Source organism: Carya illinoinensis, chromosome 10 (assembly GCF_018687715.1).
Source record: "Carya illinoinensis cultivar Pawnee chromosome 10, C.illinoinensisPawnee_v1, whole genome shotgun sequence".
NCBI lineage: Eukaryota > Viridiplantae > Streptophyta > Magnoliopsida > Fagales > Juglandaceae > Carya > Carya illinoinensis.
In genome coordinates this window covers 27,741,632-27,813,720 of record NC_056761.1, presented here as the reverse complement: position 1 = coordinate 27,813,720, position 72,089 = coordinate 27,741,632, and the positions used below count along the sequence as shown (strand labels likewise).

Sequence of the window (72,089 nt, the reverse complement as noted above, 5' to 3'; positions counted from 1 at the left end):
TTATTTAGAAAACTCTAGAAGAGTATGAATATAATACTTACCTGGACTGCATGCAGTCCATTAGTGTGCATGTCAGATGGAAACCTACATGCATACACATAACCCCATGTTATTTTCTATCTCATGCATAAGCAACTATACTAGAAGTAGAACTAACTTCACTTGGAACACTCTCCGTCCATCCCTAGGTTCTTATGTGCTATTTACTATGCTAAAACCTTCGGGGTCCATTTATCGTCACTACCTCCGTGTTTCACCTTGGGGTTAAGACATTAAAGCCTTCATCTTACTCTCCTATTAACCACATTTTGATGTATGACTCAGATCAACTAAGTCACGCATCCCAATCCTTGCCAACATATCCAATACTACATTCATGCTTCCTAGCCCATATTCAATCCTCATTCCCAACCCGACATGCCACATGACTTTAAGCCAACTCTAAGTCTTAAACAATATGTAACTATGCTTAAGATAGATTACCCATTATATATGGTAAATCCATTTGGTACATATGTCTCATCAGCTGCACATATACCTTACCCTTTATCACCTAAGATCAACTTATAGTCCAATGAATGCCCGCTTGTATAAACAAGCTTCATACTCCGATGCCAACTTCTACTTGAACCCAGTCAATAGGACCTTCCTACTTCCCGGCACCTTTACAAGTCCAACCCAACACTTGACATGATAGGACTCCATTCACTACTACATCTCCGTCACATCATGTAACTTGAGACAAATCATAAGTTACATTACGACACACATCATATCTCCGCTGAGCTATTCTTACACTATCCCATCACCACACACATACTCTAAGCCATAAGTCAACCACAACGTGACACTTGTTACCTTGGACTACATGTCACATCATCGTTATTTCGGGACACCATCCTACTACATGACCATCCTTTTCTTTGAGACACTCCATACAGTGCATCGCTACACAACATGGAGTACACATATGTGTACTTCCTTTGCTACATCACATATTACTACGATGCACACCACACAGTGTGTCTCTACCCGACATGGAACACACGCCACATGAACTCTCTTCATACTACGCCATACATCACTACGGAGCACGCCACACGCTGCATTGCTGCACTACATGTAGTACACTCCACGTGTATTCCTTCACACCAATACACCGCATTACAACTATGGCATATACCTCATACCCATACTTCACAACACAGTCCACAATACTACAAAATTACGCCCAACACTTCACTACACAACCACACTTCACAACTATGCAGCGAACTCCATAATACTAACAACACAGTTCACAACCTATCAACTAACATTTAATATAAACAACGATGGATAGAGGGTTATATCATCAATGGGATAACCTATGTGTGCTCGCTGCCCGTAGTGATCAAAAGCATCGGAAGAGTTGTACATGGTGGTTAACACCGTGTATAGTGGCTGTTTGGGCTACTTAAGATGGCTACGGGTGTGGATCTGAGTGGGGAAAGGTTTTGGTCATGGTCCTAGAGTGGTGGTCTCATGGTGGTGTCGAGGTGGCACACGGAGGAGGCATGGTGGTTCGTGGAGGAGTTTGGGTTGTGGGTCTCAAAGCATGGGAAGTGGGATGGGAGGCTTGGTTGGTAAGGAGGAGCTCAAGGAAGAGCCATGGTGGTTAGGGAAGGTCGTGGGTGGCTGTTTTGTGGCCTGGGAAGCCATGCATGGTGGTGCAAGTGGAGGAACCCTTACATAAAATCCATTTATGGATTGTGTATGTGTGTGCCACGGGGAGGGAGAGAGGAGGTGGGTTCGATGGGGGGTTGGTCATCGGTGACGGAAGAAGGTTGTTGGTGGGGTCCAGTGGCCTGGATGGCGGTGCAAGGTGACAAAATGGGTTTTGAACCTCATTTCGATCGAGCTGAGAGAGAGAGAGAGAGAGAGAGAGAGAGAGAGAGAGAGAGAGAGAGAGAGAGAGAGAGAGAGCACGAAGGAAGGGAGGCCGAGGTAGGGGAGGTTGTCTGAGGGAAGGGAGTGGCTGGACACCGGTGGTGAGACTAGGTTGCCGTGTACAGCAGCGTGGGATGGGAGAAATGGGTTTTCACTCATTTCAAGTAGAGTTGCCATGGGAGGAGAGAGAGGGCATGTGCCGGCTTGCTGGCGTGAGGGGAGTCATCGGTGGGGTGGTGGAATTGCAGTGTTGGCATGATGAGGCTGGGCATGGTGGTAAGGGGCTGGGCTGGACGAGAAGAACGGTGGAGAGAAGGAGAGAGCTCTCTGTCTAGTTGAGAGAGAGAGAGAGAGAGAGAGAGAGAGAGAGAGAGAGAGAGAGAGAGAGAGAGAGAGAGAGAGAGAGAGAGAGAGAGAGAGAGACAGAGGAAAGGAAAAAGTGGAGGGAAAAAACTAGGGGCTTGGGTATTTAATTCAGGCCCCCTTCATCTTGAGATCCTCAAAATGATCTAACGGTGAGTTTAAATACTGATTTGAAAATGTGTAAGTATTTATTTAATTCAAAACACTGACACCCCTATGCACCATTGGTTCCCTGCTAGTTACTGGATCATCCAATGGCCAACTTGACTGTGGTGACTGCGTCATAGTCCTTACTATGTGGTAGTTCTCCATTTCAACTTCACTGCATATAACACATGTGGCACCCACAAGGATCTATTCGAGGCCTGCTGACAGTGTTTTGTTGACCTAGAGGCTACCATTCCAATTTATGCACTCCAAAGTGGACAAAGGAGTTCTACTAGAATATTCCCCTATGCTAGAATTTGGGGTTGTGATAAAATATGAAGAGACACTTTTCTTTGAAACCAATACGCAACCCAGATGCATGTGATGTGAACTTGTGACACTTTTCTTCTAATGCATCATATGATCATGTAAATGCTGAGAATCATGTAACCATATAACACAACATTGAATATCTCTTGTCATGACTTAAAAATATTACAATAGTCCAAGCTTAGTTCACAAACATAGGCAATAGCATTCGAGAAATACCGAAGTAGAAGAGCAATATCTTAAACCTGAAAACATATGCATGGCCAAATCATTTGAGACTTAGACAAACATGTTATAGCAACAACTTGAATCAATATTTCTAAGCATACCCGTAAACATCATGAACAAGTAAACATAGAAAGAACATCATGCAAATTTGATTACAAGGCATCACATAGAAAGAGATTATCATCAATCAATTAGTTCATATGACAGCAACATAAGAATGCAAAATTTACATGATATATACAAATATTATCCGAAGTAGGTTGAAAGTCCACTTACAAATCCAAAGCAGTGAAATATGATCAGGAAATTTGTAAAAGGTGTTTGTTCAAAATATTAGAAACAAGAAGACGTAACCTAAATCCGACTTGTGTGGTCATGCTAGGTTTCCTTTTGCTTATGGTAACAATCCAATCATTTTAGAGGCCCTTGGTTGACTGTGTTCGTGTTTTTCCCTTGAACTTGGCAAGGTCTTAGGCATGTGCATGTGTGTATGGTAAGGTCCTTGTCAAGCACAGTGCCTGAGACTCTTGAGAAATGAGGTGGGAATCTCTTTCTCTAGTTTCAGCCTCCCCTTTTGTGATGCCCCTAGTCTCCACTTGGGATTGGACGGTGACTGAAACATCGGGACATGCAACACAAGGCTACATACACTCAAACATGAAAGTTAAGATGCATGCTCCTAAAATATTACTAGCAGTATGCAATAAGTTGTAGCAAAATAGGTCATCTCATAAAATGTTGTACCAAATTAAAACTAATATCACAACTTTGTTTATAGCTTTTAAGTCATACTTCTCAATAATGGAGTATCAATCTCCTTGTTACACATTAACATAACAAGTTTTGTCTAAAAAGGCCTTAACAAAGAAAATCATTAAGGCATCCTTCTAATCTTAGCTATCTCCAAGTAGGTCATGACTAAATCTGTTCATTCTCTAAGTTGAGCACATCCTTAGCCTTGATCATCATCCTGAGTCGCTACTCCTAGTCTTATCACAGCTTCTACCATTTCGGAAAGGGAATGGTAGTGGAAACTACCACTATGAGTTTCAAGAAATCTCAATAGGTAAGCACACAACATACAATGATTAACATAAGCATATAAGTGGCAAACCATGGAATGCATGCATGCACATGTACTTGATACATGAAGTGATTGAAGACTTGATTTATGCACTTGACCTTTTTCAGAAGACATATAATAGAATTCTTTGACTTTTCGAAAAAATATACTTTTTTCATAATTCATATCTTGTTTAATCATGTGATTTGGAACATATAATATCATATCACATGATACATATCATGTGATCCATATCATATCGTATCGTATGATTCATATCATGTGATCTATATCATATCATGTAGGTGTATTGCCTTATTCTTATAACACGTGGATACATCACAACTGCGCTATGCACTGCATATTCTTGTTAGTTACCGCACCTCCAAAGGTTCGTACACCATCGTGAATATGTCTTACGACATATTCATATCATAATAAAATAACAGTACTTTGTTGTAATAGCTCGTTAGAAATTCAATAGTAGAACTTCTCTAGACTTTAGGAATCTTGTGAAAACTCCATAATTTTTCACGAATCGACTAATCGCAAAAAGGTTTTAGCATATCAACATAGTTAGTGTTATCACTCGCTATGGTACTAAAAATACGATTTTAATTGTTTGAGGTAGTTAGAAGTGTCAGAATACGTAATGGTATGCGCCACTAGACTCAGTTGATTATTTAGGATTTTATGGTACAATAACTCATTTTCATAATTTCGAACGAAATGCCAGTTCGAAACTGTGAAATTATTTTAGGGGCACTTTGGGGTTGAGTTTTGGTAAACGATTTTCACTGTAGGTTAATATGAATGTTTAGGATTTTTCAGTACTAAGTTTATTATATATTTTTTTGGAGTGAATAGTAACCTCGATAAGTGTACTAAGTGCAATGTTTTTAAAATTATAGTGTGAAATGTCCAAATTAGGTTAAAGAAGTTTTATTTATACACCTGGTAAGATCTCAACCATACATAGTGAATAGTATTAGACACTTGGCACAAAGAGGAACCATTAGATGGATTTATGAAGGAAATCAAGGTGTGAGATCATGCTACCTAAGCAAAACATTTTTTATCTGATCAACCAAATTGAGTCAGATCAAAGAGGCTTTCAACCCTAGTGAAACCCTAAATGGTTGGAAACCAATTGAAACTCCAAAAGCTTGGTTGAAACCGAAACCCTAAACAGTTTCCTCAAACCCTAAAGTTGGCCTTCAAACCCTTTTTTATCCAATTTCTAGCATTGTGTTTAATCACTTGATTAAATCATTTCCACATGTTATTAATTTCTCAAATTGTTTTTATGACATCATTATCCAACGTTTTAAACCTTGAAAATTTGATTGGACCAAGAAAAATTAAATTTGAACTTGATAGCATCTCAAAACCTTATCAAATCCCCTTTAAACCCCAAATTAAAGTCCACTTGGTTGAGGCCCATGAAGGCCCACGAATTTGGCCACCTTAGCAAATCTTCTTGAAGAAGTTTCCTCCCCCATATGGCAGACCATACACTGCCCTTGGCTGCACCCATTAGTGCCTTGATGTGAAGGAGAATCCACCTTATCAACCTCCATATCTCACAGTTTCTGCAGGTAGTCCTTTGCCCCTCACTATTCTCCACTTTATGTTACATAGCCACCTCCAATCAAGGGTCATTCAAACCCATATCTTCCCCCTCTAGAAGTCTAGAGTCGTGCAAGACACACTTCTTTCCCTTTAATCACTTATTCACCTAGTTCTTGGAGAGAAATCCAAAAGAGCTCTCTCAGGCATATTTCTGGGTCTTTTTGCGTGGAGATTTTTTACCCTTTTTAAGTATTTTCACATGATAAATCCTTCATAAAAGTTGTTTTTCCTTGAGTAGATTTTTTGTATACATATTATTTGTATCATTCCATGGTCATTGGGCGGTCAAAAGTATTTTTAACCATGGAAAGGTCATTCTGGGAGTGAAACTGGAGGGTATGTAAATGGCTGAGAAGTAGGAAGGTCCTGCTGATCAGGTTTGAATAAAAGTTGGTATCGGACTATGGAGCTTGTTTATACAAACGGGCATTCAATGGACTATAAGTTGGTCTTAGGTGATAAGGGGGTAAGGTACATGTGCATCTGGTGAGACACGTGTACTGGACAAATTTACCATATGTAGTGAGTAATCTATCCTAAGCATGGTTACACGATGTTTAAATGTCAAAGTTGGCTTAAAGTCAGGTGGCATGTATGGATGGGAATGAGGATTGAGTATGGGCTAGGATGCGTGAAGATAGTAATGGGTATGTTATCTAGGATTAGGATGTGTGACTTAGTCTGCTGATGTCATGCATCAGAATATACTTAATAGGAGAGTAAGATGAAGGTCTCAGTGTATTAATCCTAAGGCAAATCATAAAGGTTCACTTTAAAGGATAAGACTTCAAAGTAGAACGCTAAATTTGGAAAAGGTGACCTGAGTGGGTCCCAGAAGAGGAAACGTGGTAAGGAAGTTACAAAATGGAGGTAGTGACTGTAAATGGATCCCTAAGGTTTTTAGCATATTAAATGGCACGTGAGAACAAAGGGATAGATGGAGAGTGTTCCAAGTGAAGTGTAATTCTATTTCTAGTATAGTTGCTTATGTACTAGATAGAGAATGACATTGAAGTTGTGTATGCATGTAGGTTACCATCTAACACGCACATGAATGGATTGCATGAAATGAGTATGGCATACAGTTCAGGTAAGTATTATGTTCATACTTTTCTAGAGTGTTCTAAATAAATGAAAATGAAATGTTTTTCCTTTACGATGCTTTATGAAATGACACGTATGATGTTTTACGAAAAGATGCTAAGTATAAGTTTTCAAGCATAAGTATGTAACGACCCTCCTTGGCATCCTCTTTTTATGCATCCCAAGTATGTAAGTGTATGCATGTGAATAGATGTTATAAGTAGTAAGTACTGGATATATTTTCACAAAATGAAATGCAAGGCTGACACCTCATACTTTAAGCGATGCTTTAAAGGATGCGAAGAAAGTGTTTTAAAATGATCCTATTAAAGATGATGCTTTAAATGATGCCATGAACTGATGTTTTAAATGATGCTATGAAAGATGATGTTTAAGCTCATACTTTTAAATGACTTTTATGAATGAATAGACTGAAAGAATTGAAAATGACTGAATGCTTTAATGTATGAAAATACGTAACGGCCACATGAATCTATGAATGGGTACCAAAGGACTGGATTGGGCAGATTGCAATGCTGGTAGTGGTAGTGCACCTAGTGCTACACCCTGACGGAATGGATTCCTAACCCGTGGCCATGGGCAAAATCAAGGTACAAAAGACTGCTAACCGTCGCACACAGGGTGTAATAGTGTGCAACAGCCTATGAAAGTGATAAAAAAGAATGTATGCATGTTAAGAAAGAATATGCTAAGACTCTTTAAGAAATGAAGGTAGTAAGACGTGGGGAACTGTTTTATGAAAGAAAACCCTTTTTAAAGAAAAACCCCACCTTGTAACGTTTTAAAGAAATGAATGTCTATGTATGGTATGTATGGAGTGATGAATGCGTGACTGAAAACTTATATTATAATATTTTAACTATATGAAGTAATGCTTATGAGTCTTCGACTCATTTTGATTTTTTATGTGTGCTCCCCAACGACAAAATGAGCATAACGCTTTAGGACGGACACAACCAAAGGGGAAGAGCACGAAAGCCTAGGCACGACATTTGCATGGGAGACTTTAATTTATAAAATTTAATGTTTACCGTTGTAACTCTTTTTAAATTAAGAATCGCATTTTATTTTATAAACACGGAGTCTTTGTATCTTGGCATGGAAAAAAAAGTTTTAAAACGAACACTAATTCTTGTCTCTTTTAAGTTTCCTAAATGACCCACCGCAAGGACGGACGTTATAAAAGGTTAGCATGTTGTGATTAAAGTCTTGAAAGCATGAAATTAATTTGCTTGCATGCTAGTGTTGATGTGATTTTTCCATTGCATGATGTATGTGGAGTTGTGGATGTTCACTTCTTCTTTGGTTAACCGAATGCCTTAGAATCTATGATCTAGAACATGGTTTCATGTTCTAATATTTTCAAGCCATAATATGAAATGTAAATGGATGTACATGATTATTTGCTATGTGGTCATGATTAAGTTTCGGCATTTGCATGTGTCCCATGAAAGCACAAAGTTTCATAGTCCATGTTATATGCATTAGGTTTTTGGTGAAACTTTTCAAAAAGAAGAAGAGTCTTTTAAAGTTTTATCATTACCCCAAAGGGCTAGGATGGAGAAATACCATAGTGGAACTCCTCCGTTCACTCAAGAATGTCTAAAATGGAGTGGTAACCCCTAGGTCAATGAAATATAGTCGACAGACCTCAAATAATTCCTAAAAGAAAAGAATACCAGAGCAAAGTTGCACCTAAAGCTAGTGGGTGCCCTACAGTGAAGGCAAAAAGTGAATTGCTATAATAAGAATGATTAAAAGTAAAACGTAGTCACTTTAGTCAAAGTGGGCTAATGGTTGATATAGTAACTAACGGGAAACACACAGTGCATAGGGGAGCCGTGAGGTATCCATTTATATGTTAAAGTCAAAGATTAAGGCCTTGAGCTCCAAGTCATGCTTATACTGTATGTTTCAATGAACAAGAATGAAATGATGAAAAGATATTTTATGAAAGTTTTGATCCACTTGGTATCTTCAAAAGTCAAATTCAAAAGTAAAATTTCATGTCCATGCATTCATTTTGAGTTTGCTTACATATAATTACGATATTTGTTACATGTTATTTGTTTATGTACTTGGATTTCTTGAAATCTCACTATGGTAGTTTCTACTACCATTTCTCCCACTCGGAATAGAAGTTGTACAAGAACCCAGAAGGATAGTCATGGGGAAATGCAATTCATCACTGAGGTGTTGCTACTTTTTAAGTAGTTAAGGAGGATTTTGAATCAGGACAAGGCCAAGTAGGATCAGCCTCACTAAAGGACTTATGTTATAGAACTCTTTTGAGGATGGAGGACTTGTTTGATGACACTTGATGTGACGGTCCCATGTGTTGAGAGTTTCTATTAAAACAATCAAGTCTTTTGATGACTATTATGAAAAGAAAATTTTTATTTTGGGATTTATGTGCTTCGGTACCACGATATCTGTCTATTTTAAATTGACCTAAGTAGAATTTTCACCGTGATATATTGCATACTGTTAGATCAATAGGTGCATTGCATCTTAACTGTCATGTACGAGGGATATATAGTCTTGTGTTACATGTCTCAATCCTTTAGTCATCGTTTAATCCCAAGCGGGGCTAGGGGCATCACAATAGCTTGGTTTTCAGCCTTCTTCATACATTTGCTCAATAGCTCCTTTGGCTCAAGTTGCATGATCCTTTGGTCATTGACCGGTAGTAGGGCTAGAATCACTATCACTTTAGCCCCAATCTTCTGCTTAAGATGAGACACATGGAAGTTGGGGTGGATACATGAGGAAGAAGGTAGATTCAACCTACATGCAACCTTTCCAACCTTCTGTAATGCCTAAAATGGACCAAAATAATATGGGGCTAGCTTGAGGTTGCATTGGGTTTTAGATATATCATTGGGCATAAACTGAATATGGTGTTAGCCGGATCTCAAATCCAACTTAGAAAAAATAACTAACCCTGGTAACTCGTCCACCAACTCCTCTACCACAGGTATGGAAAATTTATCCTTGATGGTCACATTGTTTAGCCCTTTATAGTCCACACAAACCTCCATGTTCCATCAGCCTTTCGAACCAACAGCAACACCGAAGATAAATATGGGCTCTGGATAGGTTATATAACTCCAATAGCTAGCAACTCTAGCACTGTCCTCTCAATTTCATCTTTTTAATAATACAACATCTATAGGGCCCTATAGATATGGTTTTTGTGTCGGGTATGAAGTTAATGGCATGGTCATGGGTTCTGGTGGTGGTAGCCCCTTGCATTCAGAAAATACATCTTCAAACTACTCTAAAAGGATCTATATAGCTACTGGGATTTCCCTTCTAGCTTTTTGTTTAGCATCAAGTTCCCTTTCCAATAATTGTAGAATTACCCCATTTTTCTCTAGTTTGTTGACCTTATCTAGGGAGCCTTCCTCAATCATCTGGGTAGCAACCAAACCTTGCATTTTCACTTCTTTTTTCCATAGCAAACATACATTGTTAGCCTTTCAAAGTTCCGCAAGATTGATCCCAACTTCTAGAGCCACTTAATGCCCAACACCATATCACACACAGCCAATACAAGCACTTGCACCTCCACAATGAAGGTAGTTCCTTGAATAGGAACCTCACCCAACTTGATGGGCCCCAAGGCGGATCAAGTCTTAAGAATCAATTACAAGATTAAGAGCCATGAAGATCAAAGAAGCAATGCAAAGATTGGTGCAATCCAATTGGGATAAAGCTAGCAAGAGCCAGAACCAGTTTTGATCCACTCGATCCAAGGTATGGAAGACACGACTTGGGTCTATTGTTAATGAAGGCCATGAATTTATTTATTTTATTAAAAGGGTTTATTTTATTAATCATAGAAATTAATCTAGAATAATTGGGCTTAGGGGATGTCCAGCCTACACTTCTTATTTCTAATGAACTAAGGTTTTTGGGAAGGTCTTGTATTTTGGCCAAGGGCTTATTTGGAAAGTTATTATTTTATTTGAGCTAGGGTTTTATGAGCTACTGTAGCACGGTACTGTTCATGCTACAGTACCCGCATCACTATTCCTTTAGGGTTTTGGAGATTGTTTATTTAAAACACTTGTAACCTCATTTGAGCGAAGAAGACATTTTTTATTGAATTTTCATTGTGAGTGAGTTTTCTCCTCTTGTTATTAATTGAACTCTTGAACTTATCAAAGGTAAATCACAACATTTGTAGCGTTCCTCCTTGTAATTTGGGTTCTTGAGACGGAATTTCATTGGGTCTAGATTTTAATATAATCTAGGTTATTGAAACGACATCTCAACGGGTCTAAATTCTTCATCCATAGACTTGAGTTTGGCATTCTTGGGTTTGTTTTCTAATATTGTTGTTGGGTCTCAAAACGAGTCGATTGGGGTTCACATCATTTGGTATTTAGAGCTAGGTTTCCAATCAAGTCTGATTCTATCTTTTATTTATTGCATCATTAATTATAGGGCTTCATTGTTCTAGGGTTGCACAAAAAAAAAAGTGCAGAAATTCGTTTTTCCTAGGGCTGCCAAATTACTCTATCATTTCGGTTTCATGGTCATCATCATAGGATGTCTAATTTCCTTGTTTGACAGCTGCTTTAATTTGCACCATCTAGGGTTTGAAATTTTTAAGGTTTCATTGATTCCCTTCTATTTCCTTGTCAATTTTTATGTGTTTGAATTCAATTGTTTGATTGTCACAATTGAATATTGATGTTTGTAATTGAATTGGTGAGAAAAGAAAAGAAAGGGAAAGAAAAGAAAAGAAAGGGAAAGGAAAGGAAAGGAAAGGAAAAGAAAAGAAAAGAAAAAACAGGAAAAAAAATCGAAAAAAAAAAAGAAAGAAAAGAAAATGATTTGGGGTATAGTTATTTGAAATACTTTGCCATATGAAATTTATTTGGCATTGATTAAGCCTTTTCTTTGAAGGGGTTGAATATATCTTTCTAGTTGGTGTCTTGTTTTGTAATTACTCTTTCCCTTGTATAAATTCCTTGAGTCTCATGTCATTTTATTCCTTCTATGTTTTCTTTTGTTCTTTGTTTCTTGGACCTAATTACTAGTTTGAACAAAACAAGATTGTATTGTCTTGATTTAGTTCAATTAGTTTTGAAAGAACTTGAGTGGGAAAACTGTTGAGGTAAAAGGCAAGAAAGTGTGAGATCATTATCGAGAAAAAGTCAATTAAGAGTGAAACACGAGTGGAGTGCCATTATTTGAGTGTAAACACGTGAGGGAGAGCGTGTGAGGTCTTTTTCCACTAACATTCTTTTTTGTGCAGCACATACATGGTCTCATTAAAGTGACTCATAACCAAAGGGGATGTCAGACAATTCATTTTTTTGTTGCAGTCCATGCAACAAAAGTTTGAAAGGTTAAATTTGAAGTTGGGGGAAGTGAGGGATAAGATGGAACAACAAGGTGCATTGATTAGAAATTTGCAAAGTGTGAGAGATAGGAGGAGATGTGAGTCTAGTATTGAGAATAGGTACAATAAGAATGAAGAGTAAGGCGAGTCTCTTGTTGTTACGCGTGCTCCCAATACAGAATTTGAGATGGATGGTATAGAGCAGCAAAGAGAGAACATTTTTCGTACTAGATGCCACATTAACAACAAGATATACAGTATGATTATTGATGGAGGGAGTTGTACTAATGTTGCTAACACTACTTTAGTTGAAAAATTGAATTTACCTACTTTGAAACACCCTAGACCATACAAATTGCAATGGTTGAATGATTGTGGGAAGGTTAGGGTAAATAAGCAAGTGCTAGTTTCTTTTTCAATTGAGAGGTACAAGGTTGAGATATTTTGTGATGTTGTGCCTATGCATGCAGGCCATATTTTGTTGGGGAGTCCGTGGCAGTGTGATAGGAGAGTGATCTATGATGGGTTTAGAAACATGTACAGTTTTGAAAAGGATGGAAAAATAATCAAACTTGCTCCTTTAACTCCAACACAGGACCATGAAGACCAACTGAAGTTGAAAAGTGAGGTTGATCAAAAAAGAAAGAGAGAAAGTGAGATTGATAAAAAAAGAGAGAATAAAAGTGAGGTTGAGCGAAAAAGAAAGAGTGAGAGTGAGATTGAGGAAGAAAGAAATAATGAAACCTCAAGAAAAAGAGTGTGAGTTGAAAAATAATTGTGAAGCTGAGAGTTCAAAAAAAGATGTTGAAAAAAAGAGTGAAAGAAAAAAAGAGTGTAAAAAGAAAAATGAGAGTGAAAAGAAAAATAAGAGTGAAAAAAGTGAGAGAAAAATAAAAGAGAAGCGAGTTTTTATACTAAAGCAAATTTTAATACTAATAAACTTGACGTTCCTTTGCCTACTATTGTTGTTTTCTTTGTTGTAGGGATATAAGATCATGATTCCTACTGGTGTGTTTAGTGGATTGCCACCTATTAGAGAGATAGAGAATTACATTGATTTTGTGCCGGGTGCAACAATTACTAACCAACCTCTCTTTCAAGAACATGAGTCCTTGATCCACTTGAAGGGACAAGGTAAGTTGTTGACTAGAATGCATGCTAAGTGGGATGAATGTATTGAGACTTTTCCTCATGAAATCAAATACACACATGGTAAGGAAAATCTTGTGTTTGATGCATTATCAAGAAGGTATGTCCTTATCTTTATTTTGGATGCAAAGTTATTGAGACTTGAATATGATAAGAACTTGTTTGTTAATGATGATGGCTTGGCTAGTGTGTATGGAGTATGTGAGAAAGCATCGTGTTCTCATTTATATAGACTAGATTGGTATTTGTTTAGAAAGAAAAGACTTTGTGTGCCTACTAGTCTTATGCGTGAGTTGGTTGTACATGGATGTGGTCTGTTGGGACATTTTGATATAAAGAGGACTTTAGACGTGTTGCATGACCATTGGTGGGAGTACTACTTGCCATTCATTAAGTTTGCATATAGTTGGAGATGTCATTTTGGTATAAAGAATATTTTAGGCATATTGCATGAACATTGGTGGGAGTATTGTTTCCCATTCATTGAGTTTGCATATAGTTGGAATGGTCCCTTTTGTGTAAAGAAGAGTTTAGGCATATTGCATGAATACTTTTGGGAGTATGGTTTTCCATTCATTGATGTTGCATATAATTGGAGTGGTCATTTTGGTGTAAGGAAGACTTTAGATATGTTTCATGAACGTTTGTGAGAGTATCATTTGCCATTTATTGAATTGTTGGATGAACATTTCTTTTGGCCTAAGATGAAAAGAGACGTCAATTGCATTTGTGGCATGTGCATTACATGTAGGAAGGCCAAGTCTAAAGTTTTGCCACATTGATTGTATACACCCTTACCTGTTCCTAGTAAACCATTGGTAGGCATATCTATGGATTTTGTTTTGGGGCTGCCTACAACTAAAATGGTTAGAGATTCTATTTTTGTGGTTGTGCATAAATTTAGCAAATTGTCACATTTCATTCCATGTCATAAAATTTATGATACCACAAACATACCTAACTTATTTTTCAGGGGGATAGTGCAACTTCATGGTGTACCTAGAAGTATTGTTCTAATACTCAACTCTTATGCATTGTTCTTCATAAGAATTTAAAAACTTGGGAAGATTGTTTGTCATTTAAAGAGTTTGCATATAATAGGACCTTGCATACTACTACTTCATATTCTCCTTTCAAAGTTGTTTATGATTTTAATCCACTTACTCATTTAACTCTGATATTTTTGTTTGTGGATGATAGAAGTAACTTGGATGGATATTTACAAATTCTTGATAAAATTAATTATATTTCATATCTAGTGGATCTTCCACGTATGTATCATGTGTTTGCTATTTTCAATATTACTGATTTTTTTCCCTTTGATCCAGGTAGAAATTCGAGGTCGAATCCTTTTGAGGAGAAGGAGAATGATAGGCCCCAACGCGGATCAAGTCTTAAGGATCAATTACAAGATTAAGAGCCACGAAGACCAAAGAAGCAATACAAGGATTAGTGCAATCCAATTGGGATAAAGTTAGCAAGAGCCAGAACCAGTTTTGATCCACTTGATTCAAGCTACGGAAGACACGACTTGGGCCTACTGTTAATGAAGGCCGTGAATTTATTTATTTTATTAAAAGAGCTTATGTGATGACCCGTTTTTATTTGTATTTTCACTGAATGGGTGTTTTTAATTTAATTAATATATTAGTTCTTTTATTTTAAATTATTGTATTTTAAATTAGTTTTTATTTTATTTGATGTGGTGTTTAATTTATTTTAGTCGTTTTATGTTTTTAAAATCGTTTTCGGCAGATCAGTTTTTGGACTCCGTAAGTGAGGACTGGACCTCCTTTCTTTCCTTCATCTTTTCTTTTTCCCTTCTTTCTTTTTCTTCTTCTTTCCCGGTTTCCCCCTCCTGCTCGCACGAACTCCCTCTCTCTTCATTAACGCCTTCCAACTTCGGCCGCCCAGTTCACCACCGTCCCGCCGCCATGCAGTGCACCACCCCCACCAGTCGACTCTCCTCTAGCCGGTGATCACCCCCACCAATTTTCAGGGCCATCCGTGCAGTTGTTAGCCGCCAAGCACGACTGGAAGTCATGGCACCAGCTCTCCCTTCTCTCTCTGTCACCGGTTGCTTTCTCAGCCCAAAACCGCCACTCGCCGGTGACGTGGCCGATACCACCCACCCAGTTTTCTTCCCCTCCGATCGGTGAACATCCCCACCAAGTTTCACCTCCATCCGAGCCACTGATAGCCGCCACAAGCTCCTCCAAGCCACACGATTTTTGAGCTTTTCCGGCGTCGTAGTTCCACTTCCGGCCACCATCTCTTAACCACTTCATCACCTACCTCTTGCCGACCTAAGCAACTCAATTTTGGCCCCGATCCGTTGCCGGAGCAGCTCCCACAAGCTCAACCCCATTCAGCCCCTTAAAGCTCTTCCACCGCCACCCACGGCCAAAACTCACTTCGATTAACTTCATAAACATCCCTAGACCCTTCCCTATCAATTTCGTGTCTTGGTTTGTCCCCGTTCGAAGTGGATAATTTCCTACCCATGGCCACAGTGTAAAATACATTGTTTCGTTGCTTTTTCTCTGTCGTTTGCAACGCCGCGAGCTTTCGAAAAATACCGTATAGCGCTGTAAGTATTTTCCAAACTTCATTTTAGATTTAAATATATTTTTGCTCTTACAATAATTATTTGACTGCTGGTTGGTTGATTCCGGACTGAGTCCGAGGAGTTCAGGGGTCGGATGGATTGAGGATGGAGTTGCTTGGTTTGTTGATTTGTGGTTGGTTGGTTGTTTTGTGCCTTGAGATTGCATTTCCATGGTACATGTACATGCATTTTATTTAATTGAGAAAAATTTTGTTTTATTGGCGTAAATAGATTTTCGAGTGCGTGCATATCACGACTCTAAACCGGGATGGGGTATTATCTCGGTGGAGCTCCTCTGGTCACTTGGGAGCGTAATATACTGAGTGACGTCCCCTGAGTTGTCGCTGGACAACAACGGGAGCGGGCGGGATGGTAACGCTCTCGCACCGACTCTGTGGCCCTTCACTGGCGAGGGCTAGAGGATGCTTGGCTATGAACGTACAGGGCGTGGAGCTGGGCATCACTCGTTTAGGTGTCATACGCATGGTCGTTACTCACGATGTGGCACAGGAGCCAGGGTGTGCAGATGACCCCTAGGGGAGGTCATGGTGCATTCGGATTAATTGGTTTTAGATTGAGTTGGTTTTGGGCCAAATGTGACTTTTGGCGAGATTTGGAAAGTAATATGTTTTGGGACCAAATGAGATTTTTGGCGTGCGTGGAAAAATATATGGTTTTTTTTGTGGGACACGTGCATTGGCATTCTTTCATGCATATTGTTTGAGTTTTAATATGCTTTTATCTAGTGGCATTTAGATTTTACTTACCTGCGGCACCATTTTTGGTACCGTAGATTTTGATGCAAAGATCAAGAAGGAAGAGGAGGCTGAGCCCGAGGATGCGGCTCCACCGGATTTCTGAGTTGAAGTTTAAGCTTTGTTGTTGGTTGGAACTATATTTATAGTTTGTAATATTTTATTATGTATGTTTTGGACAGCTTTGTATTAAACTAAGAAAAAAATTCTAGTACTTAGTTATGACTTTGCTATCCGCTGTGTGTTTCTTCATGCACATTTGTTGCTTGTACACACACTTGGCACTTGGCGATAGGGTGGTGACACGTGATGTCACCATCTGGACGTCTCGATTTCTCCGTGTCCGTACGTGGGGATTTGGGGGCGTCACAGGTGGTATCAAAGCAGTTTGGCTCTAGGTAAAACCACATATCCCGTAGGTAGTACCAAGATGTTTTTTTAAAGTTGTGTTTTAAAATTTATTTTAAGTATAGTTGCTATTTGATTTGTTTTATTTGTTTGAGCTTGTTTGCTTGTTTTTATTTATTTAGTTATGTTATTGCATGTTGGTTTCTTTTTGTTTCTTGTTATGTGGTTTGGTTTTGGTTTTGGTTTTATTTGTTTTCTTAAAGGGGGTCAAAGGTTGTGTTGTGGTAGGAAGATGGTGAGGCCAAGAAAATCTACTCAAGAGCCTCGGGACTATACATGGAGAGATGATTCCATAGCCCAAGCAATACGGCAGATGACTGAGTTCATGCAACAGAATTTTAGGCCACAACAAGGAGGGCTTTGGCCACAACAAGGAGGGCTTTAGCCACAACAAGGAGGGCCTTGGCCACAACAGGGAGGGCCTTGGCTATACCCAGGAGTGCCTAGTGGCGTGGTGCAAGCTGGATGCACCTATGAGCGCTTTCTGGTGCATAGAACTCCACCCTTCATGGGAGAAGAAGATCCACTACGGGCTGAAAAGTGGGTCAGAGATTTGGAAAGAACTTTTGAGGTATGTGGTTGCACTGAGGTGCAACAAGTACTCTATGCCAGCTATCTGTTGCAAGGCACCACTTCTGAGTGGTGGGATACCAAGAGAGTAATGCTGGAGTCAGAGTTGGGATCTTTCGCCGCTGTGACCTGGCAGCGTTTTAAGAAAGAATTTAATGATCGCTTCTTTCCTGCTTCCGTGAGGCGGCAAAAAGCAAGAGAGTTCTCAAGCTTGGTCCAAGGAAGCATGACCGTGGAACAATACGCCGAAGGATTTATAGAACTTGGGCGATTTGCTCCCCACCTCATTGCCACGAAGGAAATGCAGGCTGAGCGTTTTCAGGAGGGTCTGCATCCTGATATACGCAGAATGGTGGTCTGCCATAGGATTTCCATTGTTCAGGATTTAGTGGACTTAACCACTCTTGCTGAGTGAGAGAATAATCTGAGTATGGGCTCCCTTCCAGGACATAAGAGGCGTAGTTTTTATGGTGAAGGAAGTAGTTTAGGTTCGCCTCAGAAATTGGTTCAGCGGACCAGGACTATACCACAAGCAACCTCGGGTGTTCGTATGGGAGGACGAGTGCCAGTTTGTGGAGTTTGTAATAGAGCCCATGTGGGTGAGTGCCCTTCGGGTGGGGCTCGATGCTATAATTGTGGTCAGTAGGGTCACTTTGCTTGTGAGTGTCCTAGGCCAATTCAAGGAAGCCGTGGAGGTAGAAGAGGTGGAAGAACAAATCAAAGGCAAACAGTGCAGGCCCGGGTTTATGCTGTTTCACCTGGAGATGTTGATGATGAGGCACCAGCGACCCATGATGTTGGAGTAATTATAGGTATGGATCTAATTTAATTTAATTTTGGATTTGATTTTTGGTGTGCTTTGGTTTCTTTTTGTATTTGGATTTCATAGGTTAATGTGTTTGGTTCAGGGAGAGTCCGTTTATATGAGTTTTATGTTTGCACTTTGTTTGATTCGGGTGCATCACAGTCGTTTGTATCTTCCACTTTTGCTCGGATGTGTAATTTGGTTATGAAACCTTTGTCGAAGTCATTGGTAGTGGCTCTACCAAATGGTGAAGTGGTATGGTGTTCCAAGGTTGCTTTGAGTTGCCCATTAAATTTTGATGGAAGGTTTTTGGATGCTGATTTGGTTGTGTTTAAGCTGTTGGGTTTTGATATCATCCTTGGGATGGATTGGCTATACCGATATTCTGCAAGTATTAATTGCAGAAGTCGGGTAATTAGCTTTTAGCTTCCAGATGGGGATTATTTGAAATTTGCGGGGAGTAAGCTAAAAGAAAAGCCGGTAGTTATATCGGCAATTCAAGCAAGAAGAGAGATTGCATGTGGAGCGAATGTCTTCTTAGTCTAAATAGTGTCCACGCCGTCTGAGAAGAAATTATTGATAGATATTCCCGTTGTGGAGGAATTCCCTGACGTGTTTGTGGATTACTTGCCTGGGCTACCCCCTGTTCGTGAAATGAAGTTTATTATAGACTTGGAACCTGGAGTGGCTCCTGTACATAAAGCTCCTTACCGTATGGCATTGGCTGAATTGAAAGAGTTGAAGACTTAGTTGCAAGAGCTGGTAGATAAGGGGTTCATTCAGCCTAGTACTTCGTCGTGGGGTGTGCTAGTGCTTTTTGTTAAAAGGAAAGATGGAACCCTCCGTATGTGCATCGATTATTGGGAATTAAATAAGGTGACCATCAAAAATAAATATCCTCTCCTACGGATCGATGATTTGTTTGATCAGCTTCGAGGAGTAGTTGTGTTCTCGAAATTGATTTGAGGTCAGGATACTACCAGTTGAGGATAAGGGACAAGGATGTGCCCAAAACTGCTTTCAGATCGAGATATGAGTATTATGAATTTAAGGTGATGCCGTTTGGGTTAGCCAATGCTCCTACTACTTTCATGGATTTAATGAATCGGGTATTTTGACCTTATTTAGATTCCTTTGTGGTAGTATTCATTGATGATATTCTGATTTATTCCCGAGATTTTGAAAAGCATGTTTATCATCTTTGTCTAGTTCTTGGGAAATTAAGAGAACACCAGTTGTATGCCAAGCTCAGTAAGTGTGAATTCCGATTGGAGGAAGTCAGATTTCTTAGGCATGTGATTTCCTGAGACGGAGTGGCTGTTGATCCTAGTAAAGTGGAAGCCATTTTGTCATGACAACGTCCGACTACCGTGCATGAGATCCGGAGTTTCTTGGGACTTGCCGAATATTACCGAAGATTTGTGGAGGGATTTTCTCGCCTATCCGGACCTCTCACAGCTTTGACTAGAAAGAATGCAGAATTTATTTGGTCAGATAAGTGTGAGAGAAGCTTCCAAGAATTGAAGAACAGGTTAACAATTGCACCAGTGTTGGCACTTCCAGAACCGCATAAGCCATTAATAGTCTTCAACGATGTATCTAAATTTGGATTGGGTTGTGTCCTTATGCAGGAGGGACAGGTTGTTGCTTATGCATCCCGTCAACTAAAGGATCATGAGAAGAATTATCCGACGCACGATTTAGAATTGGCTGCGATTCTATTTGCTCTTAAGATCTGGCGGCACTTTTTGTATGGGGAAGCTTGCGAAGTATACACCGATCACAAGAGCTTGAAGCACTTGTTTTCCCAGAAGAATCTGAACATGAGGCAGAGGCGATGGCTAGAGCTAATCAATGACTACCAGTGCGGGATCAAGTATCATCCGGGAAAGGCAAATATAGTTGCAAATGCTTTGAGTCGAAAGTCACACTTGGAGGATGAAGCCGAAACATCAGAGTTGGATTCTTTACTTTGCAGGATGAGAAGACTCCTTATTGAGAATTCACAGCAAGAGGAAATATTATCTTCAATTCTTGATATTCGAGTGGCTGATTTTGAGGAATTGAAGACTCTTCAAAGGAAGGATCCGAAGCTGTTGGATATCAGAAAAAGAATCAGAAAATCTCGAGGGTCGTTGCATTATAGTATGGATAAAGATGGAATTATTCGGTTCCGAGATCGTAGGGTGGTCCCCAAAGATTCAGAATTCAAGGAGCGGATCATGGAAGAAGCTCATGCAGCCCCTTACTCAGTCCATCCTGGCAGTACGAAGATGTATCGAGACTTGAAGAAAATTATTGGTGGAATGAAATGAAGAAGGATATTGCCTTGTATGTAGAAAGATGTCACACATGTCGTCAAGTCAAAGCCGAGCATCAAAGACCCGCCGGTATGCTTCAACCCCTCCCTATTCCTGAGTGGAAGTGAGATGACATCACGATGGATTTTGTAGTGGGCTTGCCGAGGACTCCTAGTGGGAAGAATTATGTTTGGGTGATTCTTGACCGGTTAACGAAAAGTGCTCATTTCTTACCTATCAATAAAACTGATTCCTTGGGTAAGTTGACTCGCTTGTACTTGAAAGAGATAGTGCAGTTGCACAGTATACTGAAGAGTATTGTATCGAATCAGGACCCAAGGTTCACATCTCAGTTTTGGAAAAGTTTGCAGGCAGCATTGGGTACTAAGTTGAAGTTCAGTACTGTATATGACCCATAGACAGACGGCCAATCAGAGTGCACCATTCAGACCCTTGAAGATATGTTGCGAGCATGTGTCATGGAATTTCAAGGGAGTTGAAAAAATCACTTGCCGCTCATAGAATTTGCTTATAATAATAGTTTCCATGCATCCATTCAGATAGCTCCTTATGAAGCTCTTTATGGGAGGAAGTGCAGATCACCTTTATGTTGAGATGAAGTCAGAGAGAGTAAGATAATTGGGCCCGAAATAATTCAGGAGATGCAAAGCCAAGTTTGGATCATTAGGAATAAAATGGAGTCAACTCAAAGTCATCAGAAAAGCTACGCTGATATCAGGAGGAGAGAGTTATCTTTTGAAGAAGGTGATTGGGTTTATCTCAAAGTCTCTCCCATGAGAGGAGTTAAACATTTTGGTAAAAAGAGGAAACTGGATCTGAGGTATGTCGGCCCTTTTCAGATTTTGGAGAAGGTAGGGCCCGTCGCTTATAGAGTTGCTTTGCCAGAATATTTTGGGGATATTCATGATGTCTTCCATGTATCATCCTTGAAGAAGAGTTTTGGACAACAAGAGCCGCGCTTTGTCGACCCAGAGAGTATTCAGTTACAATCGGACCTTACTTATGAGGTTGTTCCGTCACAGATCATGGATTGGAAAGAGCAACAGTTGAGATCCAAGACGATACCTCTGGTAAAGGTGGCATGGGGAGATCTGTTAGCTCAATATTTCTCTTGGGAGAGAGTAGCTGACATGAGGGAGCAGTACCCCTATTTGTTTGAGTAATGACAGTACGTTTCTTAAACTTCGTCTCAGTGGAATTATGTGGCTTGTTTCAAGTTGGTGTTTGATCTTGCAAATTTCGAGGACGAAATTTGTTTTTAAGGGGGGGAGGATGTGATAACCTGTTTTTACATATATTTTCACTGAATGAGTATTTTTAATTTAATTAATATATTAGTTCTTTTATTTTAAATTATTGTATTTTAAATTGATTTTTATTTTATTTGATGTGGTGTTTAATTTATTTTAGTCGTTTTATGTTTTTAAAATCGTTTTCGGCGGATCAGTTTTTGGACTCCGGAAGTGAGGACTGGACCTTATTTCTTTCCTTCATCTTTTCTTTTTCCCTTTTTTCTTTTCCTCTTTTCTTTTTCTCTCTTTTTCTTTCCTTTTCTTTCTTTTTCTTCTTCTTTCCCAGTTTCCCCCTCCTGCTCGCACGAACTCCCTCTCTCTTCATTAACGTCTTCCAACTTCAGCCGCCCAGTTCGCCGTCGTCCCGCCGTCGTGCAATGCACTGCCCCCACCGGTAGACTCCCCTCCGGCCGGTGATCACGCCCACCAATTTTCAAGGCCATCCGTGCAGCCGTTAGCCACCACGCACGATTGGAAATCACGGCACCAGCTCTCCCTTCTCTCTGTCGCCAGTTGCTTTCTCAGCCCAGAGCCACCATTAGCCGCCACGAGCTCCTCCAAGCCACACGATTTTTGAGCTTTTCCGGCGCCATCGTTCCACTTCCGGCCACCATCTCTTAACCACTTCATCACCTACCTCTTGCCGATCTAACCCACCCAATTTCGACCCCGATCCGTTGCTGGAGCCGCTCCCACGAGCTCAACTCTGTTCAGCCCCTTTAAGCTCTTCCACCGCCGTTTCCACCACCACCCACGGCCAAAACTCACTTCCATTAGCTTCATAAACATCTCTAGAGCATTCCCTATCAATTTCGTATGTTGGTTTGTCCCCGTTCGAAAGTGGGTAATTTCCTACCCACGGCCACAATGTAAAATACACTCTTACGTTGCTTTTTCTCCGCCGTTTGCAACGCCGCGAGCTTTCAAAAAATACCATATAGCGCTATAAATATTTTTTAAACTTCATTTTAGATTTAAATATATTTTTTCTCTTACAATAATTATTTGACTACTGGTTGGTTGATTCCGGACTGAGTCCGAGGAGTTTGGGGGTCGGATGGATTGAGGACGGAGTTGCTTGGTTTGTTGATTTGTGGTTGGTTGGTTGTTTTGTGCCTTTAGATTGCATTTACATGGTGCATGCACGTGCATTTTATTTAATTGAGAAAAATCATGTTTTATTGGCGTAAATGGATTTTTAGGTGCGTGTGTATCACGACCCTAAGCTAGGATGGGGTATTATCTCGGTGGAGCTCCTCTGGTCACTCGGGAGTGTAATATACTGAGTGACGTCCCCTGAGTTGTCGCTGGGCGACAACGGGAGTGGGCGGGATGGTAATGCTCTCGCACCAACTCTGTGGCTCTTCGCTGGCGAGGGCTAGAGGATGCTTGGCTACAAACGCGCGGGGCGCGAAACTGGGCATCACTCATTTAGGTGTCATACGCGTGGTCATTACCCGCGGTGTGGCACAGGAGCCAGGGTGTGTGGATGACCCCTAGGAGAGGTCATGGTGCATTCGGATTAATTGGTTTTGGATTGAGTTGGTTTTGGGCCAAATGTGACTTTTGGCGAGATTTGGAAAGTAATACGTTTTGGGGCCAAATGGGATTTTTGGCGCGTGTGGAAAAATATATAGTTTTTTTTTTTGTGGGACATGTGCATTGGCATTCTTTCATGCATATTGTTTGAGTTTTAATATGCTTTTATCTAGTGTTGTTTGGATTTTACTTACCTGCGGCACTATTTTTGGTACTTTAGATTTTGATGCAGAGATCGAGAAGGAGGAGGAGGCTGAGCCCAAGGATGCGGCTCCGCTAGAGTTCTGAGTTGAAGTTTAAGCTTTGTTGTTGGTTTGAACTATATTTGTAGCTTGTAATATTTTATTATATATATTTTAAACAGCTTTGTATTAAACTAAGAAAAAAATTATGGTACTTAGTTATGACTTTGCTATCCGCTGCGTGTTTCTTCATGCACATTTGTTGCTTATACACACACTTGGCACTTGGTGATAGGGTGATGACTCGTGATGTCACCATCCGGACGTCTCAATTTTCCCATGTCCGTACGTGGGGATTTAGGGGCGTCACAGCTTATTTTATTAATCATAGAAATTAATCTAGAATAATTGGGCTTGAGGAATGTCCAGCCCACACGTTTTATTTCTAATGAACTAAGATTTTTAGGAAGGCCTTGTATTTTGGCCAAGGGCTTATTTGAAAAGTTATTATTTTATTTGAACTAGAGTTTTAGGAGTTACTGTAGTGCGTCACTATTCACGCTACAGTACCCACAACACTATTCCTTTACGGTTTTGAGGATTGTTTATTTAAAACACTTGTAGCCTCATTTGAGCGAAGAAGATATTTTTTATTGAATTTTTATTGTGAGTGAGTTTTCTCCTCTTGTTCTTAATTGAACTCTTGAACTTATCAAAGGTAAATCACAACATTTGTGGCGTTCCTCCTTGTAATTTGGGTTCTTGAGATGAGATTTCATTGGGTCTAGATTTTAATATAATCTAGATTCTTGAAACGAGATCTCAACAGGTCTAAATTCTACATCCATAGATTTGTGTTTGGCGTTCTTGGGTTTGTTTTCTAATATTGTTGTTGGGTCTCAAAGCGAGTCGATTGGAGTTCACATCACAACTACAATCTCCTTCACTAGGAATGAGTTTCCCACTAGCAATCCTCATCTTAACCGTTTCTACATCATCCAAGGGTAGTTTGGTTCTTTTCATTTTGGCAAGGTACAAAAATTGTGAGTAGACCCTATGTCAATTAAGATGGTGACTCACTATGTCCAATTCTCATTTTTACACTAATGGATCTCTGGTTGTGTGATCTTGTCAAAGTATGAAGGGAAATCTCTAGGTTTCCTTGGGTTGTACACAAGTCTAGGGTTGTTGTCTCCTCTCTTTTCTCACAAACTTCTTCTTCCACCACCTCACCAAGTTCCTTTTCTAATAGCACCTCTTTTTGACACTTATGCCCAGGGCTCCATTTTGCATTACAATAGTAACACAGCCCTTTATCTCTCATCTCTTCCATTTGGTGTTGATTGATTTTTTGTATGGGTAAATTTGGTTTTTGGTTGGTTTTGCTAGATTCGGTTTGGTGGTGGTTGGGTGTTTTAAGGATGCCTAGGGTTAGGTAATAGGTAAGGCTAGAATTATGACCCCCTTGGAAAGGTTAAATTGGTTGGATTAAACATTCCAACTGGTAAAGCAACTTAGCTTGTAGGTATCTGATAGTCCCTTTAGTCTATTGGACAAGGTTTCATACCTAACCTTGTACTCTTCAATAGTATTAGTTTGCCTCAACCTAGTGAAAGCCTCCATAAGATCATCATATGTATTAGGCCTGAACCTAATCAACAATGCTAAAATAAAGGAGTCCCAGCCATGGATTTGTCCAAACTCTTCTAGATCTCCAAATGAGGGCTTGACCCTCCATGTGGAATGAGCCTAGACTCAATTGGTGCTATGGTAAAGTGTTATAAAAATCACAAAACTGTAGATGTTTATAAATCCAACCTACAGATTCTTCACCATGGAAAACTGGGAAGTCCAATCTCACTATTCTGGCTTGTACTTCACCCATGTGTTACTACTACTGTTGAGGAGAGACAACTTTTGCTCTATTTTGAATGCCTGACTATTTCTGCCATTTTGATTCTTTTTCTGTAGCTCCACTGTTAAGGCCACTAATTGTTGTACTATTGAGTTTATTTGCCATTTTAAAGCTAGCATCTAGTCTCTAAGTTCTGATATTGTGAGTTACTATATTTCTTTGGGGAGGGGAGCCCATCTTGAAGTTGATTAACCTTGTGCCTTCTACCATGCTGTGTATGTTGATAGCACAGAGCTGATAAAAATAAAGAGATTCACAGAAAAAAAAGCTCTCTCTTCGAAGGGAGCACCTCCAAGAAATAGGATAGAGAGAGAATATGAGAGAAAAGTTGGGTTTCTATTACATTCCAAACACTTCGCAATTTCATCCATGTGCACAATATAGTGCCAGACACCCTACAAACACGTGAAAAAAGGACCATGGGCGTCATTAACAGACCTGAACTCAAGTAATAACAAACACTTGCTAAAGAAAAAAATTGAAAAGCATGCACTTCGGCCCAAGGACATACCTTTCGGCCACTTAACATCACCAACTTACTTAACAGAATTAAAAGGGTTAGAACACCCCAAGCCCATATCAGGGTCTAGCCCACTAACAAGTACAATGAACTAACTGAAAAACACTTACGTTGACACTTCAAATCTTAAACAAAACAAAATATCCTCGCGCACATAGGGTTTCATCACTTATGCCCCTTCTCGAACCATCATCTCCACAGCCGCTTTCTTCCTTCAAACCATAGGGCTCGTCGACCGACTTGTCGCAGAGTCGTAGCTCCAAACTCCAATTGGACACTAAACTCCAAACTCCACTTAGACACTAAACTCCAAACTCCAAAAACACCAACTTCTATCAGAGCAAAGTGTGAGTGAAAATTTAGACAAAAGTTGAAGTTTTCTATTTTCGTACAACCCTATTCACAAGGGCACTATACATTTAAGATCAAAGTGTGCATTAGCAGTTTTTGATTAATCGATTTTTTATATATTAAGGCCCTAACGTGGCAGCTGCCACATAAGGGTGTGCCCCAAGTTTTCACACCATCTATACCTATATTAAGACTCTTAGGTTCGGTTTGGTACATAAGAATTTTTATCTCAATTTCAAAATTCTCATCTCATAATTACAATTTTTTCAAATTCCTATATAAAATATAATAAATAATTCAATTTTTTATTAACTTTTTCAAATCTCAAAATAATAATAATATTTAAATATTTTATTTTAAAATTCAAAATTCTCGTCTCAAAATTCTCTATTACTAAACCGACCCTAAGTAAATATGTGTTTTGCTCAAGCGCAGTTTTAAGAGAAAAAAAAAAATTGGTAAAATAATCTATGCATGTTTTGTCAGGAAAAGAAAGTGCACTTGCATTTTCTTTTTCTTTTTGTTTTGACGCCCAACCAATTAAATATGTGTGGGTGTGTTAAAAAGGATTGTAAATAGAATTTTACAAAATTTAAGGAATACACCTTCCTCTGTAGAGTGCCTACTGCAGTTGTTTGAGTAATGAATGTCGATCTCCATCTTTCTAATATATATGAAGGTTTGATTTCTCTTAATCGCAAGAGTTTAAATACCCATACTTGTGTGATTAATCCCCTTCTTGTCTTGATAACGTATTAGCAACCTTATTTTCTTGACCTTTCTTATATTATACTGTAAAATCATGTACCAAAGATTTAATTTTGTTGAGAGGTTATTCCAACTCTTTTCTTCAATAAAAACTTCAAAGGGATTAATTTTAACTTTCAAAGCCTTCCCCAATAAACAGATTCTGCAACAACCAAGGCCCATAAACTCTTGTTCGTAGGAAGACATATTTGAGGGTTGGCTCTTTTTAAGTGTTTGAATAGGACATGTTTGAGTAAAGAAATTAAATGCGAACTCATGAATAGTAATGAAATGTTTTGTAAATAATAATGAAATAATTTCAATTAAGATGTTTATTGAATTTTGAGAAATGATAGAGAAAAAGTTGAATAAAAGTATTATAAAGTTAAAAAATTGTTTGAATATTATTTTTTTGTTTTGAAATTTGAAAAGAATCATATTGTTTTTAAATTTTGTTGGAAAGTTTAGAAAAATTGTAATGATTAAGTAATAAATAAATGAAAAAGTTAAAAATTTAAAATTGAAAAGTATTTTGTAGTTAAGTGATCTTTGAGATGGAGATTATGAGAAGTTTTGAATCTCACTTTCCAGACATGGCCTAAGACTTTTCCTTTAATGTTTGACTAAGATAAGCAATTGGTTTGTCATTTTTCACTGGCATCGCTCCTATGCCACTACTGGCCTTGTTTCATTACACAGATAAGATGTGATGAAAATTAAAAATAAAATAAAATATTAGTATAATATAATTCTTTAGTATTATATTTGTTTTAAGATTTGAAAAAATTGAATTGTTTATTATGTTTTGGATGGGTGTTTGAGAAAGTTATAATGATTAGATATGATAGAATAAGTTGAGATGGTTTATGTAACCAAACGAGACCTTAAAATATCATACTCAAGAACCAAAAAAATATTTCGTTGAAAACTTCGTTTAAAGGTTGTATTGATCTTTTGGAAGTCCTCTTGTGCAGCAGTTGTTCATTTAATAAGAAGTTAACCTTACGGCATGCTTACATAAGTTAATTGTGAAATGGGCTGGAAAGGAATTCTGAGTGTCATTACCCATCAGTATATCATCAAAGACAGCTACAAATCTCCTGAATTAGTCATACATGAATCCTATAGCTGTTTTTTATATTTCTTCACGTCTTGCTCGAATCCGATAATAACCAATTGGGGTTGGTGAAATTAAGTGTTTGTTTTGCGAGAAAAGGAAATAAGGGAGAGCAAATGAAAGAAAACAATCATGAAAAATACTGAAAATAAATGGCTAAATTCGAGAATAACCATTAATGGATCAGCCAATATTTGGTTGAACCAACGCGATTTTTATAACTTTACAAAGAAGCATTACATAATCGCTTCTACTCAGTCATGTTGGTTTTTTCCAAAAAGCAACCCACCAATAGGTGAATGCCTCGTAGGCATTCCATTTAGCTAACTCGTGAGCCTACCATTTGTAAGCATTCAGTCCATCAGCCTCCCATTTGCAAAATCTGAAACCTATGAAAAGTGATGTCATGAGGATTCACTATTGCTATAAGGATTCACCATTGCCGTAAGGATTCGTTGTTACCCTGAGTTGTCATAGTTGCCGTGACGAATCCCATTGCCGTTGCCATGACGAATACCCATTTACTCTGACCATCCATTGCCATCGACAATGAAGCCCTAAATCTAGGGCTAGGCAACCGGGCCGGATTTTTTTCCGGCCCGGTCCGGAACCCGGATAACCGGGTTCCGGTTACGGGCACCGGCCCGGAAAACATCCGGGCCGGTACCCGGTTTCTACAACCCGGGTGAACCCGGGTTTTTTAAAAACCCTAACCCAGTGCCAAAACAACGCCGTTTTGACACTGGGTTATATCCCTTCGGCAGCTCGATTCCCCCCCCCCCCAATCTGACTCTCTCTCTCTCTCAAAGAATCTTCTCGAAACCCTAGCCTCATCCTGTCGCCGCCGTCATCCACTCATCCCGTCGCCGCCGTCATCCCGTCGTCACCGTCATCTTGTCGTCGTTTCATCTGGTCATCCTCAGAAACACTACAAATCAGGTTAGTTTTTGATAAACTCTTCTTCCATTTCGGTTTCTTTAGTTTATGGTGTGGTTTTTTTAGTGGGTGTGATTTGGTTGGTGTGGTTTCTGATTTTGAGTGTGATTTGTTTTGGGTTTCTGATTTGGGTGTGATTTCGGTTTCTTTATTTTTTTTACCGTGTCCTGCTTCTACTTGATTGGATCCTAAAGGTTGATAAAGTTGATAAAAGTTGATAAAAACTTTGATTTCCTGATGGTAGTTTAATCAACTTGGCGTGATCTTGAGATCATCATGATTAATTTATTTAATTATAGTTGGATTATAGTTGGATTAAAGTCTATACATGCATGAAGGCAACTATATAGAATTAGCCAGGCATGACTGGAAATTAAGCCGACCTAAGACTACTACCGAATCATATATGAAATAATAATTGAGGCTTAATTATATAGTTATTAATAACACCATTAATAACTAGATAAGCCTCTTTTATTTAAGTTACCTAAGCCTCTCAATATTCTGATAAATAAATCTGAAAAACCAAAATGGTAGTACACTACTTGTATATATACCAAAATTATAAAACCATAATATATAGGATGGGCTTAATCAATCATTGATGGCCAATAAGTTTAGGGTATGCAAGTTTCATCTGTACATACATTTTATTTTATTTTATTTTAAAAAATAAAAAAGATAAAACATGGCCCTATTAAACAATCACATATTAAACCAATGAAGATAGTCAACCGCTTTGCTTCAGAGTTGTAATCCAATGTATATGCTAATATGTTGCCAAATTTAAATAGAAAGCAAAAGATTAGAGAGAGGGACGGAGAAACCAAAAATATAAGCAGAGAAGCGAGGGATGTGAAGAAGCCATTACCTCTACCGGTAGTTAACCCTTCAACAGAAATATTAAGTGCCGGTAACACACTTTACTATCTTAAATATTGGTTACTATTTTCCTCATATGACACACTTCACTAATACCCCCACACACTAAATTCTAGTTCTGCCCCTGCCTATATCCTTATGCACATCATAATTGATTGAAGTTTATATGTCACAACCTGAGTCTATAGTATACCACGTATATATGCTCCAACTCGAGGGAGAAGATTCTAACTCTAAATGTAAGCTGAAGTGTATAGAATGATAATGATTGGGCATGATTCTAAGTCCTAACCTACCCTCATTTTCCCTCTCTCTATATCTTACAATTTCTTCCTTTTCTCTAAAATCTAACTTCTGGTTCTCTGAATAAACTGCACAAGTCTGCATGGTAGTACTATCTTGTCGAGAGGATGGCCTTAATGCAAAACCTGCCTTTTTAATGACCAATTTTATCCATGTCTGGATAAATACAAAAAATAAAAATCTCGTCTCATTTCCTCATCTATTGTGTTGATTCGGGTATCGGTTATTTGCTGTGTATTTGGAACGGTGCGGTATTAATATATTTTTTTGTTCAGCCCTTGACACACATATATGTAAATGCACACGCCTTCCATGCAGTGAAGATAAAAAAAAAAAAAAAAAAAAGAAGCTTCCCCGCAATTAATAAACAGGCTATAATGTAATAGGTTTCTGTACATTAATTATAGGGTTTCTCAAAATTAAAACTCTTGACACCTGGACTGAGTTTTCTGCATGAATTAATTTCCTTTTTTTTTTTTTTTTTGTTATTGTAACTTTAACAGATGGAAGAAGATTCTGTGAGCTGTAATGTCGGTATAACCCAAGGGGTTGGCGATTCCTCTTCTATTCCATTGGATGTAGAGGAGCTTGGGACTCTTCCAACCCCTTCTTCATCCACACATACACAAGAACCTACCCGTTCCATCCCACCTTTACCCAAGAAATCTAAAAAAAAACCTAGCAACCAATCTGTGGTATGGGAACACTATACTAGAGTGCAACCTATTGACCACGATAACCCAAAAGCTCAGTGCAATTATTGCGCTAAGCTATACAGTTGCCACTACAAAAATGGCACTTCATCTATGTTACACCACCTCCAGAATGCATGTGAAACTTCCCCTCTTAGAGTTAAAGGAGTTGGAAGAAGTCAATCCTCTAGTGTTAAGAGGGATGCGGAGGGAAGAGTGTGTAGTCCACAAGTCCTAGTAAAGTACGATGGAGAAAAACTTAGGGTGTCAACCGCTAAGTATTTTATTAGATGCGAATTGCCTTTTAGACTTGTGGAGCATGAAGGTTTTATTGAATATGTAACGGATTTAGAGCCTCGATTTACTTTGCCATCTCGAGGCACTTTAAAAAGGGATTGTATTAAACTGTATAAAGAAGAGAAGATACAGTTAAAAAAATTGTTGGATGGTCAAAGAATTTGTCTTACCACCGATACTTGGACGTCGGTGCAAAATCTGAACTACATGTGCATTACCGCACATTTTATTGATTGCAATTGGAGATTGCGCAAAAAAATACTTAAGTTTTGCCAAATTCCTGACCATAGGGGCGAAACCATTGGGAGAGTGTTAAACTCGGGATTGCATGAATGGGGTATTGATAAAATTTTAACCATCACAGTTGATAATGCATCCTCAAATGATGTTGCTGTTGATTATATGAGGAGGAGAATAAAAGACCATGATCGTACTATACTAGGTGGTGAATTTCTTCACATGCGATGTGCTGCCCATATATTGAATCTGATTGTTATGGACGGCTTGAAGGATGTAATTGATTTTGTGTCAAAGATTAGGGATGCTGTCCGGTATGTGAAATCCTCACCTTCAAGATTTGCCAAGTTCAAGGCTTGTGCGGTAAAGGAAAAAATTAGTGGGAGGATGATTTGCTTGGATGTTCCTACTAGATGGAACTCTACATATTTGATGTTGAGTACCGCTGAAAAACACAAACAAGCCTTTGAACAATATGCGTTTGTGGATGACCAATTCTTGAACCCCACTAGCAATGATTGGAAAAATGCACAGATTTTTGTGGAGTTGCTGAAAGTTTTTTATGATGTTACATTGAGCATTTCTGGTTCTTTGTATGTGACAGCTAATGTTTATTTTGAGCAACTTTGCACAATTGAGGATACATTAAATGATATGTGCTTGAGTGATGATATTATCACTAGTACTATGGGCATAAATATGAGAAACAAGTATGAGAAGTATTGGGGTAGCACAAATAGGTTCAACTTGATGATATATGTTGCTTTTGTGCTTGATCCACGATATAAAATGATGGCAATGAATTTCTGGTTGCAAAAATGCAGAGGGTGTGAGTTGGCGAATAAGATAGAGGACAGGGTTAAACTCCTTTTAGGCCGCTTGATTGAGCAGTATAACGGATTTCGTGTGGCTAGTGGGAGGAGTTCTAATGTGGCTCAAGGAAGGCCAAGCAGCACTAATATAAATATTGGTAATGAGCCAGCACCTACTAAATTTAAGATCATGTTTACCAACTTTCTTAAGGAACGGTGTGTTACGGAGTTTAGATCGGAGCTAGATAGATATTTTTCTGAGACATGTATAGACGACTCGCTCGGTTTTGATATCTTAGATTGGTGGAGAATTAATGTCGTTAACTATCCTGTCCTTGCTGAGGTAGCACGTGATGTGTTAGCCACCCCCATTTCCACTGTTGCCTCGGAGTCCGCATTTAGTACTGGAGGACGCATATTGGATCCTTTTAGGAGTTCCTTGTCTCCAGAAACTGTTGAAGCTCTCATTTGCACCCAAAATTGGTTAAGGACCAAACCAATTAACATTCGGGATTTGGAAGAATATATACAGTTGATGGACCTTGAAGGTAAGTTTGAAACGTGAAATATTTTTTTTAATATCTATCTAATTCGGTTTATTATTTGTCTAACTCAATTTTTAATTTTTTTTAGACGATCATCTAGCTTCATCTTCAACCGAGGCTGATGTGAGTCTCCATTCCCATTCATGCTGAAAAGTTTATCCTTGGTTAATCTTCAATGGAGGTAAGAGATTTTGTACAAATTTTGCTCCTATTTTATTCATGTCTAGTGTATACGTATTGGTTAGATGCTCAAATAAGCCAATAGAAAAAAGAAATACTGAAGTTGATCCACATGCTGAAGTTCTAAACTATGTACATCGAATCAGCCATTTCTTCTTTCTATGGTTTCATGTATTTGATATTTGCCTCTACTCAGCAAGCTCCTGTGCATCCAAGAACTTTAAACCACATGGCAATATAATTATGTGCATTAACAGTCTTGTTTGTTTTTTGCATGCACAGAATATAATTATGTGCTGTTGTTTATATATTTAACCATGTATTTGCAGGTTTTTTACTTTTGCAAATGCTGTTGCATGTGCCTTCTCTGTGCTGCCCTTGCTGTCCTTGCAGGTTTTTTTTCCTTTTTTTTTTTTAATGGGGTTTTTGAGAAGTTTCAAAGATGAAGATTGGGCTGAGAATTTGAGGTTGATAGAAGATTATAAAAGGGATTAAGATTAGAGTTCTTTTAGTAAAGTTTTCATTTTTAATTTTTTGGAAGTTTGATGCTATCATTTTGATTTATCTGTAATTTTGGAAGTTTAATTTTTTGGAAGTTTGATGCTGCCTCTATCCTTTCTTTGGAGCCCACTTGTAATTGTATTCTTCCTTTTCTATTTTCCCTCCTTAACTGTTGGTAGGAGATAATCAGGAGCAGACATTGATGTTTATCTCTCTTTTAGATGGTACCAGAAAATTAAGCCCGAAAGGGTAGCATTTAAAGTTTTAGCACAGTATTAACATTCATAGATGGAAGGTACAGTAGAAAACTCTTGGATTCAGTAGTTGGTAGGAATTTCCATATGTTGGTTGTCTATATTCGCAACACCATGCTTGCAGAGAAATTCATTGCTGCTTAAATTACCAATCAGTGTTTACTATTTACAAAAGAATGCAAACATTAAGCATGTAGCAATAATTTGATTGTGTTTTTTGTTTTCATATGCATCCAAGAACTTTAAACCACATGGCAATATAATTATGTGTATTAACAGTCTTGTTTGTATTTTGCATGCACAGAATATAATTATGTGCTGTTGTTTATATATTTAACCATGTATTTGCAGGTTTTTTGCTTTTGCAAATGTTGTTGCATGTGCCTTCTCTATGCTGTCCTTGCTGTACTTGCATCTACTACTTGTTCTTACATGATTTGGTATGGTTGTCTACGGATCAAGATCTGGAAGTGGGGTTTGCATTGCTTTTTTTGATCATCAGGAATTATTGATCATTAGGAATGTTGTATTAATTTGATTTATCTTCTCATTTTCACTTTGTGTATGTTTTTGCACGAATTGGGATGAGTTTGTAATGTGGAATGTTGATCATCAGGATTTTTTTTTTTTTGAATTGGATCATCAGGAATTATTGATCATTTCCTAATGTTGTACTAATATGTAATGAGGAATGTTGATCTGAAAAAGAAAAAGAAAAAGAAACGTTATTTGCAAGATCTGAAAAGGAAAAATAAACGTTATGTGCCATTAAAAAAAAAAAAAAAAACACCCGGGTATAGGCCGGAACCCGGATTTTCGGGTTGTAAAAACCCGGATCAATCCGGGTTCCAGCCCGGGTCGTAACCCGGGTATATCCGGGCCGGACTCCGGCCCGGATTTGGAATCCGGGTTCCGGGCCGGGTATACCCGGATACCCGGTCCGGTACCCGGTTGCCCAGCCCTACCTAAATCCATGGTTGTTATTTATCCCTACGCACACTGTTCTCTTGTAATTTTGTGGAATTTCGATTGGGTTTCTGGCTTATTCAAGTTTATTCCTAATCAGTGCCCCATGTGAAAAATATTCAGCTTCTTCCTAATTAATCAGCCCCATCAATGCCCCAACCCCCATGTGAACATGAATTATAATCAATCAATATCTTTCCCACAAATTATTTTCAAGTTTGTGAATAATCAGTGCCCGCCCCCATTAGAACAATAATCCAATTTCTTCCGCAAAAATTATTTTCAAGTTTCTCCCTTTGTAGGCAACAGTTCTGTGTAGAATTTTGGTTGTGTAGAATTTTGGAGTTGATTTATCAGATGTGCATCGTCTTACTATATCTACGTAGAATTTGCTGACGTGGTGTATTTCATTGGTGGCTGTTAAAGCCCCTGGAACAGACGGACCATTCCAAAGGGATTCTGTACATAATAATGAACTCAGGATAGACATCCCTAAGATGAAACCTTGACCGATAAAAATAAACTTTTTATAAAATGGGTACGATAATATTACATTTCCAATTATATAAGCACTCAAACTGAATCACAAAATAGACGGGCAATTATACGCTGTGTTTAAAGCATGGAACACAAACAATGAAGAGAAATTGCCGGGTGGAGTCCAAACGCATCAATGGTTACCTCGTACATTTATACAGAAGAAGACGGATGAGCAGCTAAGCACCCTTGTTGCTATTCCACGGCTTGATCACGGCTACAACAATGATTGCAACAATGATAAGAAGGATGATAATTGCAATGCACATCCATTTCCTGGAGTTCTTCTGAAGCGACTTGGCCTTTTGGAGGGCAGTATTCCCTTGATTCACATGATCTACCGCACTTGAAACCTGGAAAGAGGAGAGTGAAGACACATTGATCAAGGGTTATCTACCCAAACAAGGCTACTCAGGGATTGATAGTCTACGTTATTTCATTCAATTATTGCCTAACAATGTCTACTCTCCGAAGAAATTCAGAAGGTCATCCTTCAAGAGCGCAGTTCAATTACCTGTGATTCTATGTTGTCGAGCATGTCCCCCTGTGCATCCACCAACACCGCCATATCCAAAAATATCTGAAATAGACATGGGATTTAATCAAAATACCATACAAATATATGCCTCTCTCTCTCTCTCTCTCTCTCTCTCTCTCTCCAGACACATGCACACTCCTAGCATTCCTCCATTCAATTCATTTGTCTGTCACATATTCAATATAAATTAACATGTCAAAAGGAATAGAATGCAATAAGTCATTTTTGGTTTACATGTTCGTGTGTTTGCATAAAAGCAAGTATGAAAACAAAATGAATATGTTTCTTACAAGTGAAACAAAATGAATATTTTCAAGCAAAAAAAGCAGCTCTTGTGTCCAAGACTTGCAATCTATATTAAGTTCACATTGTCCAACCATCAAACCCTTGCTGATATAATGTTTCTTTAGTTATCCATGGTCAGGATCTTCCCTTAGATTGTTGAAACAGAAAAAGCCACACTCAGGGCGCCTTAAGTCCACCAAATACCTCTCCAAGGGAAGGAGTTACTATCGCAAATTATAAGGAATGTGTAGAAAGACCGAATCGATAACTTCCCTGTCTTGGAAAAGGTCCAAAGAATCTTATCTATACCTCCAAAGCATACTCTAGTAGGTCAAAAGATTGAAGAACTCCGTGAAGGCATTAATCTCCTAGTCCTGAGCCACTTTGGAAAAGCAAATATTCCACTGCAGGGAGCCACTCGATAACTAACTAGATCAGCCATTAAGTTTGTTGTGCACATTGCTATACACCACTGGGAAAGCTTCCTTGAGGGCTCTATCACCACACCAAAAGTCATGCTACAATCAAGTCCCAAAGCCATCACCCGCATCAAGTCTGTTATAAGTAGAAAATATCCCCTAAGTTGTTCTTTTTTTTGGGATATTTTTCCATATTTCCACCCAGTTCTTCTATGTACAGGCAGTTCGATGTACCCATCGGCGCACGAAAACGATGTGGCAAGAGTATTTTTTAAAAAAAAAAAGGAAAAGAAACGAAAAATACGAAACAAGAAAGTACTCAGTCTCAACTGCCATTTTCATCTCCCTCCCTTCTGTCTCCCCTCCCCCAAATTTCATCTCGCAGATTGGCCAATCTCCTCCGTGACCCACCTCCTAAACAGGCCTCTCATGGTCGTCTCCGTCGGTCCCCTTTCTCGCAAGCCTCTGTCAACAAGTTGTTTCTGCGTCTCTTAGGGCTTGCGCCAATTTATGAAAGAAACAATCCGGTCGAGCATAGCCACAACATTTTCACCATCTGGGTTGTACAAATGGAACACATGGCCCTCCCCTGATGTCTCCATGACCTCAACAATCCCTCCCCACCCACTATTCTCTAGTAATTCACAGTAATACAACCCTCTATCCCTCAACAAATCCTCCTCTGCAACACAAACCAGCGCTTTCCCACATCCCAAGCTCCCCAACAAGCATCGATTTTTTGCTTTCTTCTCAACCTCAGCCACTTCGCCACCAATTGGGTCTTTGCCCCAGAAATATGGATGAACTAAGAAAATCCCTTGGAGCTTGACACCACTCAATCCTTCTGCGCCTACTCTCAAGCCCATGGGTACGCAATAGCTGTCGCCAGCAAAAACCACTCTTCCAAAATCTACAAGCTGGATTTTTAGCCACCAACATGGGACGCAAAACCCATTTAACCCAAAAATTAAAATGCATCATTTCCTTAAACGGTACAGTAGGATAAAAAATACCTCTGCCATGTCATCTTCGTGCACCGATGGGTACACCATATAGCCTTCATTAAGAGTTTTCCATTTCGACCCCATGCGGACCATCTACCACATTAGAAAACCATTCACCCCAAGCACAACCAAATTTAGAATCCACTAGGACTTTACAAAAGGTCTCCCTCTCTCCCTCTCACATTGGTGACATCAAAGCTACTTCTCTAGTAGTCTGATTGAACAAAAGCAAGTTGCGAACTCCTGATCAACCCTTAACATTTGAAGAGCACACCTTGGCTCAATTTACTAGGTGAAATTTGAACCATTCAACAAACCCACTCCATAAAAGTCTCCCGTTGCTCCACAATTTTGTTGGTCATGCTATTGGGAAGTGGGAATAGGACAAGAAATATCAGAAATGATGCTCTTAATCAAATTGATCCTACAGTTACATCCTTGTCCAACTAGCCAATCAGTGCTCAATCTTCTCAATCACACCATCCCAGAGGAAGGCTAAGATATTTCATAGGCAAAGAGAATACCTTGCACTACAATATGCTAGCTAGACTATCCAGATTAGAAACATTACCCACAGGAACCAACTCTAACTTAACCAAATTCACTTTCAACCCGTAAAGAGCTTGAAAGTATTAAAAAGGAGCCCTTAAAGAGTGGAGGTAGTCCAGACTCCTAAATATACAGGTATCATTAGCAAACAAAAGGGAGGAAATGAAAAGCGCACCTTCATCAATAGTAGCTGAAAACATTTTATTGAAAGCCTTTATGACAAGTTGAAAGAAGATTGAGAAGTGTAGAAAAAGGATGACAACTCTTAGACCAGGACAAAAGCTCTCAATCTATTACAGTGCAGAGTTCATCGCCAAAAAAAAACCCATGAAAGGGAGCAAGGCCTCAGCCTCTACAATATGACTTTTGATGCCAAAACATGAATTAACTAGAGACCTTTAGTACTTACAAAAAAACTAAAGACCTTCAGCCCTGTTGTTATGATAATTTTCCAACTGACCAATAAAGGCTTTCAAGTATTGACACTTTGATACATTAAGGGCATTCCTAGATGTGCATTAATAGCCTTGAACTCCTAACACCTTCATTTTCAATGTGTATATGAACTTCTCTTCCTCTTCCAGTGGCGCTGTCTAGCTGGCTCTTCCCTAACAAGACTATATAACTGCTTTTCCCATCATTTTGGACTCTCGATGACATTATGGCAAGTAAAATGATCAAACACAGCTAACGAGCCCATTGACTAAACTCGGCCTTTTTCTTTTTTTTTTTTATGTCGGGGGAACCACCCCACGACAGAGCCCTTAGGACTCACCCATGGAACCAAAACCCCTGGGGACACCATTACAGCAACTCACCGCCATGGCCTCCCACTTAAATCGCAGTTTGATCCCCAAGGGGAATCGAACTTGTGACATGGGATTCATGCACACAAGTTCGCCCTTACCACTTGGGCTACCCACAGGTGGGTAAACTAAACTTGGCCTTGCATTAGCATAAGCCAAACTAATCATCAAATAAACTGTTTATATTTGATGAACTGTTTATACATGTTGAGAAACCCATGACACAAAATTCAGAAAGCAGATTGCTATTTATATCAGGAAAGTCCAGAAGTCTAGGTTGCATGGACGCATTGTACTATAAACTAACATCTTGATGCATATCAATGCAACCAACCAATAATAGTACCTGCTGTAAATCAAGAAGCTTCCTCTCTACTTCTCTAACCGCATCATGGCGCTCGTGAATTTCTGCCACAGTGGCCATTATCTGCAAATACAACCAAAGAATACAAAATGAGGTGAGCAATTTGAACAAATGACTTTTATCTTCACATAAATGTTGATGAAGCGACCTCTGACCCAGAACATTGAACCCCCCTGCAACACCCCAACTATCCATACCTATAATTGGTAAAGTTAGAGTTCCCATTTTTGGAAGGTGCCCATTAGGAACCTTCCCATTTCGGAAAGCAACAATCTATATGCATAATCTGTTCTTAAGCCTAAAAGTAGGGTAGATAAATGTTCGACTTTGAAGTTGACGATAAGATAGAGGTTGGAATCAAGGATTTGATAAATAGGGTTAGAACTTGGTTTTCAAGGTGCACGGGATCAAGCTCATATTTTTATTGCGCATAGAGTTGAATTTTCACAAATGACCTAGCAAGCCTCAATCATGTTAAGGAGTCATGTATTTTAAAAGAAAGGATTTTGGCCACGCAGTTAAAGAATTTTGGCTAAAAGGGAGAAGAGAAGAAACATGAAATTCAAGGAAATGAGGCAGGTATGGTTTAGTTTTATCAAGTTTTCAGATCATGATAAAGCATGAATTCTTGGGTTGATTCAGGGCAAACTATAGGTTTTAGAGGGATTGAATTTATACAAACATTATTTAATTTTTTTGTCAAAAAGATTAATAGGCCTTGTTATTTAATATGTCAGTTTGCTCTGTCACAATTTCGTCATTTGGAGGTCATTGAGATAGGTTTTCTAACTTTTACAGAAATGGGGTCTCAGATATGTTTCTCTAGAAATTATGGGTTTAATGTTACACCCAAGTTAAGTTTTAATTTTTATAAAAAAACACTACATGATCCGAAGTTCTAATTTTCAGTTCTGTTCTACTGAACATCCATATTGCATCATTGCTTCTTCTTTTTTTCTGTTTTTTGATAAGTAAATATCTATATTCGTATCATTGTTAAAATTTCAGAATTATGTAAATTGAGACTCCAGTCTGCCAAATTTACCGTCAAATCTAGAAACGTAATTTTGGTTTTTGTTTTACCAAAATATTTGTATGTTGAATATGAGTCTAGAATAAATTTCATGGTTTTTGAATAAGTTTTCAATAGGATTTCACCATCATGATTTGTGGGTATGGTATGGAACATGGCAAAATTCATAGAAACCAGGGCTCAAATTTGTTAAGGTTTTGAACGAGGAAATGAGATCGACTTCAAGCAATTTCTAGATTCTACAGATACATCCTTGAGAGTTAAGAAAACTTTAGGACTGATGTTACATGACTTGGGAGTTATAATGAATTAGAACTGATTTTACCCCATTAGGATATAAACTTTAGTACTGATTTACTTGACTTGGAGGTACGAATGCTATGGGTAGATGTAAAAGCCACACTGAAAGATGTTCAGAAGGATTAACCAGTGGTGTATTTGTTTCTGGAAGCGCACAAGAAAAGGTGGTAAATCCTTGACAAAACCCTAACAAAGTGAGTGAGAGAAAACTCAAACACATCCATCCCGCCGCCACCCCTCACCCACCATCGACCAGAGAGTGACACCTCACCTCTATCACAGACAAGGCCGACAGGCCCCAGCATCCTCGCTGAGGCCCATCCTGCTTCTGTCCTCTCCTGCGAACTGGTTTTTTCACTTTTCTCTTTGTCGGAGGTGTCAATGACTGTCGCCTTGCATTTTCCTTCACCACCACCACAGACTTGACCAACAGACTCCAGCGACTCTGTTGAGGGGCCTCTAACATCGGTCCTCCTACGTTGGTCCTCCATCTCTCGGGAGTTTTCTTTTCCAGCGACTTGAGCATTTGCCTCTGCCACCACCACAAACTTGATCAACAGACTCTGGCAACTCCATTGTGGGGCCTCAGACGTCGGTCTTCCTCCGGCAACTCGGAGTTTTCTTCTTTTTTTTCCATTAACACAATTAAGGGGCACTGAGACCTAAGCCTTTGCCTCTACCACCGCCACAGATTTGATCGACAGACTCCAACAACTCCATTTTCGGTTCTCCTACAGTGACCGGGAATCCATTCTGTGTCTCTGCCTTTGATTTGCAGTGGGCACAGATCTGCTTTTTTCCTTAAGAGGATGAAGTGGGAACAGTAGTTTATCTCTAATTTGGGATTTGGGATCTGACGATGACGACGCACGATATGGATTCGTCTCAGTTGGAAGGCGAGAGGTGGTTGAAAGTGGAATAAAAAAAATTTATTTTTATGAAAGGGGGAGGAAATAGTTTTCGTATCTCTGAACGTAGCAAAAGGATAGCTAAGTTCATTTGTCTAGGTGGGATGGCAGCTTCGTGGGTGGCTAAGGGGATTGAGGATGTTTAGAACTTAACTGTCATGAAGTTTTCTTCAGAGAGCTAAGGATGGGTAATGAAATTTTTATCATTCAACATCATGTTAACGCAAGGGGCAGCTTTCTGCAACTCTTACAATTCCGGAATGGAAGGAGGAAAGGTTTGTTGGTGATTTCGAAGGGGAGGGCCCAAATGGCATTGGATGGAAAGGTTTTCTGCAGTCCATTTGAAGTGTTACTGGGTCCAAAGCCACTATTATAAAGCATGCAAACTGTGGGGAGTTTGTTGATGGAAAAATAGTGGGAAGGCCTTCCTCAATCAAAGGTGCTTCGTATGCCGGGGTGTTAAGGTCACTAGCGGGTTCTGACCGAGATCAGCTTAGCGGTAGAAGGAAAGGGTAAGATACTTGTAGGAGAAAAAGGCCGTCAAGTGACATTGAGAGAAATGGAGGGGGGTCTTGTGGGATGTCAAAGCTCAATTGAAGGGAGTTATGGAGTATGTGAGAGATCTAATGATTAAAGTGGATAACGAGTTGGACCTAGTCATGGGTTTTGGTGGTGGGTCGAGAATGGATGAGGGAGGGCGGGGTGAAGATCCTTTGCCGGCAAAGGGCGTTTCAACGCCGTTGTAGATAGGGTCATTGGACGCTGGCATCTTTGTCCATGCCTATGTCACTATGCCTCCTGAGGGAGCAGTAGGGCCTTAAGCACCAGTTGCAGATGGGGTTGGTACTTCTGTCTAGGGTTCATTTTTAGTTGAAGATGGGGGGGGGGGGGGGGGGGGGGAGGGGTGCCTCCAGGGTCTTGAGTACTTTGGAAGAAACAGTTGAACCTCTTTTAGAAGATGCAAACAGGGTAACAGAAAGCAGTGCTTCCCCTACCTGTTCTATGTCTCTTGAGGGAGCAGTAGGGTCTAATAAAGTGGCACGACAAGGATCATCGGGGGGTGGAGCACATACAAGCAATGTTGATAGAGGGGAGGAACCTGTAATGGTGACAAAAACAATGGACGACAACCATATTGCTGTCGAGCAATCATATGGCAAGAAGGAAATTATCGGTTTGTCGTTGGTGCCTCATGTGGAGTAAGGTTTATAATTGGGAGTGCAGTTGGGTACTGTGTCTGGGGATAATGTTGTTCCCCTGGTTTCTATTCCTCTGATAAACGATATAGCGGGTTCACCATCGGATTGGGTTCTGAATAAAGTTAACGGGTTTCAGCAAATCCTGGGGCTTTCACATGGAGAATATGAAGACCAATTTAAAGCACTACTCACTGCGATTGAGGCGAGCCACGCAATTGAAACCAAATCAAATTTTAAGAAAAGCAGGGAGTTAAATCGTCTTTCATGGGCAATCAACTACGATGCTAAGGGATGTAGCTCAAGTTGAGGGAAGACTAAAGGGAGGGCATTGCGAAGACGTTCTCGTAGTGAACTTTCGGGTAGAGGATTAGTTTTATGGAAAACAAGGGGCTAGGGTTGAGGAGGTGTGTTACATTCCAATTTGGGCTTGGTGTATTTGAGGTAGTTTTCACAGGATTTTTGGGCCATTAGGGGCTCTCCAGTATTGGCTAGGTGTTTTCTTCTATAAATCCAGTGTACTTGGTTACTCCTATTCATATCTATAATATTTTTACTTATCAAAAAAAAAAAGGATTAACCAGTTAGGATGCTTACATATAGCATGGTGTAGTACCTACCCCTTGTGGCCAACCGTTAGGATGGTGCACAACCTTACACACAAGGGTTAATATGCATGGGCCACTACGAATGTAAATTTTAAATATTAATATTTTATGATGTGTGCACAATGGTTAAATGTATTGAAGTGTGATTTCATATGAAACCTTATTAAAAACATTTTACTCAATGATGTACTATTGACTGAGTATTCGAATCATTTTTAGTTTTATGTTTTATATGTCCCAAATGATTATGATGGGGATAAGTTGGCAGGCCAAAACCAGCTAGAAGTTGCGACCATGACTTAGAGCACTCTCATTGGATTATCTATATCCAAAACTAAAGCCCCTTTTTACCTATTAGACATAAAAACCACTTGCAGTGGATTATCTATAATCAAATTTCTTAACTTTAAGCTACAGTACATGTAAAGATAAAATCAAATTTGATAGTTACTGTTCCACAAGCCAATCTTTATTTTATTATTTTTTAAGTCTCTCTCCTTTGATAGTTACTGTTTTTTAAATCTTTATTATTTTTTAATCCATAATTTAATTAGAATATGATTACTAATTAACATATAATAGGTAAAATAGTAAAATATGATAAAATAAAATAAAATAATAATTAAAAAAATTAAATATTTCTTAATTTATTAATTATTTATTACTATATAATAAATAAATAGATAATCTGTAAAAATTTGATATAAATAGTTAAAGTCAAATTCATCTTATATTATTTTATTACTATATAATGAAAAAATGGCTATTCCAATGTGGATATTTATGTAAATGGAATAGCCAATATCTAAATTCATCTTACATTCATAAAAAATGTCCTTTACATATGGATAATCCAATAACAATGCTCTTAGTCAAGCATATAATAAGTTGTCACACAGTTTGCTAGGATTTGGTTGATGTTGACATGGTGACATTGAGTATATTTATTTAGTTTTAGTTTATTTGATTTTTGTGCATTCAATATTATACTTTAATAGAATTTTCAGTTATGTTTTAAGGTAATAAGTTTTTTGATTTTATATCTAGTGGTACGACGTGACATTTTTAACCCTATGAGGAGTGTTACACCCACCCCAAAAAAAAAGATAATCTAAAGAGATTTTCTGGTCCAGCCTAGCATTTCAAGGGTGGAATGTAGGTTAGCCGAAATTGTTTCTAAAAATTATAGCTCATTAAGTAGTTCATGAGAATATTACTGTCAAATTTGAACTAAAATAAAAAAGGAAATGACAAACCTGTCCTCGCCCTTGTTCCTGTATTGCCTTTTGGAAAATTTGTTCGCTATCTCCAGTGTCAATTAATCTCTCAATTGTCTGCGCATTGTTCACATAATCAGAAAAATATCTTGAAAGTTACATACTTGGAAATTTTAAGAATGGAACAAGCTTTACCTCTTCATCAGCTCTTGTGCCAGTTACTAACAATCATGATTCCAGATGATTCAAACAGGTTAACTCCTTTTCATGAAAAATCTAGCAAATCATACTGCAGATATATACTTATTGATCAGTAACAAATGTCCAAACCTGTAAAGACACGCCTCTCTACAATCTCTCGATATTCTTGGTGGATGGCTTCCCGTAGAGTCTGCAAAAATTTTTAACAAATTGTAGATGACATAAGAACAAATGAGAAAAATGAGATACTATCATCCAAATACAAAGAAAAAATTCATCTGACCACCAACCTGAAATTCAGCCATCTTGTCCTTTAACTTCTTTTTCAAGGAACTGCAACAAAATATCAGAGACAAGCAGTTATATTTGGTTGACTCAGTGAATAAAATCCATTGATATATGGAAATATTTCAAAGATGGCGATAAATAGATCTGATTCCATGAGTAAATCATAGAGGATTTAAACAATCAGGGAATTTAAACAATCAGTAAGTTCTCCTTGCAGGACAAAGGCAGGTTCAGAAACCTCAGAAGAGGACACTCATTTAGGGAAAAAAAAAAAAAAACATTGCAAAGAATCACGCAGACATTTCCAATGGTACGATAAACCAACCGAACAAACGAAAAACAGCAAAGCAAACAGATCAACAATGTATAAACACTTATATACCAACTGCATTATACTTAATTGACAATTTCAATTATTTATTACTTAATAAATTCTAATGTAGAAAGTATATCTTTAATGTGTCCATACAGAGTAACAACTTAAGGTATGTGGTAATCATGTTTTTAAGTATATTCATTGACAAAAAGTTATGTACAAGTATGAAGACTGATAAAAAGAATGTTGCCCATGAAAAATCAATTGTAGAGAATTTAACCAATTGGTGAATTTTCCATTGACTTCTACAAATCACAAATTCTATTATTTATTTGATCTATAGGTTGTCCATATCAGGTTCAATCTAGTGATTGCAAAACACTTTCTCCCCTATCTCCTTTGCATCCTAACTGCAGCAGTAAAATCAATATTTATAAAATTGACTGATCTAACTCACAATCTTCTAGTAACGGTTTCTTCTATTGATTCCTTACAAAAAACAAAAAAAAAAAAAAATCCTGAAGAGAACTAAAATTTTTAACAAAAACATAAACCCTCCACAAAAGAACAGGCAAAACCTACATTGCCTCACAGAAAGAATAGACACTTGTATTGAAATTCAGATTGAGATCCCAGTAGGAAAAGGCATTCCAACATTGCGCATTGTTAAAGTGGGTGATCTTCAAAGGCCAGCTTATTTCTGACCCATTCCGGTCTCGGCAGGGACGAGAGTAGGACAGCCAAATGAGATGAGGTTGCTTCAGCTCAAGAGAAAGAGAGGCCCTGAGTCTGCTCTGATTCGAACCGGCCGAGTGGATCGTCAAACCGGAAACTCAGCTTCTCAAGCCAAGATTGTATCCTGGCCAGCACTGTGCACAGTAAGTCTATCGATCCCAAACCCAATTCCAATTTTGAATATCAAAAGGGTACTAGGGAGACATCTTCTGATAATGAGCACTTGCCTTTTGATGAGGGCTTATGTCAGAGTGGATCAAAAAGGGTCTTGCATCAAAACCCAGCAACATGTCTAGGTCGGGATGTTAACAGGGCCAATTTGGCAACTGGGCTCACACTCTGTTTGCTACTCAGCCTTTTTGGCCATAAGCCCATGGGCCTGCTCCATCTCAACCTAAACCTAGGGCCATGCCTCTCTTTTCTGGTAGGTGCAAGCAATAAAAGGAATATCATTTCAATAATATTATTCCAATCCGTAAAGGAATAATTTGTCCCTTAGCTAGGTGCGGCTCTTTCTAGCAATCAATCAATCTGCTTATCACTTCAAAATAAGTCATGTCCTGCTAAAAGTGGAGCTCTTTTGGGGGTGGACTACACGAGTCCTATGAAAGAGAGCCGAGGACCATATAATAGCACTTAAATATAAGAATAGAAACTTGTATTGTTTATCTGTGGAGACTTCACAGACCCCCAAGAGTAACCAACTAATTAGATGGTTTCAACAACCTTCAGGTGCTATATGGTTTCAAGACTTGGACGAAGCATAATACATTGACAAACAGAGAGCAAATTACATATAATCTGTCTCTAGCATGCATGTTTTGAAGCAAATTATTGATATGATCTCATACTAACACAACTCATTTTTCCTTTTTGAAAATTCTCATCACAGCATAACTCAAAAACAAAAAAACAAAAAAAAATAAAATAAAATAAAAACAAACAAACAAAAAAGGTAAAAAGGGAGGGTAAGTTTAACTAACATAGTTGTTGCCGTTCTAGTTCGGTCTACAGCTGTTCCTTTTCCACACCCAGGCTTCTGCCTATTTGCTAAATTCTGGACCACAGAGAAAAGAAGAGGTATGAGAGGGACTTTGCGTGAGAAACCAAATTACCACAACAAATTGAGAAGCAGCAAAAAGGTATAACCTCTTTGTCAAGTTCTTCCACTTTTGACTTAATGTATCGGGAAACTTTTCCAACTTCATCAATATCTTTCTCCATTCGCTGCTTGATTGCTGGAGATAATAACAGGATCCATCACAATTATTGATTAAATATAAGGCTCTTTTGCCTTAGCGAATTGGAGATTGCATAAAAATGAGCAAAAAGAAACTAAGGCAAGTAACTTCAAGTATATGAGTCCTTGGGCAATGCCTATTCTCATTCACTAGGGGGGTGTTGGCCCCAAAGGATTGTTTGCAACCATGAGGTGTTGAACCTTGGACCTTGATGGGAGTTATAACCCAAGACCAAGGCCTTCACCACTTGGGCCAACCCCTTGGGGTTTAATCAAAATCATTAATACTGCACAGTAAGAATTAAGATCATAAAAATATGAGCATTTTGTCAAGTGAATTCAAGAAAAACAAAAAGTATATTAGCGTGGGATTGCACATTCCAAAACAAAAGTATCCAAAAATAGTTTATTCCAAGCCTAAATGTCACTAGGTAACAGCAATGTTCCAATCAAATGTGACATGATGAAAAAGTCTTGTACAAATCTCGCTTCATAGAATCTATAGCGGTCACTAAGAAGCGTACTCAAGCATATTTCCTGAATTTGAGCTTTTGGCCTACACACAAAGTCTTATTAAGAAATGAATTCTCTTTTGGTTTTCTCGATTATATTTAAAAGACAAAAAGCATCAAGCCATAGAGTACACACTAATGTTGGCACTGCATGAGAAAGAATAGAGACATTCCAATCCCCCAAAATATATCAAAGTCAATCGTTTGGTGTCACAGAAAAATAAGTTGAACATAAAATGGGAAATTTGTGTAATTTTGATCATAAAGGAGACAGTGTTACATTAGCAACTAAATCCATGCAGTCATAATATATATATATATATATATATATATATATATATACGCGTGGATATAAATCAGGATGATATTTATATAGGGTAGACAACAATGCATATGTCAACTAATCAACACAGTTACCTTGACCATGATTGGCTAATACAATAATAGCTATTATAACCATGAAATCATAAACCATTTTGTACTCCTGTCAGTAAAAAATGAAGCATCTATGCTAGTCAAGGTAAACAGAGCATATTCTTTTCCTTTACATGATAAAGAATAAGAGAGCACTTGAAGATGCCAAAGGACTGCAGCTATACTACATGAGATACATCCAATTGCTTTGAACATCACCAGAACTAGGTCTGGGTGGCGGGCCCCCAGGATCAGGCCACCTGCCTAATCTGCCCAGCATGCAAGGGTGACTGGTGGAACTCTTGGCAGGTGGGCAGATCTTTTAAGAAATAACAGATGAACGGGTGAAAAAGTGTTGGATAAAAATCCACCTGTAAAACTCCTGCCCACCCGCCTATATAGCCTACCCATCAAAACCTTAAGGGGTTGTTTGGGAGATGGGATGGTCACCTCATCTTATCTCATCTCATTTTCTTCCCAAACATCACTCAAACACAAACAATCTCAAATCTTTAACTTTTTCATCTAACCATTACCTAATCATTACAACTTTCTCAAACTTCCAAACAAAACACATAAAACAATTCAATTTTTTCAAATCCCAAAACAAAAATTATATTGAAAAACTAATATTCTAACAATATTTTAACTTTATAATATTTTTATTCAACTTTTTCTCTCTCTTTTCTTAAAACCCCATAAAACATCATAACTAAAACTATTTCACTACTATTCACAAACCATTGTACTACTATTCACAGATTTCTCATCTCATCTCATCTCATTCCCCAAGCATCCCCTAATTTACCTTAGTTTTCTTCTCTTTCTTTCACCTATCTGCTTCTCCCTCCCTCCCTCCCTCTCTCAACCATGATGTGCACCAAAGAATATGAATTAAGAAATACAGCTACACCCATGGTCCAGCCACACCAATCCTCCACACCTCATGGTCCAATCATCCAAGTAATATTCTCTCTTTGTTTGGTTGTGAACTTGCGAATCTGTAAATTCTCTATATTTGTGTTTGTTTGGTTGACGTGAATTTGTGATTGGTTGTTAGTGTTTGCATGGTAGGTTTTGGTTTGTGAACCGGTTGCGTGAGTTCAACCCCTCACCCAACCACCCATAGGACAAGTATGGGAGGATTTGCAGTGGGTGAGGGGTAATACAGGCCCCCAGCCCCAACAGTCTGGGGGATTGATATTTTGATCATGTTTTAATTCCTTCTCCCATAATCTGCCTTCCACAGTGAAAACTCAGTTCTAATTTTGCAGTTACAAACTTTTGGTTTTTGTCTTGCGTTCTATTATGATGTGTTAAGTTCATTTGTTTCTAGCTTTTTAAAGTTTAAGGTTTACAAACTTCCACACTAAAGTTTAAGGTTTTGTTAAAATATTATTTCTATAAATATAAAAATAAAAATAAAAAGATTTAGGGCTCATTTGGACACTTAAAATATCTCATAATATATATGAATAGTAGTGAAATTATTTGTGAATATTAGTGAAATGGTTTGAATTAAGATGTTTTTATTGGGTTTTGAGAAATAAGAGAGAAAAAGTTGAACAAAAATATTATAAAGTTAAAAACTTGATTGAATATAATTTTTTTGAAATTTGAAAAAGTTGTATTGTTTTTTTTTTTTATAATAAAAGTTAAATTTTTTTTTGTGCTGTGTTTGAAAGTTTGGAAAAGTTGTAATGATTAGATGAAAATGTTGAAGCTTTGAAATTGAAAAATATTTATGTTTGAGCAACGTTTGGGAAAGAAATATCTTAGAATGGCTGAGAACACTTGTGTTTTCAAACTAGCCCATAATCAAGAGATTGCATGATTTGTGCTTTAGGGATTGTTTGGGAAACTAAACTCGTCTCATCTCAAAATTTCTCAAAATTTCCTTCCCCAACATCACTCAAACACAAACACTTCTCAATTTCAAATTTTCAATTTTTTCATCTAATCATTATCTAATCATTACAACTTTTCCAAACAAAACAACTTTTTCAAATTTCAAAACAAAAATAATATTGAAACAATATTTTAACTTTATAATATTTTTATTCATTTTTTCTCTCACATTTCCCAAAACCCAATAAAACATCTTAACTCAAACCATTTCACTACTATTCACATAATTCTCATCTCATCTCATTCCCCAAGCATCCCCTTAACTAAAAAAACCAATCAATTTATCTTGTTAACCAACATGAAACAATATATTTTATTATGCATACCGTTTCCTTCTCTTTTTTTCTTTTTTCGTTTCTATTTTTTCAAGAGATACAGAACATAGCACGCCACATGATATTGAAGCATCACAATGCCTATGGCCCACCACTTACCACTCCATCCAAGGGGCACAAACCATTGGCAACAAAATTCTACTCAAGGAATGGTAATGTGCTTTTATAACATCAACATTCAAAGCCTGAAACATGCCATGAATATGAGAATCATATGTGTAGTTGACATTACAAGCCCCCCCCCCCCCCCCCCCCCCCCCTCCTCCTCCTCCTCCTCCTCCTCTAACTCTAATTTCTATTGCATAGGCAGCCTTTTGCATGTAAATCTCCATCATTTCTTAAAAAGCATTATTGATCTATCTATTCAGCACAATAATGAGGAAAAATAGATCCAATCTGGTTCAAACCTCTCAAACACTACATTAACATTTTACTTTTACTTTGGGAAAATTAACATTGAGAAATAGGATAAATTAAAGCAGAGTGCACCTACACATGAAACTTGCAAACTTTGTATAAATATTAACAGAAATGAAATATGTAGAAGTTACCTTTCATGGAAGGAACCTTAGTCACAACCTTGGACTCTTCGTGCGCATCCTGCATGCAAGATTTCAAAGAATTTTATCAAATACTTTAGGTCAAGCAAGAAACCAGTTCCAAATGCAGCAGTCTCTAATCATCTGTGCCCATCAGATATCAAAACTCTAGCTGACTCAAATTCTCTCAGTACTGACTAGCATAACATTATCATGCACTAGAAGTACAAGAGGGGGCACTTCATGATTTTTCGCATTAGGCTGAGGTAAACTGCATACAATTTTCTGCTGTGTAGATTGAAAAATCACAACACGCTTACTTGCTTTTGATGGACCTTTATGCTTTCTGGCAGGCTGGATAAATTTTCTTCTCAAAAGAGTAGCTGCTCTATTTATACTACAGCAAATCAGTTTCCATTGCTGGTTTCACCACATAACATGCCTATACTTGGATCTTTTCACAGATTCAGTTATACTCCAACCTACCACTTCATCATTTTCCTTATCCATATTTTCACATCCTTGGACGACACCACATCTTAGACTCCATTTGTTTGAAAGGAAAATGTATGTTTTCAGTATAAGAAAAGTATTAATTCAGCAGGAATGATCCTCACTCTAATGACCCACACCTTCCACAGCAAGAAAGATTCAGAAAACAATTTTATATGCTCCAACGGCAAAACCTTCAGCCACAACAAGAAGTCACTGCGACCAATTGATTTGGACATCTTGGCTCATTTCCAAACGTTAGGGTCATTACCCACTGCTCACATCCTCAACAATTTCATCATATTGTTGTCCACCAAATTGAGAGATCTAGCTGTTGGAACCCTTGTCCATCCAAGTATTATCAGGAGTTCCAATTCAAATGCTATATATGCAGTCCTCTTGTTGATGCATACTAAATGTGGTGAAATTCAAGGCACTCAGCAATTGTTTCATGAAATGCCTCAGAAAAATGCAGTCACTAATCATTCCTTGATTTTGGGTTATTTGCATTTTAAATGCCGAGGAATTTTAATTTATTCATTTTTGGAAGCATTACAAGAGGTATAACTCCACAATTCAGTCTCGACTGCGACAAGGAATTTGTTCCAATTGGCAGCCGAAGGGCTTGGAACTCAGGGTCACCGTCTCAGTTCAAAGTAAGGTTTTGCAGTAAAATTGTTGAGAAGATTGATTGATATGGTCAAAGTACTAGAGTGTGGATGATTCCAGGCAGATTTTCGATAAAATGCTGAATCAAAATGTTATGATTTAGAGTTCTATGGTTGTTGGTTAATGCACAGATTCAAGAACCTGAAGGGGCGATAGTGATAGCAAAACAAATTATGTGTTTGGATCTCAAGTCGAATTATGCACATATAATTGTTTGCTAGGTAAATTTTCTAGTCCAAGTTACTTGGATCACTGCCATCAAAATTCATTACCATATAATGCAGCATGGTTTTGAGTCTAACACAGATTATAGGAACTACTAAAAATAATAATTTGTTACATTGCTCATAAGTGGTGGCTGACTTGCGTGTTTCTATCATTAGCTCGTTATCATCTTGTTCAAAATTCTTATTGATTTTTCAATTTTATTATTTTATATTGCACGATTATTTCTTGGAAAATACACCAAACACCTAAAAACGATAGCATTTTCGAGAAAAACATATTCAAACATCAAGTCAAAAAAACCTTTTAGGTCAAAAGAAACAAATCTTTGGTGTCAAGCACAATTGAAAGTAAAAAATAAAAAATAAAAAAATAAACTGAAAAATTCTACAATAACAAAGGCAGACCAGCATATAACAAGCAAAAGATTCAGCATAATCAAATGAATATAAACTTTGACATGCTAAGAGAGGTCAAAGTAACCCCTGGTTAGGTCTAATATTACATTTACAAAAACCACTCTAACGAGATTCAATTGACAGATTGTCAAGCATCACTATAATGTGACACACATTGATGGACTATGGTTATTCTGGAGCTAAAACCCTCTCCCGCCCTCCTGCTCATTCTCTCTTCCTTCTTCCCTCTAGGGGTGCCTCATCCTGTTTGATCCTCATACAGTTATACACATGATGAGACACATACTTTTCTACTCTAAACGCTCTCTTCGAGATTTTATTCATAGTGCAGAATTGACTCAGAGAGATGCAGGTTATCCAAATCTATTGGAGTATAGAAGTTCAAAAAATGGTTGGCTGAACTCTTAAGGCAGGCCGGCAAGCGAACATCAAAACATTGGCCAGATAGGGATGCAAAACAAATATGTAAACTTTTTACCTGCAGCTTTTTGAGTAGCTTATCCAGCTTCCCATATTGTTTCTCAATCTCTGTAACCTGGGAATAATATGATAATCTTAGAAAATATGAATTTATTGAGACTCAAACAAAACTATTATAAGATAAACAGATGAAAAAAAAGGAAATGTAACGAGAAAAAGAAGATAATGATGATGATCATTTTTCTTGCCCAGGAAGATCAGACAACCAAAAAAGCTAGCTAAAGCACCTGTTTAAAGAAATTCTCCAAGCCTAATTCTCCTGAGTTCATAGGAGCTTGTATTCCTAGCTCTACATCTCCACCTCTATAACCTTGACCCCGAGGGATCTCAAATGAGTCCTGCAACATCAACATATATAATTCAATGCTTCTAAAACTTGAGTTGGGTACTTAAATATCCTTTTACCATTTGGGTCTATCCAAAGGTAACACACATAAACATGATCTAGACTAGAAAAGAAGTATAAAAACAATAATAATTTTATTTATATATAGGCATATAAACTCATGCTTTTTAGCCACATACATTTGTTAGACTCTTGAAAAAATATGATCCATAAAAAGTACTTGAAGCATCTATTAAACTCATACACTTAGCTGTCCAAGTATAATATTACTTGATCACAATGCTGAAAGGATTCAACCATTTAGCCCTATAGAACATTTTTATTTAAATGATTACAAATTTTCTTCTTAGATATGGATGAATATTTATAAGATACAAAGTCTAATCACAATAAACATCCTGGACTCTTTAGACATCACAGAAAGTGGGTCTAGCAAGGGAACAGCCAATATTCCAAAAGCCTAGCACTGGGACTTGAGTTGAAAAGTAAATACTTATCCAAATAAATCTTGGGATATTTATATGATGGCCCCACTCTCCTACTTTCAGAGATTGGCAGTCATGGAAATAATTAATTTCTACCCACATGTCATGCTAGTCCCACCCTCATACCATTTGAGTTCTACATAGTGGAATAACCCATGTTGACCCAATTGGACACTGCATAGGTATGCCAACTAAACCAGCGATAGGCACACTTACTACCTGATGACACCACCAGAGATCAATATGGACTCTAGGTTTTTTCTTGAAATCCTTTTGAACATATTAACATTACAGCTAACAAGTGATCATTTAACAACTATAAATTCTAACAATGCCATTCATACTTAAATTTCCCAAAAACCTGCCTAGAATACAGCTTCTTTAACCAATAAAAAGAAAAAAAAAAATGGAAACTCAAGACCATATAAAATCCCTATAGAAACTTAGTAGTTCCAATACCCTATTGGCTATTGTGGAACTATATAATGAGAGGATAAATGAAGGAAACTATGACCACAATGAGTTTTATATGCTTTGATGAATAGCAGCATGACCAATCCAATACATATGTATATATATATTGATATAGTACTAAAACGATAATGACCAATCCAAAATATTACGACCAACTAGCACCAATGATACAGGAAACTGAAATCAAGGTATGAAAACTAAACAGAAAGAGCGTCTACATCTATTTCTCTAAAAATGAAGTTGAGTTCACTAATTTATGAGCAAATGAGAGTGAAAAACAACAAAGATGATATTTCACTTCAAGTTTATAGGGAAATAAAATTCAGTTGTCTTCAATTACACAATTAAAGAGACTGCTAACTTTTTATACTTTTTTTGCTTTTTTACCTTTTTATGTTGAAAATATTTGCAAATGAAGTACATATCAGTACCAAAACTTGGCTACGAATTCAAAATTACATGCCACTAAGTGGACCAACAATAACATACAGCTAGAGTTTATACTGAAGATACTTGAAAACATAAACAAACTAAAATTTTGGTATAAAAATTAATTGAATTTCTAAATTCGATGGATTTCAATGAAATTACAAGCTGGGTATTAATATCTTCAGTGCCGAGGGCCTGTGCAGCCCCGGGATTAGACACCCAGTGCCAATAAAAAAAGATATATATATATATCTTCAAATATTTCTCCCCTTCCCCCCTCAAATTACAATGCTCCATTTCGCTGCCAAGACAAAGTTAGAGGAGAAATGTAAAACTTTGACCTCTAGATTTTCAATTTTAAGGGCCCTAGGAAACCAAGATATTCACATAACTAAGCTTAATACAACTAATTAGCTTAGTTAGGTAATGTGATACCCCATACTGAATAATAAGTATATGTGGTGTATGGGATCCTACATTACTTGATGATGACAAGCTCTTGCTCTTTATAATGGTTTCAATTGGCCTCCAATTGTATCATTGACTAGTCATTTTGGAGTACAAACCAAAATGTGGCCTGTCCTTTCCTTGGGGGCTCACAAATGGTATCAAAATCTATCCCAACTAAAAATGTGAGACTCAAGCCATGCCACCTACGATAAATATTGAATAGGCTCAACGTGGAGGGAATCGGGAATTTAAGGTGGAAAGATTGCGATACCCCATATTGAATGATAAGGGTAGGTGGTGTATAGGATTTCACATTGTTTAGGGCCTGCCCATTAGAGAATTTAAAGGAGGGAGATTGTGATGACCCATACTGAATGATAAGGGTAGGTGGTGTATGGGATCCCATACTGTTTGGGAATGAAAATTTTTTGCTCTTTATAGTTGTTCAAATGGAGCTCCAATTGTATCATCAATTAGTACTTTCAAAGTACAAACCCAGATATAACTTGGGTCTTCCTTGGGGCATTACAAGTAAATACTTTTCTTCTTTTACTACGAATCAGGGTAAAAAATATTAAACTAATAAATTTTTAAAATTTTTGTTAAGTTTTCACTAACCAAGACATTTGTTTTTTTCTTCTAATCCGTTACTAACCAAGAAAATTATAGAGTTCCAACATTTCCAAATTCCACTCTCCAGATTTATCACCACATTTCCATATTACTGTAATCCTTCGACTTACTCTACGAGGCTCATCATATTACCAACAAAATAACAAGATCCATGATATCTTCACAAAATGATTCTAACACATTGAAGGAATTATAGTAATATTCATCAATATAAAAGAAAGTAGAATTTCACAACCTAGCTTCACGTTGCCTTAGCCACGGTGTGACCCAAAAAGCTCATTTTAATTTAAATTCAGCGAAATTATATTTTCTCAGTAAACAAAGTACTCACAAAATCCACAAATCCAAAATGTTTTAGATTTTCCATACCTTTCTAACCAATCAAACACAAAATTTAACCTTAAGTCTCCAATTAAAATACTCAAATCCATCAATTCAAACACGATCCAGTAAAATCAACACAGCTATCGTAATCAATGTCAAGATGAAGACAAAACCGTAACAAGAAACTCCCAAACACGCCCAAACAAACAAACCGAACAGAAAAGCATATATTCTATAAAAAAAAAATAACAAAATAAATTAAAGAAAAAATTACCGTTAATAGGTCATTCATTGTCGAAGGGGAGCTGAGCAATTCAAAACTAAACCAATAAAAATACGAAAAAAATTAACGATATTAATTGGAGCTGGTTAAGGTTAAGACCTGGTTTTAAACATTTAAAAAACCAGGTCTCCAGGGTTTCACAGAGAGAGAGAGAGAGAGAGAGAGAGAATGCGCTTTATGTATTTGAATTGCCTAACAGCCAGGAAGGAGACAGATCAGTGACAGACCGTGAAGGCAGGTTTTGTTTTGGACATTGCTTTTTCACGTTTTTTATTTTTTATTGTTTTCTTCTGTTTTTTCTATATAAATGAAGTTTAAAAAATAATAATTCTATTTGTGATTTCACATATCTTATAACATAACTCTTTTAATTTTTTTTTAATTTTTCCATAATAAATATAATATATGAATTATGAGTAAAATAAGTTCATTAATTGAATAAAAATTAAATTAAATAAAAAAATTAAAATATATAAAATATCAGCACTGCTACAGGTACCCGGCGATGGGTACCTGTTGCGGAATCGGTTGACGTGGCATTATGCCACGTCATCCGATATAATAATAAAAAAAAAAAGAGAAAAAAGGTCACGTCAGTATTTTTCTTTCGCATATGCCATTATTGTAAATAATGGAGAAAAATAGTGATAATTTGGGCAAGTTGGTGGGTACTTTGAGATGCAGGTAATTTGAGCCAATGGATTCACTTGCACGGATTCCTGAAACCTGACACTGTTTATTGCTCCATCCCCTTCCGAGTCTTCTCCAACTTCTTATATCTCGTCACATCCCATTTTCCTCTCCGTATCACTCTCTCTCGTGTCTCTGGTCTCTTTCTCTCTCTCAGCAATTTCTTCAACTCTGATACATTTGAGGACATAATACATTTGCTAGTCTCATGGACTCTGGTAGTTCTACGAGAAGGCCATGTTTCGTCGAGGGAGATGATGGGTTGGCCTCTTTGGCAGACATGGAAGTTGGCTTCTCTGGAACCCAGCACCACAGACAACCTTTCTTGTCTAGGTTGTGTCACAGTGCTCCTTGTAATGGTAATACGAGGAATAGTTTCAGAAGCGCTTCGGTTTTGTCTCCAAGATCTGGGAGGTTCTATGATGCAAGACTCGAAGAGCACCGGCCCCATAGAGAATCCACCTCCCCAAACGAAACCCAGGACTACCCTTTCCGAACAAGCACTATAGCTGCCGCTTGAATATATCTATATATACATAAAAGAAATGAATAGAGAAACTATGTCTAAATGCTTTACAGGGAGAAAAAAGGGGTTTTTGAGAGACGAAGAAGAAGCATTTTGACGAATTTTGTTTATGTTGATACTGTGAATGTTACTGAGATGTCTCTTTGGGAGTTGCTATTTTTCTCTTTTGATGTATTTAAATATATCTAGTAAAGCAAAAGCATCAGCATTTTGAATGAAGATGTTGTGAGAAAAAATATATACCAAACTTCTCCTCACTTGGTCGGGAGCCTCACTTCAGTTTCGCTGTGGTTTGATTCTGTCCATTTTTCAGTTTGAGTTTGGTGATTTGGGTATGTCATTTGTTGAGGTTTAGATTTGTTGGATCGTTGCTACCCCCCATAACCATGTTTCATATGGGTTATTTACGTGGTATGAATAATTGGGAATTGATTAACAAAAGGTAGAAGATGACGGTCCTCTGTTTTTTTTTTATTTTTAACCTCATTTGGTGCTTTTATGGAAAACTTAGTTCTTATGGTGAAAAAGCGAGTAGGGAGAGTTTCTTGGTAGGTCGGAAAAAGAGGGCTTGGGGAATTTGGGGAAGTGCTTTAAGGAAACACCTGTGAAAAAGAAGGGAAAAAGATCAAGGAAGCGTTCGAAAGAAGTGGAGGAAAGTTAGTTTGGACAGAGTATCATAGTCGCCTTCTTGAAACGAGCGATGAAATCATGAAGGAAGGAGGCGGGCGAGGGAGCGATGATTGTAATTTGTTTCTAAAATCGAACTAGTAAAATTAGCAATAGCAGTTCTTGCGAAATAAAAAAAATGTGAAAAACAGCTTCCCCTCCAACGGGTTCTGTACGTGAAGGGGGGAAGGCAGGATGAGGAAAGGTTCCAACGTCGCGACGCACCGTTTCATTAAAGTTGCCATGTGGACTCGTGTACGCGGCGGGTAACCCAAACCGTGTGCAAATAGCATTTTTCCTAAAATATATGATATAGAATGATGAACAACAACCCTCTTAAAAATAATAAAGTAAGTGTCTATTTCTTCACGAGGTGTGGTGAGCAATTTGAATGTTTTGTTTTATATGTTTTTAGTTGTTGGAGTGTAATATTAATATTACTATTAGACTACTTAGTATTATCAACTATTAAACCGTTGTTTTATATAAGCAACTGTTAAACCTTTTTTGGTTAATATATCATTTTTATTTAATGAAAATTGTAATTTTTTATAGATTATTGAATTAGATATTGATAATAAAATATTTTATTGTGAATTTATTTGTAATTGTGAATAATTTATACAGATATCTTTGTATTATATGTGAGATTATATTAATTAAGTTAAAAAATAAATATAAGAGTAAGCTCAACTTGTTTGTATGAAACAAATTGAACTGGATTAAATAAATTGAAACATGTTAAATGGGTCGTGTCTAAACTACACAATAAAACTTGGTTGTCAAACTGGTTGAGTGGATGATCATGTTGCGTCACCCGTTATTTATATTTGTTATATTAAGATTTTAGGATCTAACACTTTAAATTGGTCATGTTCAAATCAACTCATATAGTTTAATACTCATAACTTAACAAACACAACGCAAATTGCCACCCCTACATTGCTATATCCTTCTCTCTCTCTCTCTCTCTCTCTCTCTCTCTCTCTCCAAATTCTACTACCAAGCTGTCCACTATTGTCAGCCCTACAACCTCCACACCAAATGTTTTCATCAATATAACCTAATTTAGCTCTCATTTAGATAGTCAAATGAGATTAAATGAGAAATTTGTGAATAGTAATGAGATTATTTGTAAATAGTAGTAAAATAATTTGAATTAAGATTTTTATTAGGTTTTGGAAAAAAATAGAGAAAAAATTGAATAAAAATATTATAAAGTTAAAATATTATTATAATATTATTTTTTAATATTATTTTTGTTTTAATATTTGAATAAATTGAATTGTATTTTTATGTTTTATATGAAAGTTTGAAAAAATTGTAATGATTAAATGAAAAAGTATAAAAACGAAATTAAAAAATATTTATATTTGAGTAGTGTTTTAGATATTGAGATGAGATAAGACGAGATAAAATGAAATGAGACCAATTTCGTATCCAAACAAGTCCATATGTCCTGTTTGAATAGTGAAAATATTTCATCTCATCTTAATATTACAACTTTTTCAAATTTTCATACAAAATATAATAAACAATTCAATATTTTCAAACCCTAAAATAATAATAATATTAAAAATAATACTTTAACAATATTTTTTAACTTTTTTCTCAACTCATTATCCAAACCGCACCATAATGTTGCTGGCACAAATACCCTTACACCTAATAGACAATATCATGGATTATGTTTGTTTTGAGGTGAGAATGAGAAAAACATGAAGAATGTACCGGTTATATCACCATCCAAAATCATTGTGCCATCTATTTTTCATTTCTACAGCCACTACAACACTGCCAAAACCATAAAAGCAAACTATCATCAAGTCTTTAACCTCCATTTATAATGGAGTTAGAGATGCTGTTGAGATAGAATCTGAGTTTACTTTAATAAATTGAAAATGAATCAGGACTATAATTCATTTTAAGATGTTGTCAGTGTGGTATCCCCTTTAAGCAAGTAAATGAGTTGATCATTGTGACATGGTATTCGAATTATGAGATTAATTAAGATGTGTTTGGCTAGTGAGATCACTTCATCACTATTCCATATTTTATCATTAATTTTTATTTATTTTTTATTACTTTTTACTACTATTTAATATTTTATCATTATGTTTTCACCACTTATTTATCACTATTCACAGATCATCTGAAATCACCTCACTACCCAAACGTAACCTAAGGGTGGATTTGGAAATGAAAGTATCCTCAGATTTTTTCTTCCCAAATACATTTAAACATAGAATATCTTTTAATTTCAAATTTTTAATTTTTTTATCTATTCATTATCAAATTATTACAACTTTCTTAAACACCTAAACAAATTCAAAAAACACTTTTTCAAATTTGAAAACAAAAATAATATTAAAGAATTATATTCAAACAATTTTTTAACTATGACACTACTTGCCTCGACTTATTGTGGAACAGAAACTTGGAGCATTAGGACATACAATACACATTATATATCCCTGTTCATCTAGTTAGTTCGGTTCTAATGTCTTAGTAGGTGCAAAGGTGATCCATTTCTTGTGCAAGGAAGAGATGATGTGGCGCCCCCAGATTCCGCTTGGGATAGGACAGATATCTGAAGTATCGGGACATGTAACACAAGGTTATCTGCCTCCGTTCATGACATTGAAGATGTAATGTTCCTAACATGCATCTAGCAGTATGCAATATTTACAATAAATAATTTATTTTTTAATACAATATACCAAACTTATAATATCCCAAATAGTTAAAGCATAATCCATGCATACTTAATAAAATAAACATATATGATTATAGTACGGTTCTTAGAATATTACAATATCAAAACATAGGAGACCAGACTCTATATTTATATTACCAAAATACACTATTGAGTCAATTTGTCTAATAACTCGCATAACTCAACTAACGAGGCTAAAATACTGTCCAAAAACCTAACTATGGAAGTTGGAAGCTCTGCATCATGTCTGCGGCATCTCATCAACCTCCTACAGTTTGCTAGTGTCTACTCCCTACTCTAATCCTGACACATCGCCTACCATTAGGGGAAAATGGTAGTTGGGAGTACCACGATGAGATTTGATTATAAATCTCAAGAAATTAACAAGAAGTTTTCACATAAGTTAATGATGTATGCACAGCAGTAAAAATATGAATGCATAATTATAGTTATAAGTAAGCATAACATAATTTGACATATAACATGGCATAACTTGACATAACTTGAATTGAACTTCACTTGACACAACATAAATGTAAACTTAAAATTGGTTGATGAGGTTTTGGAATATGAACCTTTTGTTAGCTGAAAATTTGAGGTCTCCTCATAGTTCTTTAAAATTGGTTGATGAGGTTTTGGAATATGAATTGAGGCATGTTGCACAGAGTGTTATTGAGGAAATGGAGAGTGAAAATGAAAGGAAGCCTAGTTTGTGTAGTTAGGAATTAGGAAAATGTAGATTGTGTTTTGTCTGATTTTGAGATGCCATCTAATAATGGGGAGAAGTTTTGTAGAGATTATGATTCCAACCCAAACTTGGGAGAGCCTATTCAGGATTTTCTCAAATTAGAGAAAAAGAAGTTTGGGGGGTGGTGAGGGGTGTCACCACGCGGTAAAAAAAGATCATGTTAATGTTTAATATTCTTACGTGGAATAGTATGGGTGTGCGCACATCTTAGAATCCTTTATCCTATTTGGTGAAGAAGTTTGGTTGTTGTCTTAATCTCTCTAATTGTTATGGGCTTGTCATCTTAATCTCTAATTATTTTTCAAATGTGCAAGAGGGTGGTAAAATTTGGTTGTTTTGGGATGATGGACTCCAGTTTAGTTCGCTTATGGTTACGGATCAAATGTTAGCGGGTTGGTTGTCGATGGGGTCGGATAAAGTGCTTCTTACTTTGTTTATGGTAGCTATTTTTGTAGACAAAGTAGAAATTTGTGGGATGACATAGGAAGTCTAGACAATGAGGGGCAACCATGGTTCTTGGCTAGTGATTTCAATATTATTCAAAACAATAGTGAAAAAATTGGTGGTTTACTTCAAGCCAATGGTCCTAAGCAAGATTTCAATAGTTTTATTGATGCTTATGGATTGCTAAAACTACCCTTTAAGGATTCAAAATTTTCTTGGTATAATGGAAGGGAAGGACGACAACATATTTGGGTTAGGTTGGATCATGTCCTTCCTTGTATATACTAATTTTTTGCATACATTCAGCAAACAAAATTGTACTATTTACCTCGCACTTCTTCAAATCAGTGTCCTATGTTAACAAAGTTGGTGGAGGTGAATGCATTCTCCGAGCCTCATCAATTTAGATTCCAAAGAATGTGGACATCTCATGCAGAATTTTTACCATTGGTTCGAAATGTTTGGGATGGAGACTTGGAAGGTGGTGCATTGACTAGAGTGGCTCAGAAACTGAAAAAGTTGAAATCTGCCTTGAGATTGTGGAATGTGTCCACATTTGAGAGAGTGGAAGAGCATATTCAAGTGTTGGATGATCAACTTGTGAGATTAGAAAATGAGGTTGCGGAAAATTATTCTCTAGGGGGGAGGAGTAGTTGCTCAACTTGAAATCACAACATCATGTGTGGTTGGATAGAGAAAAACGATGTGGAAACAAAATCCTGGATTAGTTGGTTGGAAGAGGGGGATGCTAATACTTGCTTTTTTTTTTTTTTTCATTTGAGTGTTATGAAAATAAAGAGGCATACTATTTTATCTTCTTTAACTTTGCAGGATGGCACTTATATTAAATCTCCAGATGAAATTCACGATGGGCCAATTGCTTATTTTCAAAACCTTTTAGTAGCTGAATTTGTGGTGCAGGATTCTGATACTCTTTCTATTATTCCAAGCTTAGTGTCAGAGTATGAGAATGATGCTTTATGTCATCCTCCTTTATTGGAGGTGAAAGAGGGGGCTTGATTCCATCCCTGAGGATAGTTGTTCGAATCTAGATGGGTTTTCAGTGGCATTTTTTCACTTGGCTTGGGATATTGTTCAGATGGATGTTTGGCAGGCAGTGGTTGAATTTTTTAAAGGTGACCATTTACCAACTTTTTACAATGCTACAAATTTATCTCTTATTCCTAAAGTTGAGACTCATGATAGTTTTTTGAAGTTCAACCAATCAATTTATGTTGTGTGGTTTACAAGATTTTTATGAAGATTATGGTGCAGAGGATGTTTGTCATCCTTGGAAAGCTGATTTCTCCAGCTCAATTACCTTTTTTAAGTAATGGGAGCATTTTTGAAAACTTATCTCTTGAGCAAGAGATGGTGTTTCAGCTTAATTATAAAGTTCGGGGGTGGTAATGTCATTTGTAAAATTGATACGGAGAAAAGGCGTATGATCGAGTTAATTGGAGTTTTTTTACTTTGGGTACTGAATAAGTTTGGCTTCTTAAATCATTGGTGTGATCTTGTCCAGCATTGTATTTCCTCACCTTCTATTTATGTGATGTTGAATGGGAAGCCTAAAGGTTTTTCAAGGCTTCTCGTGGACTATGACGAGGCGATCTACTTTTGCCATTTTTGTTCATTCTTTCGGATGATATTCTTTCAAGGCAACTGGAATCCCAGTTTCAATATGGCAACATTAATTCTCTTTATTTATCTTCAGCTTGCACGAGTATCTTCATCTTTTGTATGCTGATGATTTGTTTATTTTTTCAAAAAGGGATAGGATATCAATGAGAAGTTTGTTAAAGACTTTGAGGCTGTACAAATCAATTTCTAGATAGAAAATTAGTGTTGCAATGTCAGTGATTTTTTGTTCGAATAAAAGCAGTTATTCTAAAAAAATAGAGCTATTACAGGCCACGAGTTTTAGTGAAGGGAAATCCCCTTGTTCTTATATGGATGTGCCGTTGCATACAAGTAAACTTACTTCTTTAATTCTAAAGTTATTTTAGATAAAATAAAAAAGAAGTTATTGGGTTGGAAAGGTAGCCTTCTCTCTTCGGAATGACGTTTAATTTTATTAAAGCATGTTCTTAATAGTATTCCTATACATGTGTTGTCAATGCTTAATGTTCCCCTAGGGGTGTTGCGAGAAATTCAGCAGTTAATGTTTGAATTTTTATGGTGTTCAATTGATGGGAGGAAAAAAAGAGTTTGGGTTTCATGGAGACGGGTTTGTCATCTAGTGAAAGGAGGTTTGGGTGTGCGTTTTTTGGAGGATGTAAATGATTATTTGCTTATAAAATTTGTTTGGAAAATTATTAATAGTGACTCTCTTTGGGCTTCTTTCTTTAAAAGCCGATATTTGAGAAAGGTAAATCTTTTTGAAGCAGCTCTTTCATCCAAGAGTTCAAGATTTTGGAGGATTATTTTATCTTGAGTTCCTTTAGTGCTTAAACATGGTGTTTGAAAAATTTGGGAAAGGGAGGTTAATTTTTGGTTTTATTTGTGGCTCCTTTGGGGTGATTTAGCACAACATTTTCTAATAATTGGCTATCCATTGCTTCAAGTGTGTGAGATTCTTTTGCATTTGGGTTGGAATATATCACATCTAAAGGAAATTGTGGGTGATGATATGTGTGAATATATTGTTAATTCTAATGTTAGAATTTGGTAAGGCCAGGATATTTTAATTTGGTCTCATAGTGCTGATGGTAAGTTTTCTACTAAAGGGGCGTGGAACTTGTTGAGGGCCTATTCAGATGCATTGTACTTGGCCAAATGGACTTGGTGGAAAGGTTTGGCTTGGCAATTTTGGAATCGCACTCTTCCGTTGGATTCGACAATTCAAAAGATTGGAATTGACCTTGCTTCCAAATGCCATTGCGGTAGTGAAAAAATTGATGTTGAGTCTTACGAGCATATTTTTGGGAATTTTTTTCCAAAAGACTTAAAGTGCCATATAGCAAGGAACATAGTATTTCATTTCGAATTTCTCTTTGGTGGGTGTGGGCGAAACAATCTTCACAATTGGAAATTTTGCGTGGTATTTTTCTGACTTTGATTATTTGGGCTTTGTGGATTTCACGATGTAAGGCTCGAATGAAAGGATGTGTGGAGTCTTGGAAGCAAATTATTTTTGGGCTTGTGTCACAATTTCAAAATTTCTTCTCCAAAAATATGAAGTTGTCTTCATGTTCCAAGAATGATTTTGATTTGTTGAGAAGCATTAGTTGCCCTATTATTCCTATCAAAATGCTGGTAGTGAGAGCTTTTGCTTGGCAACCTCCTCATTTGAGTTGCTAGAAATTAAATGTGAATGTGTGTTCCTTTGAGAACCTAGGTTTGTCAGGTGGGGAGGGAGAGAGGGGGGGGGGGGGGGGGGGGGCGCTGTGATTCGAGATGCTAATGGTAAGTTTTTAGCGAGATTTGCTCATCATTATAATGTGCAATTGAACATTATTGTAGAATTTTGGGCGTTAAGAGATGGTCTTTAGCTATGTAAGGATTTGGGTCTTTCAAGTTTATGTGTAGAAACTAATTCTTTAATGGTGGTTTCTTGGTGTCAATGTGGGGAGTACTCTCATTGGTATCATGGGACTTTTGGGATGAGGTGATTGATCTTCTTAGAGAGGTTGATGGTCATATTTTTCATATTTATAGAGGACGAAATATGGTTGCAAATTTCTTTGCAAAGGAAGGGGCTCGTAATTCTTGCCTTAATCTTGACACTGACAATCTTCTCCCTTCAAGGCTACAAAGTTTGCTGCGTATTGATAAATGGTCTTTGCCTTATTTAGGGTTTCGGTAAATTGTTATTTTTTTGTTATTTTTTGTAGTTTGATTGTTTATTGATTAATGTCTGTTATTTTATTGGTGAGTTTGTTGATTTTGTTATTAATTTTCCACAGTTGTTGATTGAATTGTAACCTTTGTATTCCTCCACCATAAGTAAGGATTTATCAATGAAGTTTCGGAGGTACTGTCCTCCTTCCCAAAAAAAATATATATATATATTTAGAGAGAGAGTGAGTGATTGAACATACTATTAATGCAAAAAATCGTACAATATGACGAAATAGGATAAAGAATCATTCCCAACCCATGGTGAGATTTTGAGCCTCGATCGATATGGTTTAGAGCTCTCAATAGCAGTTTGGAGCGGCTGTACGACATCTGTATGTACATCCATAGGAGTGAATAGAAAATAAATGCAAGAAATATAAAAAGATGGAGACACATAGATTTACATGGTTCATCATTAGGCCTACGTCTACGGGTCATTTGGAAGGCAAATCTACTATAATATGTATATTTTACAGTCTCTCATGGACTCTCATTTTTCTCTATATAGTAGATATTGGAGATTTATTTTCTAGAGAAGATCCTCTCTCTCTAGAGCTTTCATCGTGAGGTTGAAGAAACTAAAGAAAATCCTTGGTACACTATTTGGAAGTCTTCTTTTTCTTCTTGGCATTGGGAGTGGTGAGGAATGAAAGCTTTATTTCACTCCTAGCTTGTGTGCCTGGCTTTTCCCTCATTTCTACTTTTTCTCTTTTTTTCCATCATCTCCTTTTCCCTTTGACATCTTCTTTTTCTTATCATCTCATTGTCTCATCTTTGTCTCTTCTTCCTCTCTCTTTCTAATGACTTCTAATGGTGGCCCTTTAATGGATTAAGATTGTTATAGGCCTATCATTTTTATTCTCTCCAGTTGCCCATGATTTTGAAAGTCAATTGCTCCAAAAGGAATGCCTTGGGAATTTTTAAGTTAAATTGTGATAGAGATAGCTGCAGAAAATTTTCGAGCCACAACTAGGCTGGGGCGAGTGGTCTTAACCATGTGCAATCCGATGCACATGGTCACATGGAGGAGGTTGCCTCTGTGGGGGCTGTTGGGGACCACCTTGTTGGAGACAGGTGACGCTATCGATCTACAGGATGTCTGTCAATGCCCTTGTCGTGCCACAGTCGAGCCATGGTCGAGTAGTCTTGGCCATGTGAAATTCCATGCACGTGGTCGCATTGCGGATGTTGCTTCCTTTGGGAGTGGTCAAGGACCACTAAGGAGGCACCATAAGACGCTAGCGGCCCATGTGGTGGCCATCGAAAGCCATGCCAAGTCTACACAGCTAGCCACCGTGGGTGTACCATGCATGGCATTGTGCTTGCCATGCACGGTCTTATCCCCCATGGTGCATTGTAGCATTTGAGTGCACAATGCACCCCTGGTTTGTGCCCTCATGCATAATTCAAGTGCACAGTACATGTGGGTGCTACATGCACAATGTCTGTGGCAATAAGGCGTTTTCTTGTGTGCCACATGCATATGGCATGTGTTTTAAATATATTATGCTCCTAGTTGTATGGACAAGGAAGGTTATCTCACCCATCGTCTTTGTAACAGTGCTATCAAAGCAATAAAATAATGGAGGAATCTTAGTTGATCATTGGCAAACGATTTTGGAAGCCAAGAAATCCTCATTCTTCAAGTTTCAATGTATGAAATAAATTGGATCCCATAGACAGAGTCAAATGTTAATACCAAAAATCACACAACATGCCAAAATAGGAGAAAGAATCATTCTCGACCCGTCGTGGGGTTTTAGGCCTCAATTGGTGTGGTTTGGAGACCCCAACGGTAGTCTAAATGATTGTACGACTTTTGTACTACATTCATGCTAGTGAATAGAAAATAAATGTGAGAAATATAAAGAGATGAAGATACATAGATTTATGTTGTTCGGCACTGGGCTACATCCATGGGTTGTTTGGAGAGCAAATCCACTATAATATGAGTATTTTACAGTCTCTCATGGACTATCATATTTCTTTGTATAATGGAGGTTGGAGTCTTATATTCTGGAGAAAATCCTCTCTTTCTGGAACTTTCATCGTGAGGTTGAAGAAGCTGAAGAAAATCCTCCATACGCGGTCTGAAAGTCTTCTTTTTCTTCTTGGCCTTGGGAGTGGTGAGGAATGACAGCTTTATTCCACTCCTAACTTGCATGCCTGGCTTTCGTTTTCCCCATTTCTCATTTTTCTCTTCTTTTTCGTCACCTCCTTTTTTTTCTTCTGACGTCTTCTTTTCCTTGTCCTCCCTCCTAGTCTTTTCTTCATTTCTCCTTCGACTGTCTTCAAATGGTGGCCCTTTAATGAATTGGGCCTATTATTATTTTTTCCTTAGATACTATATAATTTTATTTTGGGAGTGCTACTTGGAGAGAAAAAAATAGAAAAAATAATTTCGGATTCTATCGAGTGGGGACACATGAATAGAGCAAAGAAGTATGAAATTTCTCTCAAAGTATGTTCTCTTTCCTGGTACACGAGAATATTTTGAAGGAGTTTTCAATGCTTTTGGTTGTCCCTGCCCTAAAGAATTGATAAGAGGGCTCCTTGATCATTCATATCATACTTTGTAGTTTATTTGAAGATTTTATGTTGTTTGATTGGAAGATTGAGGTGTATATATTATCATCTTTGTGCCTTTATGATTAATCTTTCATTACAATTTACATTAGACCATTTCATTTGATGAGTAAGGTCTTGTATGAGGAATAAGATGATATGAAAAATTTGTAAATATTAGTAAAATAGTTTGTGAATAGTAATGAAATAGTTTGTAATAAGATGTTTTAGTAGATTTTGAAAAATTAAAGGAAAAAAATTAAATAAAAATATTATAAAGTTAAAATGTCTTTATCATATAATTTTTTAATATTATTTTTATTATAGAATTTGAAAATGTTAAATTATTTTTTGTATTTTGTTTGAAAATTTAGAAAAGTTGTAATAGGTAATGATTATATAAAAATATTGAAAATTTGAAATTAAAATATATTTGTATTTGAGTGATATTTGGAAATGAAAGTGTTAAAAATTTTAATATGAAATGAGATGATTGGTGTTTTCAAACGAGGCATAAGAGTTCATGTAGTTCGATCATACTTACTAAACTTAATTTTTTTTTTTTTGAAACAAAAGAAACTTCGTATTCATTCATTGATAATCTCTTCATTACATTGCTTTTCCTGTTCTATACAATCCGAAATGCAAGCTGGGACATCCTCCATCCATATTAATTCTTTATCCAATTGAAGTGCTTTCTTAGCTAACTTGTGTGCTACTCTATTTGATTCTCTGTGTACAAACTGCACCTTCCATCCTTGCTGTACCTGGAGCATCTTTTTAACATCCTGTATCACACTACCGTATAAGGGATAATCAGTTCTCTCTTCATTGGCTGCCTTAACAATTATCTGAGCATCTCCCTCAAAAATGACCCTGCCAAAGCCGAGATCTTTACATAACTCCATAGCTCTCCACAAAGCTAAGCATTCCGCAGTTTCTGGACTTAGAATGTTAGTTTTCTGGCCACAGCCCACGGTTAGAGCTTCCCCCTTCTCATCCCTTATAGCAATCCCAAACCCTCATTTTTTCTGTTTCTTATCGAACCCTGCATCCCAGTTTGCCTTCACATTACCTCTTCGAGGTTTTATCCATTTTTGTTGCCTTATGCTTTCCCTTTCTTGATTATTCTGCTTCACCACATTTTGAGCCATCTGAAATTGTCTAAGCTGTTCCCCTGCTTCAGTTCTGAGCTGACTTGGTGAGATAAAGTAATTTTCAAAGACCAGCTGGTTCCTTCTGTACCAGATGTTTCTCATGATCATTGCCACCTCCTCCATTTCCTCCTTAGTAAGAGCCAATGACAAATTTCCAATCAACTCCATAAAGCTAGATTCAGATGTTCTCCATTTCTGCACTTTTGAGCATGATTCTGCCCATACATCAGAAGATGCAGCACATTGCCACAACACATGGATAACCGATTCCTGTTGGATCTTGCAAACTGGACACAGATCACATTCCACTATTTTTTTGGTTTTCAGATTGTTTCTTGTAGCTAGAAAGTTATTCCCTGCTCTCCATAGGAAGATCTTCACTTTCTCTGGAATGTTTAGTTCCCAAATCTTGCCCCACCTCTTATCAGTAGAATACTCAGTAGAAGTCTCCCCTCTACTCCTCCTCCTCCTCTCCATCTCCATGAAATAAGCACTCCTAACTGAAAATTTGCCCTTATTGGAAGGACCCCAAACCATCTTATCTTCACTCCCCATTTTACTCAATGGTAGACTAAGAATTTGTTCTACCTCACTCTCTACAAAAATTCCTTGGATTAATTCCTCATTCCATATCTTCTCTTCTTTCACAATAAGCTCTTCCACCCTTGCTTACTTGTGCAATCTCATTATTGGTGACTGAACTCGAAAGCTAGTTGGTATATTGAACCATTTATCCTTCCAAATCTTGATTCTCTCCCCATTTCCTACTCTCCACCTCAGTCCTTCTTTAATAAGCTCAGAGGCCTTCCATATGCTTCTCCAAATATATGAAGGACTGCTGCCTAGTTTGGCTTCCAAGAAGGAGGAACCTTTAAAATATTTCTGCTTGTAGATCTGAGACACTAAGCTTGTGGGGTTTGAAAGGATTCTCCACCCTTGCTTGGCAAGCAAAGCCAAGTTAAAACACTCAATGTTTCTGAAGCCAATACCTCCATCTTGTTTCTGCTGCCCCAATCTATCCCAACTGCCCCAGTGCATCCCTTTTCCATTTTTCTGATTGCCCCACCAGAATTTAGCTAACAGCCCATTTAATTCATTGCAGAGTCTTTTTGGGAACAAGAATACACTTATAGTATAAGTTGGAACTGCTTGTAACACAGCCTTAATGAGAATCTCTTTCCCTGCTGCAGAGAGAAAAGAATTTTTCCAGTTTGTCACCTTCCTCCAAACTCTCTCCTTTATGCCCCTAAACGTGTAGTACCTGGATCTGCCTACAATTGAAGGCAATCCCAAATATTTCTCATAAGATCCCACCATCACAGAGCCTCCAGCATTTCTTAAAAGAGTTTGATCACTCAGTTTAGTGTTGGAACTAAAGAAGAGTGCTGATTTTTCCTTGTTAAGAACCTGACCAGAAGCTTTTTCATAGGTTTGTAACAGAGTTTGTATTCTCTTCCATTCCTCTACAGTTGCCTTGCCAAAAAGCACACAATTATCAGCAAACAAGAGATGATTGATTCTATATCCTCCTCTGGCCACATTAACACCCCTTATTACCCCACGCTCCTCAGAATAATTAAGAAGAGTTGAAAGACCTTCAGTACATAGTAAGAAAAGATAAGGAGACAATGGGTCTCCTTGTCTTAAACCTCTTGATGGATAAAACCTTGGCCCTGGCTGACCATTAACCATAACAGAGTAAGAGACAGTTGTTACACATCTCATAATGATCTCAAT

At 37.5% G+C, this 72,089-nt stretch overlaps 1 protein-coding gene across 1 annotated transcript; it reads right to left on the bottom strand.

The window, feature by feature from the left end:
* Nucleotides 1-35,541: 35,541 nt before the first annotated feature.
* Nucleotides 35,542-57,207, bottom strand: LOC122279630 (syntaxin-132-like). Its single transcript, XM_043090377.1, has 13 exons — nt 56,989-57,207; nt 53,801-53,911; nt 53,572-53,628; nt 51,301-51,349; nt 47,490-47,578; nt 47,324-47,397; nt 45,292-45,334; nt 45,131-45,191; nt 44,996-45,021; nt 44,840-44,917; nt 39,521-39,601; nt 36,088-36,153; nt 35,542-35,926 (listed from the first exon to the last, which is right to left on the bottom strand). The coding sequence occupies exons 1-13, from the start codon at nt 57,004-57,006 to the stop codon at nt 35,753-35,755; spliced, it is 927 nt and encodes a 308-aa protein (XP_042946311.1). The 5' UTR covers nt 57,007-57,207; the 3' UTR covers nt 35,542-35,752.
* Nucleotides 57,208-72,089: the final 14,882 nt, after the last annotated feature.

Bases quoted from the DNA above. Each gene is read 5' to 3' on its own strand.
- LOC122279630 (XM_043090377.1), bottom strand. The intron at 51,350-53,571 runs GTAAAAAGTTTA...TCTTGCATGCAG, and splicing joins AGCTACTCAAAAAGCTGCAG to GATGCGCACGAAGAGTCCAA. The intron at 47,579-51,300 runs GTAACTTCTACA...TATTATCTCCAG, and splicing joins TAAGGTTCCTTCCATGAAAG to CAATCAAGCAGCGAATGGAG.